Source organism: Lygodium microphyllum, chromosome 4 (assembly GCF_053477565.2).
Source record: "Lygodium microphyllum isolate KBCC chromosome 4, Lygodium_microphyllum_v1.1.10, whole genome shotgun sequence".
Classification (NCBI taxonomy): Eukaryota; Viridiplantae; Streptophyta; class Polypodiopsida; order Schizaeales; family Lygodiaceae; genus Lygodium; species Lygodium microphyllum.
Window position 1 is genome coordinate 135971755 of NC_141138.1, and position 72089 is coordinate 136043843.

The following is a 72089-nucleotide window of genomic DNA, read 5'->3' on the forward strand; positions in this document are numbered from 1 at the left end:
GATGCCTTCTATACCAATCTCCTTGCCTCACAAGTAGGCACGGTATCATTTGAAAAGAGCTAGTACCTAGGACCTTGGAGCAATAGGCCTAGCAAGAGACTCGTGCAACTAGTCCTCTCGGCCATGCTTTTGTGACTAGGACATTTAGGAATAGACAAAAGAGGAAGAAAGGGAAGAAACATAAAGACAACAAATTGACAAAGACAAGGATGAGAAGTCCAAAGGTTTACCAAAAATGCTCTTAATATGAGAAGATCATCATGGAGAGGAGAAAGGTCTTCCAAGTTTGACCATCTTCAACATGCCTACTATGGCTACCTTCATTTTGAAACCTTACAGCAAGAAAGCTAACATCATGTGGTGGAGGGTTTACCATGCCTTAGTATTCAAAATTTCTTGATGTGTCATACTTGTCTTTAGGGCAAGAAATGTCAAAAACCTTTTCCAAATAGGCTTTTTGCAAAGCCAACTATCCCTTTGGAGCTTCTGTACATGAATCTATGCATCCATGTGTGCACTCCTTCATTGAGCAAGATTGTTTATATGATGCTGATAGTGGATAATCTTTGAAGATATGATCGAACTTTTTCCCTTTCTTTCCAAGAAAAGAAATGTTCTATGGATAACACCTTAGAGAGATCCCCTTGAGGTCAAAAGTGAAGTACAAGGAATTCTATAGATTTGGGCTTACTTCCTAAAGCTCAAATCAAAGGCCTTGGACAAATTCTACGAATGTAACACATTGGTGGAGATCGATTCTGGGCACAAGGTTGAGATTGTTCATATTGATCTCGATGGCAAGTTTCACTCAACTTTTGACAAGTATTGCAAGAAGCATGGCATTGTGACAAAGTTCGGCAATCCTAGTTGACCACCTCAAAATGGTGTTTTGGAGTGGCAAAAGAAGACCGTGATGGAGATGGCCAAGTCCACGCTTGAGCACAAGGGCTTCATCATTCCCTTTGGATTGCTGCCATTGCCATTGCAATTCATATCCGCAAGGTCTCCCATGATATCCATTCCTAGTAAGACCTCGCATGAGGCCTATTTTTAGGCTTTGGCAAAAGCCTTACTTTGCTCATTTCAAAGTCTTCAGATGTGATGCCTATATTCATGTGCTGAAGACAAGAGAGGAAAGTTGAATGCCAACTCTAAGAGACACTTTCTTGATGACTACAGCCAACAAATCTGGGGCTATAAGCTCTTTGACCTCCACAGCATGAGAGGTGGTCATGAATCAAGATATTGTGCTTCATGAGGATTCTTCCCAATCCCTTCTTTGGATGTGGCATCTCCTTCTAGCTGTAATTGTATTAAAAAAGGAAAGAAAATATTTATAATTTTTATCCAACGGCTGGCTTTAAGGATAATCCACCTAGATCTAAGATCTGAAAAGAGAATACAGAGACCCCTCTGGTAACATATCAGGACAGGCTATAGAAACCATGGTGGCTGAGGAGTTTCATAATAGTCCCCAAGGGAAGGGGCATGGTTAGTAAATCCTATTGGTAAGTCCTCTTGGGAAAAAATATGCCAAGGCAAAGTACAAGACAAGCCCTATAAGAACTTTCCAAGATAGAACGAAAAGGGAAGTCTATTATAAGGCCTAAATGAATCATCAATCCAAATGTTTATAATATCAGACCATGTGTGACTTAATATGAAGTGCCAAGATCCCAAATCCCGAGAAAAGCATCTGTGCCTTTCTTCATAGTCTCTTAATCCGCCTTGTAGCCTCTCCCACCTCCCCCAGAGAGTGTTCAACACATCAGCGTATTTTTCGAAGCGCAGGGCATGGGTGTTGTTAGCAAACTTCACAATCCTACCATCCATTCCTTAGTGGGCGTGCACTTGCTCTAGTGCCAAATGAGGATGAGATCGTGATTAATGGCTACAAGTTTCCAAGTTTTGCAGTGTGGGATTGTGGGAGGCTAAATGGTAGTCTATCCTTTACAGGGTAGAAAGCATATTCCATGGATATGGAACTCAATCGTACGAAGGATTGCATATACCACAAAGGCCACTCATTGCCATGCAGCAGTCAACTGCCCAAATCTGACTGCTGATTGGACTATGAAGGACCACTCCTCTCCCATTCAACGTATTTAGCAGGCCTGGCAATCCCACCTTCTGAAGCATACACATGCATGACTGCAAGATATTTGTAGGATTGCAACCTTGGACCAGTTGAGGTTGAGTAGAGGCCTGTCCTGAACAACGTGATGGTATGCAACATGACATATGGACTGGAGTGCATCATGTATTCACGCTAAGCAGTTACCATGCAATATGAGAGGAGGATCATTTCCACCTTTAAATTCTCCTCTCCCTCAAGCTGTGTTACTGCTGGAAACTTGCAATCTCAGATTCTCACAATGCATGCACAAAGATGAGACAGAGCAAATGTGTTATCGCATATAATATGTTTTCCCTGAACTCTCTATGCAGGAATATTCTGCCAAAAAAGAAGGCCAATAGATGTCTCCTACTATTATTCTCTCAATATAAAAGTACCTTAGAAAATCATACTGGAAAACTGCATATTCTAGGACAAGAATTCCAACCACTTGGGTGCTGATTTGAATTTGATGTGATGAATCGTATACTTATAACAGATGAGTTAGTTTCGGTTATGAAAAGAGCACAATTCTCTCAGAATGCCAAGAGCGAGGTCCACTTGTATTTTATAACCAAGGCAATTACAATCCAAATAATGATGGTGTTTCACATGTCATAGCAATGTATTTGATGTGTGTAACACAGAAAGAGTTGCATAGAATTGGGCTCCCTCCCTAACAGAGAGATCCTTGTTTGGCCTGTTTATCCCTTCTAAAATACAACTTAGTAACATATAGAGCAAGGTGTTTACATCACCTATATCACTGGCTGGGAAAATGTTAGGAGACAAAACATTCCACATATGAAAAACCTGGATCCTGTGCACAAGCTAATGACATCAGGCACTCATAAGCTCTACCCACAATATGGCTTCCTCCAACAGCTTCCTCTATAGCAAAAGATACAAGCCATCACTAAAAGAACTAAGGTCTACCTGTTAATACATGAGCAAGACCCCCACAACTAGCACAAGAGGCCCTAACCTGGTCCATCAGCTGCTGTAGAGCTGTAACAGCCAACATCCGTGGCTCTTGCTGTTGTACTGAATTACCACCCCATATTGTCATAATATGTGATTGCTCAGTCTCCTGCAAAACCACATCTTGAATGATAGTTTAGAAAGCTATAAAGCCAAGAAGGATCCCAATGAAGCTTACCATTACAGTATTCCAAATACATATTGCAAACCTCTAGTGATTGCAAGCAAGATTGTAACTGATGTCGTAGATGAAAAAGGTCAGTTTCCCTTTCTCGACGTTCTACAGCATGTTGAGCCTGCAAAACAAACAACCACCCTTGAATAGAATTGGTGGAAGGAAGATCCAAAAACCTAGTATGCACCCCCATGCATTCTTCACACCAGAAGTACTTGGAAAAAGAGTTCTGGTACTCCTTATACCATAATATGTAGCAGCTGGGATGTCCATTGGCCATCAGCACTGGAAACTTCCACCACTTTTACTGCAGTTTCATGTACAGAGTCCAACCTTGTCAAAAATTGCTGCATCATTGTCATACTTGCAGTGACAAGGCTACTAGGTTCTGCTGAGCCTTGAAAAGAACCAGAAAGGTTCCTTTTCACTTGAACTTAGAGAAGTCAAAATTGAGAAAATCGTTAGCAGGACATGATGAAGGGGCCAGAAAACACAAAACAAAACAATTCCCTAGGAAGATAGTCATAGTAAAGAGAACATATTACCATTGTGTATTTTTGATCTCTCTTCTTCAAGGGCTTTCTGGAGCAGCAAATCCACACCACTACAACAAATTCCTCTTAGATGACACTTACAAAGAATTAGCATAATGCTTGTCATACTTATAATGGCAATGATGTAGAAATTATCCATACCCAATTATGTGGATTGAACTCTTTGGAGCTTTTGCTACATTGTCGTCAGGCTTTTCCATTGCATAGATAATTAAACTCACATGCTTAAGCCGTATGGTCACAAACGATGGTAGAGACTGACAATCACTGGATGGAACAAAACATCGACAGGTCAGCCCAATTATTGAAACATGCAGTCAAGCGTCTATTTGAAAAGATTCTTATGTGCGATCTATACAGATGCCAAATGCTGCAATCCTAGCAAGCTCTCACCAAATCCACCAGAATATCTTTTTTAATTTGACCAAACAGATTTAAGACTTGCCATTCGTTCTTCGTTCCAGGTTCTTCTAGCAGAGAACTTGCCTCTCTACAGCTTTTACAACCCTCTTCTTGCTTCCATACAGACACTGCTAAGACCTGATAAAAGAAGACAATGTTTGCAATGATTGGCCGATTCAACTTATGCTGCCAAGTTTGTAATATCTTGAGAAACAGCCACTTTACCTGCTTGAGATCTAGCATAAAGAAACCAGAACCATCAAAGGTCAACACAATGGAGCTGGCCAAAAAACAAACTACTTGAGATGCGAAACCATCAATTCTGGCACTGACTAATTGGTTGTATTAGATAAGAAAATATATCCTTTTGTAGTAACAAATGGCTTCTTCAAAAATGAGAAGATGTCTTGTACAACAGCAAAAACAAAGCAACCATATCACAGTGAACTAACCATTATCAAGTAGAATCAGAAAACCAAGCATGCAGTTCAAAGACAAATATCCATGTCAATCACAGAATATGCTGGTTTGTCACTCAGAATCCTTCATCAGGATGGAAGAAAAATGAGCACTATTCTAGGGAAGAGCTCTGATGTCTTGAGTGTAAGTATATGGCTGCCTCATGTGGATTTCATCTCTCAAGGGCTTGGCAATGCTTAGATGACCCTTTTCTACTGTCCACAAGGCTTGTGGTGTCAATTTCACATCCTCTCGTGCGCATGTCCCCAATATCACTGTTTGTGGAAGTGGGAGCAACAGCATTGACCTATTCTCAATGTCTAGAAATCAATCAGTTCCACAAATTCAAATCCAGACTGAATGCATCAGAATTTGAAGACCTCAGTTCACAAAGGATACCCTAGATGCCTAGTGGCAGTGTCACGGCACCCTCCACAGTGTGCTGCTGCCCCACCCTGAACAGAACACTGCCCTTGCCCTCTTCCCCTCAGGCTCACCACCCTCCTGCCTGGGCTCCTGCAACTGGACCCATCATCACCCCCTCCCCACAGGCTGTTCCTCATCGTCATCTCCTCACCATCACCTACCCATTTTGCCAGTCTGCCCCCCACCCCACAGGCTGCTCACTGCCACAGGCAGGCCGCCAGGTCTACCTGGTCACCTCTCCTCCATGAAGAGCTACAATGGAAATGTGGCGAGGAAGTGAAATTTTGATTGCTTTACTTAATATTTGGATTAATCTTTATTCAAATGTTTAAAGTACGTGTTGCATATGTGAAGTGCAACTGAGATTATTTCATATTTATGAGCCAAGGACCCAATGAAATCAATGGATGTCAAAGGCAAAAGTTGCCTTAAGTAATATTGCACACATACTAGGTAGTATCTAGTGCCAGAAATTGCCCTAAGACATTTTATTAGCCATAAGAGTTAGTTGGTGACACTAGGGTTTTGGCATGTAATGATGCTTCATGCCAATCGGGGGGCTAAAGAAGACTCAGGAACACTTGGGAGTCAGACTAACTTTTTGGGCACTATAATAATTATTAAATTAATTTTCAAAAATTTAAAGCTGAAATTTAATTTAATAATGTAGATAATGTTGAAAAATGGGATTAGAAGGCTGCCACTTGGCAAAACTTGCCCAATGCAAGTGGGAAAGACGTTTTTGAGGCTGAAGGAGAGAGAGAGAGAGACAGACACACACACACAGAGAGAGAGAGAGAGAGAGAGAGAGAGAGAGAGGGTCAATCCAGTCTTGTGCAATCTAAGAGAGAGAGAGAAGGCTGCCATAGCCGCTATAACAGTGGACAAGCCATTTCTAGCCAGCAAGAAACCCTCTTGGAACTACTGACATGCCCTAAAGAGACTACAAGTGTAGAAGAGAGCAGTTTGAGGACCGTTTCAGCCAAACAAACATCATATTCGGTGTGTTCCATCAATGGAGACAACGTTCATGACTGTCTAGACAAGGTAGCATTCCATTTTCCCTGATAGACGTCTGAATTTTCTTTCGAGTCAGCATTCTCTCTCATTCTCCAACCATTTCCCAACCTTGCTCTGAGGATCTCAGCATTTTAATCCCTAGAGACTGAGAAATTGTATTTTTCTCTGTTGTAATAGCAACCTCAAGATGTGTGCTAGGAGATTGAAGCCTCAAGACACATTTTCAGGGCTAAGAATTAATTCTCACCAAGATTCAAGTGAGAGACCAACCAACATTCAAATTTGGGGCAAATTTCAATTTTCATTTCCTGAGGAGTTGGTGAAAGCCAATTGCGTGAGCAAATCAAGGGGCAAATCAATTTGAAGACTTGCTAGTCATTATTGACAGGAAGGGGCTTTCGGATTGCAAAGGGGATTGAAGGAATCCCATTGTATTCAATTTCAATTGCAATTAAAGATTAAAAAATACCAAAAGGGATGCCGGTTTTGGAGCCAACAAGGTGTCCAATGTCCAAGATTGATTGACAAATGTTTGTGTTTCAACATTTCATTAATTATTGCTTGTTGTATTTAAGTTATGATCAGATTATTACTAGCCCTCCACGAAAGGAAGGCTAGTTTCAGGAAACCCCTCATCCAATGCCACAGCACTCCACAAGTGCCCCCTAGTCACACACCTCGTGTGTCACTCTCACGGAGGAGCAGCTCTTGTCCATTCATTCCATGGAAAGGAAACTAGAGAAGACCGCAATTTTCCATAAGGTCATCAAGCACTCTCCTTCCAAGGCACAACTCCACGATTGGCTTCTTTCAACCCTAGACATTGGTATCGTGCAAATTGCAAAGGCAATACTTATGTGTCAAGATATTTTTATGGTCCATCTCACTTCAGCAAAAGCAACCTTGGATCTTGTCAGTAGCTCCCCCATACCATCTATGAAAGGAGTCATTACATGGTCCCATGGTATAGCAACTTTACTATTGAGAGCTTCAAGCTCCACAATAAACTCCCTCGTTATCCGATCAACCTAGTTTTTCTCGAACTAGCAGTCCAATACCAACAATTGGTAGAGAATTCTAAGGGCCTCTTTGGCACGACCCTCCCCTCTACCTTCATTGATGCAATGACAGCGATAGGGGTTCCGAAAGCGGAGTGGCAATGAAAATACCCAAGTTTTTAGAGATCAAGGTTGGTGGCCACACCTTTAGACAGCAGATAAGTGACAAGGTAGCCCAATCGATGCTTGCAATGCCATGGCTTTGGGCACAAGGCACTACGCTGCAAAGTACACCCGCTTTGGTGCAAAGGCAACCCAGCAAGTAGTTGGGCAAGTGGACAATGAGGGTTTCACAAGAGTCCAACGAAGCCAAAGGCGGAGGCGACAGGATAACAACCCCAACCTCGCTAGCAAAGGGCTCGGGGGCCGTTAGACAAGCCCTTGCCAGAGACTCCTGTTGAGAAACCCTTCACCCGCAGTTTGCGTTTTTGCATTTCTACGTTTTGTATTTAGGGTTTGCAACCCCAAAAAGGGACTCCATCCTAGACTGACTATGCCTATTTATAGGCCACTTTCTCATTCATTCCTTACGGCTAATTCATTCAGTCCCCATCACCTCTTCTCTCCAGCCTCTCCACTACCCTCACACCCCTTTAGGAGGACATTGCGGTTCGTGGTTCATGGCTGTCTTCATCATCTTCCTTGTGCTACGGCACCCTTGTTCCCTTGTATCACATTCACTCCATGATTCAAGTCTTCATCGTTCCATTCATCAGAGTTTCTTCTCTCTTCCCTTCTGTTCTCCATGTTTAGCAATTCACTTCATGTTCCTCCCCACAAACCCTACTATCTCGCTGGTACGTCATCTTTTGACATGGTATCAGAGTTGGATCTGCTCAAACAGCAATAAAAATCCTCCACTCCAGTGAAGGCAAAGACCGGTGGCAGGTTTAGGCATCCACTTCTCTTCTTCTTCTACTGCATCAAAATCTCATTTTTATAGATTTCAGGTGTTTCAGCTTGCTGCCCACACCCCATTCACAGAGGACATCTCAGCCGAAGCTGTCCATAATCCATTGCTGTCTCCATCAGTTTTGGCGCCTGATTTCGAGCCTTCCACCCACAGTTTGCAGCTGTTTATAGCAGAGCAACTATTGCTGATCACTCTCCATTCAGAAAACAATCTCGTTTTTGCAGATTTCAAGTATTTCAGGTTGCTGCCCACACCCCAAACGCAGAGGACAGCGCGGTCCAAGCTGGCCATTGCTGTCTAGAACAGTCTCGCTCCTGTTTCCAGCCTATCACACACTGTTCAGAGCTGATTTCAGCATATTGACTGCTGCTGCTGGTTTTTTCCTACGTTTTAGTCTTTCTCTCACCTACTGTCTACGTTTTTAGTCTTTCTCTCTCCTACAGGCTGTCCTGCCTGCGTTTTTAGTCTTTCTCTCTCTTACAAGCTATGCTGCCTGCTTTTTTTAGTCTTTCTATCTCCTCACTTGCGTTTTTCTATTGGTTGCAATCTCTTACTGTTGGTCGCATCCTTCTCCCACTGGCAGCTCACTTCCAACCTTTCCACTGCCCTCCCACCCCCTTGAGGCGAACATTGCGGTTCGTGCTTCACATTGCCCTCACACCCCTTGAGGTGAACATTGTGGTTCATGATTCATGGTGGCTGACCTCTTCCTTCTTCAGCAAGGCATTTTAGTATCCATGGCTTCTTTACCAATAGATGACCAGACTACTGGGTGCTTCTACTATGGCATCACCGGACACACCACCAATGCTTGCCGACTTTGACCCTTGCTCCCCACCCACCGAAGTATATGCGTCTTCCACTAGGCACTCCTTGTGCCACCTCTCCTTTCTGGGCCACAGAGATTGTTCTGCATCGGCTATCAGAGTACTATGCTCAAGGCAATAAGACGCATCCAATGCACACTAAGTCGTTTCGAGCACATGGAGGATCGATTGATACTACAACCTCTTGGAGATCGTCACAATGCCAGCGACAGTGTTCTCCCACCTATTTTTAGGTACAGTGGCTTCCATGACCTACGGATCTGCAATTCGCTCCATCGAGAGACAGTGATTGTTTGATATTGTCTCCTCCTTAGTCTGCTCCTTCGAGAGATAGTGGCTACTCGACTTCTTCCTCTTTTTCAGCTACCCAGTCTGCTCCACTGAGAGACAACGACTATTGCCCATCTCTTGGTCATTCTAAGCCCCACCCTTCCCCACCCTTAACTACTCAGGTTCGAGAGGCTACCTCTGGAAGCTCTTCAGTATCCCAAATACCTTCTTCGGCACCACCGGCGGCACCTCCTTCGTCATCAAACATTTCAGAGTCCGTGATCCATGAGTTTTTGGATTCCCTATCTACTTCAGAGGGGGATTCAGAGGAGGATGTTATTTCTTTGCCCTCAGATGGGGCATCTACTTCTTCTTCGACTTCAGCGGGGGCCCCTCTGGTTCATGGCTGTCTTCATCATCTTCCTTGTGCTACGGCACCCTTTTTCCCTTGTATCACATTCAAAATCCTCTCTTTATGGATGCCAATGTCCTTGCCGATCGTGATGCCTTTCTTCCAAAGGCTTTGGCGGAAGAGCACCATGGTACCTTCCTCCAAGAGCTCATTAATTATAGCGATCAAAGGGGCACCGCTTTCGCATCTACCATTTGTTGGAAGCGGGAATCATTGGTGAAGCCCCTTTTTTGGTGGGAGTCATTTGGCTATCGATTGCCTCACCTCCAAAGATGGCCTTACGCATTCTTGCACAGGTTTAAAAATCTATTCACTTTTTTCATTTAATTCCAGTTAAGTACTTTAAACTTACTTTTTCTTCACATGGTTTAGAATTGTTCATCGGGTGCATGTGAGAGGAATTGATCCGCCTATTCCCTCATGCACACCCAAATTCGTAACAAGCTTAGCACATGACAATTGGAGTGACTAATTTATTGTCGCTCCAATTTATGTGTGCTACGCAATATGCATGAGATGTCTATAGCAAGACAGGTATCGTATATCTAATTTTTATACTTTTTAGTTCATAACTTTATTCATAGATTATGAAATATATTTAAAGAAGTTTCATTTGTTTAATCTAAGTTCTTCATTCTTTATATATATAGATAAATGTGGATTCACTCAAGCTCTCCGCTAGTACACTTAAAAGTGTGACTCGCAAGAGAGACTTGGAGAAGGAGCAAATCTTTAGGAAGCTTTACTTGGAGCTCGAGGAGATAGACCGGCAGATCTCTAACACTCGTGCACGGCATGCCCGTGTTGTTATTCGCCCTCGCGCCGGTAGCAATGGAACTTCCACATCGGCTGTCTGTGATGCTTATGGGACACTTAGATGCTACACGAGGCATAGAAGTGGCTCAAGAAGTACTCCTAGTTCGGCCCAGGAGGACATACCTATCACTGCCTCTCACCTAGAGCTTAGAGAGCCCGAGTATGATGACGAGGACAATGTCATTAGTGAGAATGATTTTGTTGAGGAGGGTGATGGCTTCTCAAGCGGTGATGAGGATGCTTCCACCTTCGATGCCGAGAGTGATATAAGTACCTAAAGTAATCATGTATCTTGATTCGGATTGAGCCATGGATAATGGCTTTTATCTCAATCCATTTTTGTACACTTTTTGTATGAGATTGCACATCTGGCTCATAATAAAGTTGTTGGTTTCATTATTCATGCTACATAGTACACTCTCGACTCTTGTTTCAACTCTCTTTTGCACTTTTGACTTGAATCTCTAAGTTTATGTTTTAACTTGTAAGTCCAAACATTAAGCATAGACTTAATATTATATGTATTTTTTCTTTCATCGAACGTAGGTCCAAGATTTATTAGTCCGATTAGTACCGTACTAGCATCGGACTGTACTAATCGGACGTCATCGAATGTGACAACCATAATCATGGTTCATGGATCATGATATAGCAAGTCACAAGTACCAAGTGGCGAGTACAAAATGTAATAGGTAGTAGATACAAAAGAAACTTAAGGCTAAGACTTAAAGTGAGCTATATATAATGGAAAGGTTTCATGAAGAGGCTTAGGAATTGTAAGAGGAGTAAGAATATAGAGATATAGATAAAGGCAAGGGGAGGGAAAGAAGAGGAGATAAAGAAAGAGGAAATAAAAATAGAGCTATAGGGGATGAGACACAAGTAGAGAAGGTTGTAAGAGAGAGGTAGAAGAAAAGAAGGTGGTAAGTGAGATATAGGCAAAGGTCAATGAGGAGAAAAAGGAAAAGGGTAGGGCAAAAAACAACTTTTCTTGGAGCACCAACTCAAAAAATAAAAATAAAAATTTAAAAAACCCACAAAAAGAAAAACGGACAAAAAATCGTATACGTCCAACCGGATTGGACGGATCGTACTATATAGATCCATCCGCGGACCGAATGCAGCCAGGTTTGCTTCAGCCCGGATCCAAAGCTTTAGCTCAAGGTTTCATGGCAACCATTGTTTCTTCCACTCCAGATATGCATCAAGACTTCCCTTCTCCCGGCTTGTTCTAGCTTACTTCCGACTTGTCAAGAAGCTTCCCAGGGCTAAGCTGAGTCTTATTGAGTAGTTATTAAGCTTAGGAGCAACTATTCTATCCATTTTGAGTGGATACAGAGCATTCTGTAGGAGTCATGGACAGCTATGGAAGCTTGATAGCCCTTTCATATTTTGACCATAACTTTTGCATACGGTAATGGATTTAGGCGATCTATAGCTAAAAACGAAGACATGATAAGATTTACAGATCTGAGCACTCATAGAGTCGATTCTATGCAGTTTTATGTTCTGTGTTTCACACAAAACTAAACACTTCTAGTTTGGACAACAAACAATAAATTCCATAATGCATGTTTTATGCTTTGGGAATGCTATTTTGGTGCGCAGATAGTATGGTTATGCTTTTGGGATGCTACTTGGATCATTTAGAGCTTGATTAGCTCAATTCTGCAGAGGGTTACTGCTATCATAACAGTCTAGACAGCAAGCATACAACAATGAGCTTCATGCTTTGAACGCCTATTGTGCCTACATGGTATTTCAAGTATCCTACATGTCTACAGTGATGCGTCTAGCATTGATGTATGAACCCGGATATGGTTATGGCATGCTTTGGCATTTGGATTTGAGCTATGTTTGATGTAGTTAGGCTTTGATCAGTTGCTTTGAGCTTTTATGCTTACCCACTTACAGATATTGAAGCTTCATTTGATACTTATGCTCCCGGATGTATTTGTGACGCGCTTGGGATTCCCAAATGCTTTGAAGTATGTGTCTTGAGCTTTGCTTACTCACTTTGCATTCAAATTCGCTTCCAATGGGAGACGCTTGTACTTACTTGGTAGAGCTTGGTTCTTTGAGACAGTGGGACTCTTGGTCCATGTATATACTCTCTTGTATACTATTAGATGCAACAACCTCCACTTGTGACCTAATTTGATTCCATATGCTTTGGACATCGGTACTTACCTCTCTCAATAGTTTGTCAGTGATGTATATGCTTATGGGATGTATGGCTTACTGACAATTTGAGTGAGTGATAGTCTTTGGAACCAGTGGTCTATACTTGGCCACTACTAGTTGCATTCTTTATATAATGGTTGCTACTTGGATATCCTTGGCAGTACGAGCTTGCTTTCTTGGCTATTTGCCCACAGTTGGATTGACATATACACCTATCTTTATTTCAGCATTGCTGTAATTACAATTTTCAGTATTGTCTTAGAGAGCAAACATTGTACTTTGGCAACTATTGCTTGTAGTTGGTGGACAGCTCTATACTTTGGTATTTACTATTTCCTCTTGTTTTGCCTTTGTTTTGGCTGAGTTTTGGGGGGCGATTTTCAATCATTTACAGCAGCCTATTCTCTTGGATTTTACATTGGTATATTGTCATTATGGCTGGTTCTTCGAATAATAGTCCTATTTTCAATATTGAAAAGCTTGATGGCACAAACTTCACCTATTGAAAGATGCAAATATGGTAGGTACTAGTTCAAAAGAAGCAAGTTAGGCCTTCGAAAACCAAGAGTGTAAAGCCCAAACGTATTGATTAGGATACTTGGGATGAGTTGAATGAGATATGTAAATTCACTTTTATATTGTTATTGTCTAAACAGGTTTATTTCAATGTTATGGCACCCCAAAATAATGCTTGGCAGTTATGGGAAAAGATATGCAATCTTTATGACAAGCAAAGTCCTACTTCACAAATGTATTAGTTGAAACAGCTCATGGACCTTCGCATGAAAAAAGGGACTAGCGTGTCTGTGCATTTAAATAAGTTTCACTCGATTTTCAACTAGTTAACTTTGCAAGGCATTGAGTTTAAGAATAATCTTTCTCCTTTGTTCTTGCCTGTGACACTTCCCGAGTCATGGGACACTTCCCGTACTCCCATGTGTGCTAATATACCTAAAGATGGTTTGAAACTCCAATATGTTGAGAGTGCCTTACTCACAAAGTAGATAAATAGAAAGAATGTGGATACAGCCCATACTTCTCATGCATTGACTGTTAGGGGCACGCATGATAGTAAGAGTGGTGATAACCATTGTAGTAAAGACTCACAGAGGCATCAATCTCGCAGTAAGTCCAATGGTCATAAGGCCTCTCTTACATGTCATTATTGTGGAAATTAGGGTCATACTAGGCCAGAGTGCCATAAGATGCGCGATGATAAGTGCAAAGAGAAAGGCAAGGGCAAAGTGTAGTATAAGTCTAATGATTGTAGCATTTTTTCTAATAAGTTCAGCATGACAATTGAGGAGATAAATGCCTTGGAGCCTAAGTCTAATTATGATTACATCCTAGTAGATTCTTCTCTTGATGCCAGTCAATTGATTGATGCCTCGTTCATTTTTTCTCAATGTTGGCTACTTGATTCAAGTACTTCTTTTTATGTTACCCTGCATAGGGATTGGTTTCATTCCTATCACATCATGACAAGTTTTGTGAGACTAGAAAATGACTTAGCATTGGATATTATTGGCATTGGTGATGTTAAACTATAGTTTGCTTCAAGCAACACTTTTGTTTTGCATTATATATGCCATGTTTCGGCTTTGACCAAAAGCTTACTCTTTGCTTGACAATTGGATGATGCAAGATATCATGTATCTTTTGGTGATTCCACATGGAAGATTACTAGTGGGACATACCACATGTATCTTTATGGCATCATTGCCTTGGACACATGTCCTTAAAAAGAATGAAAATACTTTCTCATTTGCAGTATCTTCTGCCCCTTGACTACAAATGTTTTGATTCATGTGATCATTGTCTTTATGGCAAGCAAACACACAGTTCTCATAAAAAGTCTAGCATTACGAGCATGGGTGAGCCTCTAGCTCTTGTTCATTCTAATGTATGTGGTCCCATATCTTGTCAGTCATTAGGTGATGCAAAGTACTTTGTAACTTTCATTGATGATTGTTCGTATAAGGTTTGGGGATATCCCATAAAGCAGAAATTGGATGTATTGGCTACCTTTCAGCATTGGTTTTCTCTTGTTGAGAACTAGTCTGGGTACAAGTTGAAATACCTGAGTCAAATGACAGGGGTGAATATGTCTATAAAGCATTTGAGCAATCTTGTCATAAGCGAAGTATTTGTTGGTTTGGAGATGGCAACTATCAGCTCAGCACACACTTTGTAGACAGTAGAGAGAGTGAGAGTGTGGTCACTGCTTGACACTTGATTAGTTCGAAAGTGTGTGACTCAAAGCCTTAAGGTGCGTTCACACATGAAAATATGTTTGGAAAAAACCTCTCTTACGAAGAGTAAAAAGTGCTCCAGGGTCCTACTGCAAATCACCGACACTCTTATGTGAGCGTAGGCATGAGTAAAACCCAATAAACCCCCCTGAAGTAAAAAGTGATCAGCATACAAGGATCATCCACCAAAGGAGATCAAATTTAAAGCATTGCAAAATGCTTCAAATTTGTCGCGATGAAGAGGTTTGGTGAAGATGTCTACCACATTGTTGTTGGTAGGACAGTAGACAAGGTCAACATCCCCTGCATGTAGTCTCTCTCTCACAAAGTAATAATGTATCTCAGTGTGTTTCGTACGTGAATGAAACACTAGGTTCCGTGCCATTGCAATGACAGTTTAACTATCAGTAAACAGAAGAGTTAGCTCCATGACAGATACATCAAGATCAGACAACAAACGTCTCAACCATACACATTCAACTATAGTAGTGAAAGCTGCCTTGTATTTAACTTCATAAGACAATGTGGCAGCAGTGGATTGTTTCTTGCTAAGCCAAGAAATACAAGAGGAGCCAAGAAAGAAACAATTTTCATTTGTAGAGTAACGAGAATCAAAATCTCCAGCCCAATTGGAATCGCTATAAGCATGTAATTGCAACCACCACCCCTTGGCATAAAGCAATCCAAGAGTCCTAGTGTCCTACAAGTAACGGAAAACACACTTCACAACTTGCCAATGTGACATGAGCGGATTGTGCATGTATCTGTCCAAGGTTGAAACTGCAAACTGAATATCTAGCCCTGCATTGCATAAATAAATGATACATCCAATTGCTGGAGCATATGTATGAATGTCAAACATATCATTGTCATCATGCAAAGACAGCTTAAGTCCACTCTCCATCAATGCACTTACTGGCTTGCAATCCTAGAAGCCAAATCTCTCAAGGAGTTTACCAATGTTTCTAGACTTTGTCAATCCAATGCCTCTAGTATCACAAATAAACCGAATGCCCAAATAGTAATGCAAAGGCCCCAAATCTAACGCTTCAAAAGTTTGCTGCAATTTTTTTCCCTTTTTTTTTTGCAAATAAAATGTGGGTAATTATATTACTCAAAGAAACTGATTACAACGGAGTGCTCATGCTCAACAGACTAGTTGGAGCTGATGTAGAAACACAAATACATCATGTATACAAGCCTCTCAAGGCAATTTGGGGGGATGGGAGCAAAAAGCCATGGAGGGAAGGTGTATCACCATCTAGGGCTGCCTGCCTGCATCACGAAAAACAGGTCTTGGCCGCCCAAGTATGCATAAAATGACCACAGAGCTCCTGAGGAGCCCTGGACTTGCCCTGCACCTGATCCCAATGGCCACAAAGGGAGTGGATGATGGAGGTCCAGAGCTCTGCTAGGGTTGCCTGTCCTGAAAGCCTCTCTGCCGAAAGTCTCCTGACACCACACCTTCCAGATATGCCATCCAATAAGACTCCTTATGATCTCCCATACCTCAGAGCGGTCTGTTGTGGACTCCAGTACCTGGCGGATAGGTAGAGCCTCCAAATCAACCACTGCGTACGACCCTGCCTCAATGATGAAAATCACGTCCTGCATCCCGACCTCATATAAAAGGTGACAGCCCTGGCTAATTGCTTGCCAGCAGAAAGCTCCCCATGAGATACATCCAAGGCTAGGTGCTGTACGACGAAGGATGCGGCATGCTCCTCTCCACACAAGCCACGCCTCCTCACATGACCAAAGGTAATGCTTTGGGATTTCCAGAGGCTGCTGTGTGCAACACTTACAACCTCCCTCCTGCATTTGGGCAAGCCAACTTCCCACCGCCAAGCCTCCATGTCCCACCAGCCATAAGAAATACAATACCCTCCTTGGCCTCCAACTATCCCATAGGCGGCGCCAAAAGGTCTGTCAGAACAGCTCCGTGATGTTGTGCTCCGCCCAGTGCCTGCTACGTGACGGCGCCCAATCCATATCCTCTACGTGTCTACCAATCCTGACAGTGTACTCCAAGAACCTCGGTGGCTTCATGGCGACTGCAGTGGTCGGCCATAGCCACTCTCCTAGATCCCACTCCAGCTCATCAAGTGGTCTACCCTCCCAAATCCAAAGGCGCCACTCCCTGAGCTCCTTCCAGAAAACATAGGGGTCCAATCGCCATGTCTTCCCTTGAAGGCCCACCACCCGAATCCTCCTCCACGAAAGGGCAACTATCCCCTCACCCTGCTGTCCTTTATCAAGAGCCAGACACCCCCCCTCCTGAACAGTGAAGAAAGTCCCTTACGGGGCGCCGCCCACTCTACCTACTACCTGTAGAGGGATGCCTGCTGGTGAAAAATTGGCGGCCCATATCTCCTCGGGCTCTCTCGGCACTCATATCAAGGGAGCAAGCCACTCCGGAGGTATTGCTGCATCTATCTCCCTTCGCCTTAACTCCACTCCTCTCTAGCAACCTGATACTCGCTGCAGCACCTCCTCGTCCGCCATCCTGTACACCTCTCACCATGTCCTGATGGTACGAGCCGCCGGCCTCTCCCAACCAGCCCATTGGATGTAGGGGCGCTTGCCAATCTGTACCCCTTCCCGATCTTTGACCTAGGGGTTCCAGATCACCGGATAACGGTCTATCTCCTCCTGGCAGCCTAGGGAGCTCTGGATTAGGGCCTTACGGACGCCTTGCTACACACGGAGTAAGCTGCGTAGAAGGGGGGGGGGCGATCTGGGCTAACGTGAAGATCCATCTCAAGGACGGCCTCCACTCACCACTAAGCCTCGGTCTACAATCCTGAAGACCCTCCTGCAATAGGACCTTCCAGGTCTGCCCTCCCGATGTAAGGCCGCGGACAACTAGCTTGCCCAAGAGGGCCATACTCTGAAACTTTGGGTCTATGATCTCAAGCCCTCCCTTTGACCGATGCCGTATGATGGTCGCCCACGCCACCTTGTCCCAAGAATCCCTGGAGCCGTCTGACCCAGACCAAAGGAAGTTCTGCACTAGGCGGCGAAGCTGCACTACACAGGATGAGGAGAAGCACCAACACGAGGCAATGTACCCAGCCGTCGCTAGGAGAACCTGGTTAACCACCAAGGCTAGGTCGGCTAGTGAGAGGCGAGCCGTGATCCAGTAGATCAGCTTCCTCCGAATAGAATCAAGGACTGGAAGAAATTGTTGAGCGGGAGTGATGTCGAGTCCCACGTGGAACCCTAGGTACTAGACGGTCTGCCCTCTGCTCACCCATCTAAATCCTAGGTGGACATCCCACTCCGTGCTAGAGTCCGGGTCTGTAAGAAAACCAACCGACTTTCGCCAGTTGATTTTCGCTCCAACTGCTGCGGAACAAAACACCTCAAGAGCCAGCCTCACTCTCTCCAACATCAACTCATCGTCCTCTATGTAGAGTGTTGTATATCTGCATACTCTAAGTCTAGCAACTCAGTCTCCTCTCTCACGGGAAGCCGGAGGCTGCGTAATCCACTCACACGAGACCTGAGAAAGTGAGACATCACCTCTACAAAGAGTAGGAACAGGTATAGGGCCAGGGGGCAGCCCTGCCGGACCGATCTCTCCAGCCGAAACTCCTCCCCTCGCCTACCATCTATGAGAACCCTACTAGTGGCTGATCTGTAAAGTGCAGCAACCCCGCGAATCCAAGCCTGGGGGAAACCCAACCTCACCATGGTTCCCTCTAGGAAATCCCAGTCCACCTTGTCATAAGCTTTCTTGAAATCCAAGAGTAGTATGGCCAGTCTCTACCCACTGTGCTGAGCCCACTCTGTCACCTCAAAGAAGGTGAATACATTGTCTAGGATACTCCTATCCTAGACAAAGCCTATCTGTGTGTCATGGATGATGTCTAGCAGCACGGGGCGTAGTCGCCTACCAATCATCTTTGCTAGTGCCTTATAGGCCACTGACAATAAAGTGATCGATCTCCACTGAGAAAGCTCCAATCGGTCTCCCCCTTTTGGGAGAAGACTGATAAGGCCTGCCGAAAGGCTCCCTAGCATCTCTCCTAAGGGGAAAATCTCTTGGAAGGCCATCAGAAGGGGGTCCTTCACCACTTTCCAGTAGGAAGTAAAGAAGACTTTAGAGAGGTCATCCTCTCCTAGGCATTTCTGCTTGTCCTGTGTATGGAAAGCCTCCTCTAGTTCCTTCTCTGTGAAGGGAGCTAGGAGGGAGCATCCCATCTCCTCTGTGACAAGGGACACGATGTGATCCCAGACATGCTACCTACATCGCTGTCCTCTAGTTGAGGCGTCTCCTGCTAGAAAAGGCGTCTGTAGTAATCAGTGGCGATCTCCATTACCTCGTCTGGGCTAGAACGAGTCCTCCCATACTAACCTCAAAGGCTGCGTATCTGCTCTCCTAAGGTGCGAGGTTGGTGCACCTAGGAAAACTCTCCTGCACAACATGTCCCCTTCCGCGACCAAAAAGCTGCTGAAGTGCGGAAAGAGAACTCGGAGTGCCTGTTCTCTAGGCCAGCAATGGCTGCTCGCGCTCGCACCTCCTGTGCATGGAGGGTGGGATCCCTTGGTGCCTCCTGTAGTAATCTCTGTGTGCCTGCAAGGTCCCGCCGGAGCACTCTCTCCTCCTCCTAGCTCTATTGCCTGGTTTATATGGCTGCCTCTTGGCAGATTCTACTCGACTCGACTAGGACCTCTGCAACCTTCTCTGCAATCCGGTCCCTTCTGCCCCACTCTCTAGTCCAAAGCTGCTCTGTCTGTCTCGTCACCTCCTCCCTCCTATAGATCGAGTCAAGGATCCTACAGGATCGAGTGTCTAGGGCAGATGCTGGGGGATCTAGTGTCAGGAGAACCAGGTAATGATCAAACAACGTGGTGCCCGCCAATTGCCCAATCTGGCCTCCATGTGAGCCTTCCCACTCTCCCACATAAAAGTTGTCCAACCGCTCCAACAGGGCTCCACCTAGCCGCCTATATCCCCAAGAGAAGTCCAACGACCTCTCTCTCCTATGGAAGGCAGGGTCTCTCCAGGCATCACATGCACCTACTGCCAATAGAAATACCTCCCATGCCTCCTGCTCCTCCCCGGTCATGTCCTGATAGTTTCTGCCTTTGCCCTGCTGGTCCTCCAAAGCCTACAAGTTGTTGAAGTCTCCTCCAACAATCCAAGAGTCCACCTTTGGGAGTCCATCCACGAACTCCACCCAGAACCTCCTGCATGCCCTAGCCTCCGTAGGGGCATAGACGTTGAGGACTCCAAGGCATGAGTCCCCAATATCCAATCTGATCCATAGAACCCTCCCTGCCACTATCGTCCCGTGGTCTCATAGGCAGGCGGTGAGACTCGGGACAATAGAGGTGTATACACCTCCACTCTTGTCGTGGGCACCTATGGCATGCTGCCAATAAGTGTGGGAGCTACCCGGGAGTACCTTCCCTACCCGCTAGGCCTGGGAGGGAGTGAGCTTATGCCCCTGTAGAAGTAAAATGTCGATCCATCCAACAAGGGCAGGTTGCAGCTCCTGCCGAACAATCAACTTCCTGGAACCACGTGCCCCACTGTAGTGGAGACTATTCACATTGCAGGATGCAAGGTGTAAGCTCATGGTAAAACCTGCGACTGACCGAATAGACATCTGTTCAATGTGGAGGCTGCTGATGAGGATGAGAAACTATGGGGCATGCAGGTACGCTTTGCCACAGGTCTGGACGGCGAACTCCAGTCCCCCATGGTGGCCCTTGGCCGGACCATAGGGGTGATAGATGCTCCAGGTGGTACAATCAATGCATCTATCAGCCATGTTAAGAGTCGTGACTCTGTATACTCGTAGAAACGGGCCACCTATGCCAGGGGCCACTCGATCACATACCTCGAAGCCCTCCACTGTGGAGGGGCTCGAAAGATAATGCTCAAGTGTGGGACCTCGGCACCAACCCACCAGTTAATGTCCATCATGCAGCCAGGCCACTGTTGTGCAATTAGTGCTAGTCCTTCTTCTTCCATCCACTCGGAGATATGGTGCGCCACCTGACTCTTCAACTCTATGTATGTCGTCATCCAATCCCCTAAGTGAGAGGATTGAAAGAAGAAAGAGTAGTTTGGTCCATCCGGCGGTGCTAGTAGACGAACCTTGCCCCTCCTTGACTTGCAAACCACGAAGATCCCCAACTCTAGAGGTAGTGGGAACTCTCTACGCTCCGCAACTCTCAGGTAGAACCACGGGCCACTGCGGAAAAACTCTTGTGGCAATAGCTGTGCCTGTCTTGGAAAGGTGTAACGAGCGGCAAAGACAGATGAGTTGGTGGTTGTGTGGGAGGGGGAAGACTGCTGGTGCGAGGAGGATGTAGGCGTGTGGGAGGGTGTGGAAGCTGTGGGATCTCAAGTGGGATAGTCTGTGGCACGAGTGGTGGCCGTGGGGAATTGCGGTCCTGCTGGGTGGGACAAGCAAGGGGGGGCTGCGGTATGCTCTGCCGAGGGGGCATCACTCGCCCTCCTGCACTCTGCTGTCGAGGCTGCGACTAAGGCGCTAGCTGCGGCCCCCCTGCCGTCTCCCTCTCTATCGTCTCTAGACCTGTGTAAAGCCATCGGCGTCCACCTGTGGACCCATCATCAGAGCCGCCTTGGCTCCGAAACGCGTACAATCTGCTGCCTGATGTCCAAGGTCATGGCAGCACAAGCACTGCCCTGCTTGCCCAGTAACAATGACCTGCTGCCTAAAGGAATGACCTCCAGCCTCAATCTCCAGGAACTTTGGTATGCTTTTTGTGTCTTTCACGGAAACAATATGTAAGGTCAAAGTTAAGTCAAGATGACTTTGATAAGGCCAAAAAAGAAAGGTTGTGTTTCAATTGTCTATCCCCTAACCATGCTGCTTGGAATTGCCCTCAAAGGAAAAAGGGGAAAGATAAAGGAAAGGATAAGGACAATGGCAAGGGAAAAGAAAAACAAACCCATGTAGTGCAGACCCTGGAATTAAAGGGGCATGAAAAGTATAAATCTTTAGAGGTCTTGCACAAGGATGTACAACACAGGTGTTGTATGTCAACTTCTATGTGGCAGCCTATCTTTGGGCCACATGATTTAGTTAGAGTGCATGATTGATAGCTAGAAAGGGGGTTAGAGTCATGATTGATGACTCTACTACCCACAATTTCATAAATTATGCACTTGTCCAAAAATTGAAACTTCCCCAACAAAAGAGTGGACATCAATATGTTATTCGTATGATACAAGGTCAGGATAATAAAATATGGGATACAATGGTATCCAATTTGGAAATTGAGATCCAAGGATATAAAGATAAACTTGATTTCCAAATTATGAATATGGAAAGAGCCAATATTGCTTTAGGGAGGGAGTGGCTATGGGCTTTGGAACCATCCTTAAAACGTAGTTATCATCATAATACACTGGAATTTAAAAGGGATGGTAAGACTTTTGTGATTCAAGGTGAACATGAAGTATTTGATAATCCTTTGTTGTGTTCCACTGAAGTTCAGAAGCTGATAAAGAAGGAAGCTTGTGAGGTATATATGTTATGGTCTCTTCCTGTACAAAACACTTTTACTTTCTGTAATATAAAGCAACAATTTTCTTATGTTTGTGAGTTGAATGTAAGTAATGAATTAAGTGGTTTGTTAGATGAATTTAAAGATGTGTTTCCTTCTAATTTACCAAGTGGCCTTCCACCAGATAGGGGTAATATAAATCACCCAATTGTCACAGATAGGGATACACACCCTATTTCTAAACCACCTTATAAGTTAAGTGAAACACAGCACCAAGAAGTTGAAAGACAAATTAAGGATTACCTTGATAAAGGGTTTATACAACCCAGTAATTAACCTTGGACTTCGCCAATTTTATTGGTAAAGAAAAAAGATGGTTCTATGCGACTTTGTGTTGACTATAGAGCACTTAATAAGATAACAATGAAGAATAAATTTCCTATGCCCAGAATGGAAGATCTTTTTGATCAATTACAATGGGCAAAATTCTTCACAAAAATAGACTTAAGATTAGGCTATCACCAAGTAAGAATTAAGGCACAGGATGTTCCTAAGACAGCATTTCGTACTAGATATGGGCATTATGATTTTTTGGTGATGTCTTTTGGCCTCACTAATGCACCAGCAACCTTTATGAAGCTGATGAATAGTGTGTTACGGCCCTATCTTGGACACTTTGTAGTAGTCTTCTTGGATGATATCTTGATCTTTAGTAAATCAAAAGAAAAACATTTGAAACACTTACGATTAGTATTCCAATTGTTAAGAACACGTTCCCTTTATGCGAAGAAAACTAAATGTGAATTTTTCGCGCAAGAGGTCAAATATTTGGGGCATATTATCTCGAAAGAGGGAATCAAGATGGATCCAAAAAAAGTAAGGGCAATTATTGAATGGCCATCTCCAAGGAACCTGGAAGAGCTGCAGATCTTCCTAGGATTATCTGGATTTTATCGTAGATTCATTCGAGATTATGCCAAAATAGTTGTTCCGATAATAAACCAACTTAAAGGGAAAGGGATAAGCTTTAATTGGGGAACAGACCAAAATTAAAGTTTTCAAAAACTTAAGGTAGCTATTGCTACAGCTCCAATACTATTAATTGTGGATCCCAATAAACCATTTGTGGTTGAAGCCGATGGTAGTCATAAGGCGATAGGCGCGGTCTTATTACAAGAAGGTCGACCAGTTGCTTTTGAAAGCAAGAAATTAGACTGTGCAAAATGGAATTATTCTATTTATGAGAGGAAGCTATATGCAATAGTACATGCAATGAAGAAATGGAGGCACTGTGTACAATGCAAAACTTTTGATCTTGTCAGATCATGAAAGCATTAAGTGGCTTAATGACCAACCGGATCTATAAGGGCGTAAAGCCAGATAGGCCGAACTCCTTCAAGAGTTCGACTATGAGATAAGGTATAGGAAAGGGAAGTATAATATAGTGGTTGATGCACTCAACAAAATGCCCATCATAAATGAATTGAGTTTTACTCAATTCACTTTCGATTTACTTGAATCCTTAAAAGTGAAATGCCAGGTTGATCCGGCATATTCCAACATATGGAAAGCAATAGAAAATGGGGATCCAAATGGAAGGGCCTCCACTGAGGAAGGAATATCTGAGGATGTTCAACAAGGAAATGGAGCATTAGGGGTTGCTCAAATGGGATTCAATTGGAAGAATTTTACCATTGATAATGGTTATTTACTCTACAAGGGTAGGGTATGTGTCCCGAAAGATGAAGAAATAAGGCGCCAGATACTCTTTGAGTGTCATGATACCCCTAGTGCAGGACATCCAGGAGTTAATATAGTCTTATTAAAAGGCAGTTCTATTGGCCTGGAATGAATAAGGACGTCCTTGACTATGTGGTCAAATGTAATAAATGCCAGGTTAATAAAGCTAAAAGATTGAAAATGTGAGGACTTCTCCACCCATTAGAGATTCCTTCGGGAAAATGGGAGTATCTCCATGGACTTTATTGTTGCGTTACCCAGAACACAGAGGGAGCACGACTCTGTGTGGGTGATTGTGGATAGGTTAACCAAAATGGCTAGGTTTATTCCAACTTCAACTGATGTTAAAACACCAGAATTGGCTAGATTGTTCGTAGAAAACATATACCGATTGTATGGCCTTCCGGCAAATATAGTTTCTGATCGAGATAGAAAATTTAACAGTCAATTTTGACGTGCTATATTTAGGAAGTTGGATACTAACTCAGCATGAGTACAACGGACCATCCGCAAACTGATGGGCAAACTGAAAGGGTTAACCAAATCGTTGAAGATATGCTCAGGGCATATGTAAGTAAAAGGCAAACTAATTGGAAAGAGTATCCACCGATAGCAGAGTTTGCTATAATAGTGCCAAGCACTCTTCCACTGGATATAGTCCATTTATGTTAATGCATGGGTTTCAGCCCAAAGCTCCTCATGCAGTAGGACTGCATAAGAAAAAGGTTCAGGCAGCCAAGGATTTTTTGGAGGATATGAATAGTATGTTAAAATTTGCTCAAGAAAATATTAAGAAAATCGAGCTAGAGCTTATGCAGATCCTCACCGAAGAGACATCTCCTTTGAAGAAGGAGAATTGGTCTATCTTAAGGTGCCTGAACAAACTAAAACCATGTAAACGGGACGATGTCCAAAGCTTTCACCCAAGTATTGTGGTCCTTTCACAATACTTAAAAAGGTGGGAGAACAAGCTTACAAGCTTCAACTACCTGCTGGTAGTAAAATACATCCATTTTTTCATGTAAGTAAGCTAAGGAAGAAGCTGGGTGATTTGGATAATCTAATCTTAAACGATAACATTGAGGAGTTATTAGATGACCAATCTAATCCACATGAACCAGAAAGAATATTAAATGTTCGTAACAAACGAACAAGGAATACTATTTATCAAGAATGTTTGGTCAACTGGAAAGATTGTTCAAAAGAAAGCTCAACATGGGAGCAAGTAAGTACCCTAAGGAAAAGGTTTCCCAATTTACAATTGGACCTTCCAAGTATCGTTTTCGAGGACGAAACCAATTCTTAAGGGGAAGGAAATGTTACGTCATACTGGCGCCAAATGTTACGTCATAAAGGTAATTTATGGGAGACAGGTGCGAGGGATGACCGTCCAAGGGCCTTGGGCACCCGAACGGGGTCAAGGGGAGCCTAGAGAGTACGAGAATCCAAGAATAGTAGGACTCACCTGAAGCAAACGGCTAGCAAATGAAACAGGGAGAGAGAAGCCAGCACTTATCTAGGCGAGGTTGGAAGGTGAAATGGAATCACTCGTGCCATTGATTCACAAACAGATTGTTCGTCATCAGGAGTTTGACTGCTACTCATCTATTCGTCAGACTGGTCAACTACGTCATACATGCCCACGCCTAGTCAGCCCATCCCTACCTATGGATCCACCTTGCACACTACTCGCATGCCTGGTGGGCACTCTGGGGCCCATTCCCAAGTATACTCCACTCCCCCATCCTACCGCCACTACACTTTTTCACACTATCTATCTCCGAGTACTACCACTCCTGTTGCAACGGCCAAGAATGCCTTCACGGATAAGACACGTTTTAATGGGTCAAATTTCACTACTTGGTCGAATTTCATGCAACAAGTGCTTGAGTCTCAGGGTCTTTGGGATCTCATCATTGGTCTAGAGCCTATGCCAGACCCTCGACCAGCTCACCCTCACTACATCCATCAATGGAGAGTCCGCAATGCTACAACCAATGTTGAGCTGATGCAGGGATTGCTTCCTGAGTTTCACTCTCAGTTGCAGCACTTCCTGCTCGCATCAGAGCATTGGAGTCACCTTCTCGACCGCTATGCGGCTCATGATCGTACTCGGCACATCAATCTCGACTTTGAGCTTCAAGAGTTCTCTCTTAAGGAAGGGGATGATCTGAAAGTCAAGTTGGTTGACTATAGGCGGTTACTTGCCGAGTTCGCCACTACTGGCTCTCCAAAGTCAGATGACGATCAAGTTACATTCTTCTTGAATAAGTTGCCTACAAAATACTTCAATTTCATTCAACACACCATCTCCCAACCTCGATTGCAAACCTTCTACAAGTTTGAGTGCCAGTTCTTGCGTTACGAAAGGCTGCATGATCGAGTCCATAAGAAATCCTCATCACAGCCTTATTCAGAGTAGAGGGGGTTGATTGCCTCTTCTTTGGGAGGGAAAACCACCAATGGCAAGAACTCCCTAGATGCGAAGGCAAGCCAATCAAAGGGTGACTCCTCTTCCTCAGATGGAACCAAAGAATCAAGATCTATCTGGCAGCAACTCCCTAAGAAAAACCGGTTTTGCACACACTGCCAAAGAGCAGGCCATATGGACGAGGAGTCTCGCTCCAAGGCCCAAGGTCTTCCACCTAAAAAGCCTCAGTAGACCACTACGACTTCACAGTCCAATGGAGCTACGCCTTCCGCTACTGCCCCATCTGCTCCTCCAGCCCCCACAACGACTGCTGGACATGTGACACACGAACAGCCTCAGCGGCCATCCCTCTCTACTCCTGAAGGATCGGCTGATTGGTCTGCAAGTACCGATCCCGTTGCACTTCATGCATCTATCTCCCCTTCCTCCCTACCTCGTCAGGCGTTCCCTTGGCAGAGCCCTGCTATTGGACGTACGCGATGATGGCCACCTTCTTAGACTAGCATGTCTCTAGGTCCTTTCGGATACCGTAGGTCAGTCTAGCATTCATTTTTCGCACTCTTAGAGTCGGGCCCATAGGATTTTTGTCTCTACATTTTAAGTCTTCCGCTGCATTTACTCACACACACATACACATTTGCATCTTTGCACTTGTTTTTTCAGTTAGCTTTTCAATTTTGTTTTGTTTTGTTTTTGGAGCATCTCACTACTAACCTCTGTGATTGCAGACTTTGAACTCCTTTGCAGGTTTTGTTCTCAATGTAGGGCTAACATGGAGGTTTGCCCAGTCCTACCTAGACTGGAGACTTGGAATGTGCGCCGTTCGTTCATGGTTTTATCATCCTTGGAGTTTTGCTCTTCTACCAGCATGGAGGCTTCCCCTCCCAAGGCGGATCGTGCAACATCTCTCTTGATGCTATCATGGCGGTGACTTCTACCTAGCTCTTCCAGCTAGGATGCTTCCTCCTCCTCTTCATTCCTTATGGTTCTCGACATCACACAAAGACCAACATCAGGCTCCTCTTCCTTCTTTGGCATCTACATCCAGGTTGAGAGGGGGTTCCTATCCTTCTTGGTATTCTACAGGCTTCAGCACTTTGTCTTCCACATCGGCTTCTCCCCCCTATTGTACCTTACAGTTTGCATTGTATGATTTCATCATCTTTGTACTCGGACACTTGGGCAAGTTAACAATTTTTCCATGAGGAACACTGTCCAAGTGGCACTTGCTGCATGAGCATTCTTCAGCATGTAGCATACTTTGCATCTCATTGTGTCGAGCACCACTTGAGCAGATCCTAAGTTGTTTTCACCGGTGGTTCTTGTTACCACACCACCATCCTTCTTCATCACATGGATACCTCATCACCTATTTTTCCTTGTCCTCGACACCTTGAGTGGATGGGTTAGCTTGTACTGTTTTGTGATGTATTGGGTCTACCCTCCCTACTCCCGTCTTCTCGGTCACTATTACTCAATCGATCGCATCCCATAAAATTTACCACACTTTTTTTTTTTAACAAACAAAAACAAAAACAAAAGTTCCGTGTAGTTCCATCCGCCTTTGTAGGGCTTGGTAGGCCACTGGGCAGCCGACGTACACCCTTTGTCCGATGCCCTGTCCTCTCTGGGGTGACTACTTGGATTCCCTTGGTACGATAACCATCACCTCTGTAGTCTTGGTAGGCCACTGTGCAGCCGACGTGCACCCTTTGTCCGATGCCTTAGCTGCTTTGGGATGGGACGCCTTGGGGTATATAAACATCACCATAGCTGGCTTAACCTTTCGGCTAAGTTTTGGGCTTGAGAGGGGGTGTTGAGCTAAAATATGCATTACTTGCTGATTAGCCTCTTAAACAGCCCCAAAACACACTAAAAATGCTCTTTTAGAGTAAAACCCTAAAACAAGAGCGGTTCGAGAGAGTTCAGTGGAAACCCTAAAACGGGGAGCGATTCAAGAGAGTTTAGTGGAAACCCTAATTTTTGGGACGCCCTTCCACATCTATAAATAGGCAGGCTGCCCCCATTCAACAATCGTCCTTGTTTTGCAGGTTACACCAGCCCACACACCCTCTGCTACTGTTGGCGCCTAGTTTCCAGCCTGCAGCCCGCTTCCATCCGCTGTCCAGCCATCATCGACTGCAGCCACATCATCTTCAGCCTGTCCATTGCTGTAGGCGACAACTCTCAGCTGCTGGCAACTACTCCAAACTGTCCCAGACTGCTGTTCAGCCTTCTATCCATCATCTCCAGGGTCAGCCAGCCTACGTTTTCAGCATTGTAGGCCCTGACACTCTCAGACACTGTTTCAGTCTGCTGTTTACAGCAGACTGTGCACAATTTTCAGCCCCCGATCAGTGGTACACTGCTGCATTTACCAGTTTCCAGCCTCCAAGCTGCTGCATTTTGGTGACTAGCCTGCTGCCATTCACTATTCAACACTCCTACACTCCGATTGGTGGTCACAGACTTGGGATCCGTCTTCAGTATACGTCACACTCCGATATTGCTTTGCCCTTGAGCACACTGTACACTCTTACATTCATTCACAGCATTCATTCACTTCAAAGTTGTGTTCTCTCTCTCTTCTTTTGTTTGTGTTTGAGTTTTGAGTTTTGCGTTTAGGGTTTGAGTTTTGCCCTCTGTGTCTGTGTCTGTCTTTGTGTTTTGTCATGGTTGTACACTCTGTGTGTCCTCACTGCAAAACCTAGCAGTCTTCTTAACAAAATGACCAACAAGGAATCCCCCCTCTTCACATACATAAAGAGTAGACTTTGATGGGCTGTTAATGAACCCTTGGCCAAGTAAGAAGGCATCAATTTTGGCATACTAAGCTCGTGGAGCTTGCTTCAATCCATACAGAGCCTTTTTCAGCTTGTATACCAAGTGTTCGGATCCTTCAACTGAAAACTCATAGACTGTTGAACATACACTTCTTCCTAAAGTTTCCCATGTAAAAATACAGTTTCAATGTCAAGTTGGTGCATAATCCAACCATAATGGGTTGTCCTCTAAAGGCATGACATTTTTTAGTGTCTTGGTAGGGCACCTCTTCAAAATGTGACAAGCACACATAATTGCTTCCATCCAAAAACCATGTGGCAGATTTCTAGCTTTCAACATACATCTGGCCATCTCCATGAGTGATCGATTCTTCCTTTCTGCAACCCCATTCTGCTATGGAGTATATGCAATAGTATACTGATGTGCAATGTCCTTTTGCTTCAAAAAATTATTTAGCAATAAAGACATGTATCCCCTCTCTCAGTATGAACGGAGAGTCCAAATCTGACAACCAAATTGATTTTCCAAAAGTGCAATAAAAGCCAAGAATACATCATACACTTTTGACTTTTTCACCAATGAACAAACCCAACAAAAACAAGAAAAGTCATCAATGAAGGTGACAAAATAACAACGTCCACCCAATGGCTTTGTCTGCATGGGTCCATATATATTTGAATGCACAATCTACAACCTAGTTGTAGCTTTAAAAGCAACATCACGAGAAAAAGAAAATTGGTGCATTTTCCTCAAAATACATCTCACACAAATGTGCTTAGGAGGTCTCTACAAGAGAGGTAAGCCTTTCCAATAACTAAGTACACTACATAACCATCAAACTGCCATAGTTCACATGTCCCATGCAAGCATACCATAACTTTGCCTGTGACATAGCAAGAGTAATAGTAGATGCTAAGTAAACTGACTGATCAATCAAATGAGCATCTAACTCATAAAGTCCATGACATAATGTGGTAGTGAGTACCAAAGTCAAGAATTCCTTATCCCTGACCATGCATTTATTATCATCAAATGTGACTTGCATTTCATACTTTGCTAAAGAAGAAATGAACAACAAATTCTTCTTTATCCTTGGCACATATAAAGCATCTTGCAAACAGAGAGTCGAGCCATCAATGGCTTTCAAGAGAATCTCTCCAATACCTCTAACAAGATAAGATGCACTGTTGACACATGGCACTGATTTGCCAACAAGAGTCGCAACAACAAAGGTAAACAACGGAATGTAATGTGCTCGGAAGCACTACTGTCAAGGAACCAAGTGCTAGCATCCTCTGTAGAGTTGAATGCTCTATCTACCCAAGAAAAATCATAACTGTAAGTGTAAAAATAGTAGTCATGGTCAACAACAAAAAACACGGACTCTATAGCAATAGCAGCAGAAGGTGCATCTAAAACATACATCCCAAACTCCTTTTTCTCCTTGGCAATGTGTTTCTTGCATTCTAGATGTAATGACTTGGTTTTTTTACAATAATGGCACTTGTCCTTCTTGGCTTGCGTACCCCCCTACTTGTTATTCTATGAAGTTCCTGAACTTCCAAAACTCTGTAGGGCATTCCTAGACTAATTGCCCTTGCCCTTCTGTCTTGCCATAAAAGCTTGTTCAAAAGCTACAACATCCACCCTACTATTCTTCCTTGTTTGCTCTTATTCCAACAATAAACTAACCAACTGAAGAAAGATAAGTGATTGCATAGAAATTCGCATTGTAAGATTCAATACCATGTGAAAGGCCAATGTAATATTTCCACGCAATAAAAGTTAATTGGTTAGTTCGAAAGTTAATTAGTCAATTAATAAGTTAGTAAGATTACTAACTAAAGACTAACTAAGGTAAAAACTAAATAACATTAATAGCTAATAATTTTTTATTCAATTAAAAATATATTTTAAAAAATCGAAAGTCGTACATCCGACACTTTTCTCGGATTGATAAGGACCGTAGCCACCCTTCACGAAAAGTACAATGTGAATGGGACTTATGAGTCATATTAATCACTAGTATTAATGTGTATAGTTTGGATGGTCCGAAAATATTAGATTTTTTTGCCAAAAAAACTATTATATTTTAAATATTATCCTAAAAAGATAGAATTGAAAGTCATTTAAAAGAAAAGGCAAGTGATGTTTTAGTTAGTTTTGGAGATTTTATAAAAAGAAAAATAAAGAAAAGTAACTGGCGAAATTGCGCGCGTCGCGATGACAGTCTACAGACAATAGACAGCACTTCAAACAAGGAGAGGAAAAAGGAGTGATCCGAAAGCTTTCCAACCAAGCGATTAAGGGTTTTACCCCCCCTTTTGGAGCCAATGCAACCATCAAATTTATGATCTGAGCATCAGATCACTGAGTCTTCTAAGAGCCCCTCCACTATTGTTCTCAATCTTATCCCCTCTTCTCTAATTCATTATAAATATGAGGCATGGGGAGGCACAAAAGAGCATAAGGAGACCCCGAAAGGCTACAAGAGAGAGGGAGAGAGAGAGGATACCCCTCCAAGAGATTGCGAGAGCTTGAGAGAGAGAGAGAGAGAGAGAGAGAGAAAGAGAGAGCGAAGAGTTACCCCGAGAGCCTGCACAATTTCCCTCTATCTTGATCCTCGATTTAACCATATTCTCTTACGCTCTCCCATCTCAAATCTATTCCACCTTCTTAATCTCTTGAGTCTACTTGCGGACGATGGCCTTCAAGCAAAGAATGTCGCATGCAGATGGCAATCCTACAACTAGCAACAAAGCTTCGAGCGAAGGCATCACTGTTAATCCAATTGCGGTACCGGTCATAGGTAATGTATTTTCAAATTGATACATGCTTGTTTTAATGCTCCCAAGAGATACATTAGGCTCCATATCTAGTGATGTTAAAATAGATCATTGAAAATGATAAATCTCATCTCAAATATTTAAAGATGAAGTTTGTAAAGTGCTTGTATCAAAGGGAGTTAAATTACACCTAGTTGCTATGTGATGAATCCATGCATAGCATAAGCAACATATGGGACACTAAAATATTAAGCATCGATGAGCCTTTTATTAATCTTTACCGAGGATAATATTGTTTAAGGTTCGCAAATGCATATAGACGGTACATACATGGGAGAGATTATGTGAACTTTACATCGATGACATGCGACTCCTTGCCTTATGAGAAAGGAAGATAAAGCCAAGATAAAATGTTACATAGTAGAAAAATGCTAAAAGATAATTGTCACTTAGAGAAGAGGCATAAATGCTCTTGCTAGATTGATTAATTTACATTGGAATGATAGGACTTACGTCATGTATAGTATTGGAACCTTTAGTATATGCCTTTGTCAGAAGTGGAGCAGCGGTGGAAGCATAAACATGTGCTGAAATAAACTGCTGAAACACAACACAAAAAGAGAAAAGAAAAGAACACGATATAGATGAGAACTCAGATGTATGCACGGGAAATGGAATCCATATATCTGAACACGAGACAGTCGCATACAACAGTGAGTCACTGGCTGCGTGGGCACTGGCACTAGCTCCTCTCTCCACAGAGTCTGCAGATGGTGAAATGAAGTGACTGACTGAGGAGGAGCCACTGAGTATAAATAGGCTGAAAAAGTGGGGAGCAATAATGCTGGTCGGACAGCATTTAATGCTGGCCGACTAGTGCATAAAATGCCCCAATGGCATAAAATGCCACACCAAAAAAATACCTAAAATACCTAATAAAAATGCCCAGCTCAGATCAAGCTCAGACTCACACATGAGCTGACAAATACTCTGCTAACACCCTCTCTCAGATCATGAGTGATCTGATACAATACAATAGTACAATGAAAAGGGATCAGAAACTATACAACATAGAACCACCAAGTAGAACCATGGATACCCAAGCAGTGGGTGATCAAGCCACCACCAAGGTGCCTCGGAGAGAACCTGATGTCGATGTCGATCGTACCAAACACTTGAAAATAGAGAAGATCATAGCATATCTCTGTATCCATCACTAATGTCTCGCAGTAGCATACAAGACCATCCTGTCAAAAATGCCTCTGAACATAGGTGACCATGGATTCCCTGCCTTTGGCCAGACCACCAAAGTGTCCCCTCATGTGAGCTCCAGACGAAAGCCTCCCGCTCTCTGTCAGATAACCAGCTCAGCATGAACCTGGATGTCAATCCCAACTCCAGGATTTGATTCCGCCAGAGGAAAGTCGATGCGTCAGGGACGTCCCTCTCTGGAACCTGTGCACCTGTATAAAAGTATAGATGAGGCGCAGCTGCCCCATCTAAATACCCGCTCACACTCCCTCTCTGGCACAAGAGAGTCGTGAGGGATGACCTCATCACCACCACCAGAAAGCAGCCGAGGAAGGGGCCACCAAGCCCTTCCCGCGATCCGAAGAAGAGGATCCCTTCCGCGCCTTGGACTTCACCTTGGTCGGAGGATCGGAGTCGGAGTCTGATGAAGGAGAGGACTCATCGGTAGAGTCAGCATCCCGCTTCGTCTTCTGCTCCTTCTTCCTGGAAGCCGCTAACTTCTTGCAGTCCTTCCGCAAATGTCCCTTCTTGCCACAGTGGTAACACTGGGCCTTCGACTTCTTCTTCCCGTCACCCCTCTCTGAAGCTACATAAGCCTCACCTCCATAATGTGCCGGAAGCCGCCCCTGTAATCTCAAGGATGCATCATGGTTGTCCTCATCAAAGTCTTCAGGAAGAGGAAGAGGACGGAGAGGTTGAGCAAGAGCTCCACAGACGATGTACCATAGCCGCTTCTGCACAAACCAAGCTTTCATGACAGCACGCCATGTGAGATAATCAGGTCCATGTAACTTATCATCAGTGGAAGTGCACGGAGGAGCCATATGGAGAGGATAAGAGGAGAAGTAGAGAAGAGATGGAATTTAGAGAGGAAACACAGCCAAAACACAAGCACAGATTGCAGAAAATGAGAGTTCACATGCAATATAACCCAAAATCTGATCAATAGAAGACAAAATCTGCTGCAAAAAGTTAAAAAATCAGTCAAAAACTGCCAAAAACAGCAAAAACGGCCTGAAGTAACAGTCACCCAGCCACGAGAGATGCTGAATCAGCAAAACGCAGGCTGTAAACTGGAAAAAAACAGGTAGAAAACTGTCGCCAGCAGTTGCAAATGAAAAACGCAGGCAGCAGAGGGTGCGTAGGCAGCAGAGGGTGCGGAGGCAGCAGGCGATGGCAAAACTGCAAAAAACGCAGGCTGAAAACAGCCCCAAAACAGGTCGCCTGGCTGCGACAGCAGTCGTCTGATCAGCAAGGGTACAAAACAGTCCTGAAATCAGCAAGAAAACACAGCAGAAACACAAATCCTGAAAACTGATACCATGTCAGAAGTGGAGCAGCGGTGGAAGCATAAACATGTGCTGAAATAAACTGCTGAAACACAACACAAAAAGAGAAAAGAAAAGAACACGATATAGATGAGAACTCAGATGTATGCACGGGAAATGGAATCGATGTATCTGAACACGAGACAGTCGCATACAACAGTGAGTCACTGGCTGCGTGGGCACTGGCACTGGCTCCTCTCTCCACAGAGTCTGCAGATGGTGAAATGAAGTGACTGACTGAGGAGGAGCCACTGAGTATAAATAGGCTGAAAAAGTGGGGAGCAATAATGCTGGTCGGACAGCATTTAATGCTGGCCGACTGGTGCATAAAATGCCCCAATGGCATAAAATGCCACACCAGAAAAATACCTAAAATACCTAATAAAAATGCCCAGCTCAGATCAAGCTCAGACTCACACATGAGCTGACAAATACTCTGCTAACAGCCTTAGGCTAAAGGAGGTAATATTAAGTAAATTCTCCTCTTTGGCCCCAAGGGAGAGAGAGAATATGCGATGGAATTATTATCGCGTCTATTATTGTATTGTTTGGGAAAAATACAATTAGTTTTATTGGTTGATTGAACAACGCCCTAAATGTTTTTCTTTCAATCAAGGGATTGTTGCATTGTGATTTGGATAAATATTCCAAGGCTTATGTTAATGGAAAATGCATGGCAAGGGTCTGTAATAACAAGTTGCCATGAAAATAAAGGAATGTTTTCCTAGAATATGATATTAGGGCTGATTGCTTTGATTGTGCTTGAATTTTAATTTGATTAATTAAGGAATGATATTTTACACGCGTGAATCATCTCCAAGATCGCACCACGGATTATCCCGAGAGGGCACTGCTCGATTCACAGGCCAATGGTCAAGTGGTGAAAAGGGCAACCACGGAAATGGCATCTCACTCCTAGACCGCTTGTGGGTCAAGTGGAGCTCTGGACACACCTTGCCTGTCCAAAATGGAGTTGGAGATCCCCGTGAGCCCAACATCTGGGACGTTGAAAGATCCTGTTCTAAATAAAGGATGGAAATTTCGGTGCCATGTGATTTGGACCGGATACTTCTGTTGGACAGAAGGGATACATAATTCTCCTGTATAGGCAGGAGACAAAGATTAATTTAAAGATAAGTTAAGGAACTTGTTTGATAAAAGGACTACTTGTTTTGTTTTGTGTATGTGTTGTAAATTACGTGAACGAACTCTGTGCCCTAAAAGGCTGAATTAATGAAGCTGATTTTAAATATCGCACATAAATGTGGTAGGACCTAATTAGAAAACTAAAGCTATCAAGGGAAGCGGGTGGACGGAATCTCCCAACGGGTCCTACGGCTGGGTGGTCCCAGAGAACTGGGAGACTTCTCACAAGGACTTATCGTCGGATGACTTTAGGTATTGTTAAGTTAGAACACGATTCATGCCGTTTTAGGGGACCGGAATGGGACTATGCCTTACGGGCAGAGAAGTTGAGCGGTGCCTCCCTCTCATTTCCCATTCTCTTTGAACCAAGTGCGGTATGGATCTGCTTCGGATTGAGTATCTCTCCGTAAAGTAGGATGTTCAAAACCCGACGCTAGAATGCTGTTAGGAGACCTTGACCCTAGAAACCCAGATTTCAGGTCAATCCCAGTGGGTTGGCCATGAACATTCCGTTGCAAGGCGGACTTGGAAAACCCTAGGCGACAAACCCCGAAACATTCCATAGGAGTGCCAGGAGGCAACACCTAGAATCGTTTCTCGATGAACCGCTAAAACGCGCTTGGACAGTCGATAGACAGACACGTTACAGCCAAATAAGGTAGCAGAGAATTCAAAGTAATAGAGATCATCTGAGCATCAATACTTATTTACATTCATCAACTGCTCGCGCAAGTCCTGAATTTTATTAAGATGATCCTGCATAGCATCACCTCCTTCCATCTTCACATTTTCAAGCTCTTTCTTTAAGAAAGAAATGTAGGTATCACTTTTTCCAACAAACATATACTCAAGTGTAAGCCATGCTACTCATGAAATAGCAACAAACTGGATATGCACGATTATAGACCACTGAACTACCAATGCAATAAGTGACAATGCTTGGGCATCCCTAGTGTCCCAAGTTTGACCACTACTGTCTCAATGTGCTGAAATTTTTCAGATTTCAGCAAGCAATATGCTGTCCAATGCAAAAACAATGCTCAGCAGCACTAAAAACACAAAAGCCCCAAAATTTGACTATCCGATGTGCAAGATTTCAATTAATTTCAGACTGAAAATTTCAATGCATATGCCAATGTCTACCAAACATACAAAAGCCACAAATTTTCTGACCCAAATTCCAATAAATTTCTGCACTTTGTGCACGAAAGCACCTGCTATAATAGAAATGGTCCTTTTTCTGTAAAACCCTTGCTTTGGCTTTGATATGTTGAATAAAATAATAAGATATACCTATGGCAGCTGAGGACGAGTCGAATGAATACTGATGTGGCTGTCGGAGCTATCAAAAGACTGATGGAGCTGCCCACAGGTTGAAAGTAGCCGGTGCAAGCAGGCGGACAAGCTACAAGTGCTGGCAGCAAAACTGGTGGGCTGGCAACAGGATAGGGTGGTGGCAGTGACTGCTGGGGCAGCCGGCGCTTCTCAACAGACTAGCGGCACAGCCTGATATGCTGCAGGGCAGGCAGCGGCCTGAACAGGCTGGCGCTGCAGGGCGGCCGCTCATTGGGCGGCGCTCCAACTGCTGGCTAGGCACCACTAACTGATGAGAGACTGGAGCAGGTGGACTGGTTGTGGCTGTTGTAGCTAGTGGACAGGGCATACCAAGTGGCTGCCAAAGTAACCTGCTCTGATACCACTTGTTGGTTTAGAGATGGCAGCTATCAAATTAGCATAGTGTGTAGACAATAGAGAGAGTGAGAGTGTGGCCACTGCTCAACACTTGATTAGTTCGAAAGTGTGTAACTCAAAGTACAAAGTACAACCCTTAGACTTTAGGTTTGTGTAAGTGCCTTAAGGTGCATTCACACACGAAAGTGTGTAATGTGTGATAAGTGACTAAACTGTATAACATAAATACACAAATAAAGAATAATGTGACTAGCAAGACACTAGGGCCTCTTACACCCCACCCCAAAATGGTGTTGCAAAGCGCATGAATAGGATGATTCAAGAGAGAGACACCATTTTCGAGATGAGGCAGTTACTACTACCGTACACTTGATAAATAAATCCCCATGCATTGCTATTGGTTGTCAAGTTGCAAAGGAGGTATGGCCTGGCAAACCTCCATCATATGCTCATTTGCATGTCTTTGGATATGAGGCCTCTTGCCATGTTCCCAAGGACAAATACAATAAGTTTGATCCTAAATTAGTGAAATGCATCTTTCTTGGTTATGAGGATGCAAATAAGATGGGCTATCGTCAATGGAATCCGCAAGCTAGAAAGATCATCCCTAGCCATGATATTGTTTTCCATAAGGAGAAGATGCATAAGCAGCTTGAGCATACAGTTGATGTACGCAGAGTGATATTTTCAGAAGGAGTCTCTTATTACCATATAGCCACCTAGATAACTTGCAACTGATGTTCCAGTGGCCCATGATCATGATGTTGGGCAAGATGTGCATGTCCCACAGTTTGTTTTGCAACGATCTACTAGAGATAGACGCCAGCCTGATTGGTTTACACCCTCCATGGACAATATTATGGTGGCAAATGTTGGTGAGTCTCTTACCTATAATAAGGTCATGCACAGAGGTAATAGTCACTCTTGGAAGAGGGCCATGCAGTCAGTATAACTCATTGCAAAAAAATTATATGTGGGATTTAGTTCCCTTTCCTAGTGAAAAGCGTACTGTCATACAAGTGAGTATACAAGTTGAAGAGTATCCCTAGACACCCCAAGCCAACATATAAGGCCAGATTGGTTGCAAAGGGTTTTAAGCACGAGCATGGTATTGACTTTGATGAGGTCTTCTCTCCTGTGGTCAAAATGACTACCCTACGCTTAGTACTAGCTTTGGTAATGCAATTTGATCTGGACTTTTATCAAATGGATGCAAAAACGGCTTTCTTACATAGAAAACTTCATGATGAGATTTATATGCACAGCAACCTAAGGGCTTTGAGGAAAAAGGCACCGAACACCTAGTGTGCAAATTGAGAAAGAGCCTTTATGCCCTTAAGTAGGCACCTAGGAAATGATAAAGTTTGAGTCTTTTATGCTACACCTAACTGGCAACATTGGAATGCCGTGAAAGGTATCATGAAGTACCTCAAAGGCACTGTAAATATAAGCATTTGCTATGGTTGTCAAGATACTACAACCATGGTTACGCTAACTCCGACTATGCAGGACATGCACATAGTAGAAATCCCATCTTTGGATATGTCTTCACTTTTACTGGAGATATTGTTTCTTGAATGTCTAAGGTGCAGAAATGCATGACCTTACTACTACTAAGGCAAAGTACGTTGCAACCACTGAGACTTGCAAGGAGACCCTATGGTTAGGTCGTTTGGTGACAAACCTTGGTATTACTACCACTCCTACACTATATTCAGATTCTATAAGTGTTATTACTTCCATACGAAGACAAAGCATATTAAGATGTGCTATCACTTCATCAAGGAGGTGGTAGAGGATAAGTCTATTGAGCTTATCAAGATCTCGACTGATAAGAGAATCCTACAGATCTGCTCACCAAAAGTCTCTCAACCAAACATTTTGTCTTTCTTAAGAAGATAATGAGTATAGGATGAGATAACGTCTATTTCTCATCCTATTGTATTGTATGTACATTTGTACTTTGTCATTTTTTCTTGTCCTCTCCTCAGTAGAGGCAAGTTCGCCTTTAAGTGGGAGGTTGTTGGGGGTAAAGGCACCTATGCCTACGCCGCTTTGTATTTACTTCACACAACATGACCGCACACCTATACACTGCAAGTGGCGGGTGCCCATCACTGTCACTTTATTCTTTATTCTTTCAATGACTATTGAATAAGGAAAGGCCAGTCACACATGGTGACCGTTGAAGTTCCCACATATGGTGTCTCTCTCTTGCTCTCTTGCTCCATCTGCCATCGCTCTTGCTTTCACTTCTGTACTTCCACTCGGGCTCTACCTTTCATGGAGGCAACGAAAACTCAAAATCTACTTCAAACGGTTGAAAATGAGGACTTTTCTCCTTCACAAACAGCAAAAACCTGCAGAAAACAGCAACTTCACTCCTTTTTTGTGCTTTACGCACTCGCCTCAACCTCCAAACGCTGAAAATGCAAACTTTTGTTGCAGTAAAATCTCATGTTTATGTCTGCCCATGATGAATCAGCCCTACTCTGATAACATGTCAAAATGCAATGAATGCAAAAGCATATGGACAAGACTAAAAGATAATGCACACGAGAGAAGAGGGATAGAGAAAAGAGACAATTAAATGTAGAAACTGCAGTAAATGAATGCTGAAATGAAGAAGCCAGATGTACAAATAGGCTATCAAAGTATAGTTGAAAATAGGCTACTAAAATGACTAGGTCAACTGCACATTAAAAATGCAGAAAATATGCGATCTGCCCCAAATATGCCACGTGGGACTGCCACCTGCCCACTACATGTCTGACGTGCCCAGAATAAGGTGCCTACTCTTGGTGACTACTGAAAATGCCCAAACTAACAGGAAATGCTTAAATATGCCCAAGAGAACTAACTATATAACTATAGCCTGACAATGCCAATCCAAGGGATGAATAAATCTCTAACAATCACAACATCCAACACATTCCAATTGTCATCATTCTATCTCACCATCCTTGGACCTCAGTCATCTTTTGCCATCAATCCGGGACCTTCGTTGATGCATTTCCGCAGTATGCAGGGGCTGATTGCATGCAGCCTTGTATAAATGCTTTCTGATCACCATTGCTTCTGTTCATTTGTGTTTCATCTCTGTTCTTTCTCCTCTCTCCATCTTCTTTCATTGTATACTCACATGGCATCATCACCAAACTAAGAGACAAAAAACCCATCTACTGCAATGTTTCCAACCTGATTTCCTATCTATGAGTCCCCCTACAGCCAGGCAACCTATCTCTGACCCCTCTTCTACTGTCATCATCCCTCAATTTTTGTTGGTGTCGTCAAAGCACAGGTATTCTCCACTCACAGCATGTCATCTCTGCAATAGCAGGCAGTACTCTCCAAAAGATAGTGATCAGCAGCCTCTATCCTGGAAAATGCAGCCATGCAACCCCTTTCCAGCTGTTGCTGAGCCCTAAAGGCATGTCATTTTTCTACAGCCACCATAATTGGCCTAAAAACACAGCACCTAGAGCAAACATCTGGTCATTTTCAACTTTTAATAGGTTGGTTTTTCCTTCCCAAAGCCGTAGTCAAAACATAGCAAGGAGTACAGAGCCATCCCCCCAAGAGGCAGTCCCCATCAAAATGCAGCATATTCTCTTGCTTTTTTGCATGTTATTTTAAGGATACACATGGCATAGCAATATGATTGGCAAGACTAGATGGAGAGGATCTCCCAAAGAAGCCGTGAGGAACACAGAAGTGATGACCGAGACTGTGAAGAATAATGTTTCAACCACCATGACCATGAGGATCATCCCAATGACCGCTGAGATTGGGAGGATTGACATGAAGACCATGATCGTGTAGATCATGAGGATCAATGCCAAGACACTAGAAATTGTGATGCGGATCAAGATGCCGGCCATGAATGGTCACTCTCCCATCCACCATTCCTTCATACTCCCATCTTTCTTCATCATCCACATCTTCCATCCCACGAATGGCCATCATGGCAATGCTGGTTTAGGTTTCCAATCTTCCCCAACTCTCAAAGAAAGACAAGCTTGACAACTCAAATTGGGCCCTAGAGTCATGCAAGATTGGGTGTATCTTAGACTCTTTCAAATCTCTAGTACTTCCTCACCCTCCCTACTCCCAATCCCTTAGTGGATTGGGTGTGCAAGATTGGATGTATCTTAGACTCTTTCAAATCTCTAGTACTTCATCACCCTCCCTACTCCCAATCCCTTAGTGGATCTAAAGATTGAATCTACACCAAATTCAGTAACCTTACGGGACCGGCTCAATTCTAAAGCCCGATTATGTTCCTCTTCATGAGCTTCCATGGCTCTATTCTCATCCATCTCCAACACATAATCACCTCAGAAGACTAAACCCAATTGTGTTCTCTTTACCAAGTCAATTCCTTCGCCCATAGGATAACCCAGATTCCTTGACCATGAAGGATCACATCAACAAGATAGAGGAGATTCAAAATGGACTTGCATTCCTATGCAAACATGTTGCCTCAAAAGACCTTGTCATATCTCCTATTGTCTTCTAACAAAGAGGACAAGTGCAAAGGGTTCCCCAAGAATCCATACTATGGGGAGACCTCACATGATCACATACCAAGAAAAAATGATAGAACAAGCATCTTCACCTTCATCTTGGTGGAAAGGTGGAGTGAAGAACCCTTGTTCTAAATCTATATCTACTTCCACCATTTTATATGAGTCAATTTTCTATTGCCATCATTGTGTATGAGTCATTTTCCTTCACATCCATCAAGTGGAGACTCTCCTTTGACCATCTTGTCTTCAAAGAGGCCCTAGCTCATGGATAGGGATACTACAATGTCACATGACTCCTAGGTTTGATTTGCTCCAAGATCTCCATTTCCAAGAGGGTACAATCATCATAGGTAACGTATCATCTATACCTATTAGTGGTGGTCGGAACAATGACGCTTTCACTTGACCATCCAACATCTTCGAATTTCATAGCAACAAGTCCTTCATGTTCCAAATTTGGGCCTCCATCTCCTCTTGGTCTATGGCCTCACTAGTCTTGAGACATGAGTTATCTTTATAAAGTAGGCCATCTTTGTTGAGAATGCTACTCAAGAGTTGTACGAGTTGTCTTTAGGCCATCTTCCTTGAGGGTGCTACTTAGGAGTCGTTCTTTGAATATGTCTTCAAGAGATTTTGAAATTCATGAAACCTTAAAGATGTGCATCCTTGAGTGCCACTCTATTGGCCCCTTGTTGTTCACTCCTTTGTGAATCCTTTATTTATAACTAGGTCAAAACTTGATAAAAATATCAAAATGCCGCAAATCTTTTCATTTGAGTGCCCTAAAATGTATGTAGTTCGGCCTATGCAAGTCACTTGGGAAAAAAATGATATAATGGGGGACTTTTAAATCACTCTCTATTGGCCTCTTTACCCATCATTTGAAACACGAAGAACTGCCATGCTCACGAGCCTTACAAACAAATCTCTTAGAAAAGGACATGTACCTGCCGCTATTGTGCTCAATTGCCGCGTAATCAATAATGCCGAGATTAAGAACCTGTTCAGTTATGACGCTTAATTGATCAGTAGATGCTGCCATAGCTAAAAACGAGAAGCAAGAGAAGGGAATCGCTGACCAACTGAGCAGGATCCAGCAACGATAGAGACTGGCGAGAGAAAAAGAGGTGTGCCGCATTTTCTGAAAGTGGACTGATGTCTTCTTCCTCTTCTTCTTCTTCATCTTCGTCTTGGGGCGAGCTATGTTCTCCATCAGCAGCAGCAGGCGGTGGATTGCGGGCGATGGTGCAGAAAGAAGCCAATCCATGGAAAACCCAATTCACGTTGAGGCAGTCTTTGTGATTCCCTTGCTCGCAGGAGCCGCAGCGATGAAGTGGCGGTGATTCTTGTTGAGGCTGGCTTGTGCTGCAGCAGCCTTCCCAGGGAAGAAGCCATGGTTGGCACCTAAGCCATTCAAACCGGTCCATGCATGGGAGGGAGGTGGGTATACGAACTTTTACGGAGAGTGAGCGAGAGTCATTTGAAGAGTATCTAAGTAAGACATCATGTCATGATAAGTGAACACAGCGCACACCAAAAACACAAATCACAAATTACAATATAACTAAGTCATCTTTTTCTTATATATTTTGTGGCCCCTCCTGGGCTGCTCTAAGACTTTCTTGATTATGATTAGGTATAGTATTTTGGGGTATAAGTGAGCAGCAACTCGTGTTGGGGGTTTCAATTGGGGATTGTGCGGATTTTTTGAGGAGCGTGAAACAATACTAACAACATCTAGGAGAAGCCCATATACCTAACAATGGAAAGAGAATCTCAATATTCTTGTGCTTCCAAAGCATTGTAAGGAGGTTTTTCTTGGCATCCTTCATGTGTATGCTCAATTATTGGTGGGAATGGGGTATTTTGTTATTACACAGGTACAAGGAGACAAGTCATAGCCCATGTGAGAGGAGGTAGGGTAGGAAGAGTAATTATCCTAGTAGTGATACATGCTATCGTTTCATCTTTTGGGACTCTATGGTTGGCCATAAGGCTGAAAATAGGCAGTACTATGAGACCTATAAAAGGCCATAATAGGCATTGCTATCGCTGAAGAGAATATGAGTTTGAAAGAGACAATAGAGAAGATAGAGTAAGAAAAGACATTGTTTATAGAGGAGGAGATAGAGCTAAAGATAAGGATTGCAAAAGGGAAATATAAATTAACAAAAGGCATTCATTTTGTGGCTAGATTCTTAGAGAGAGTAGGTGTTGTCTTCAAAGGGTTCAAAGGGGTTGTTTACACAATAAGAAGGAAAAAGATGTTAAAGTGATGAAGGGAAGAGAAGGCATTATCATACTCATTGCTTGAGTATATGATGAGGTCACTCAATATCAATCACATGAAGCTTGTACAAGGGAAGAAGCAAGGTTTACGAGGTTGGTATTCAAGAGTACTTTGGTTCAAGAGTCAAAGACACTTCTTGCCAGCAGAGGAGGAAAGGTTTATGTTTTGTAAACGCATTGAAACTATGGGAGTCGAGTTATTGAAACTCCATTGTGGCCGCTTCCCCCATAAGTATAGGATTAACATCAATAGATAGTATTATTAATACAAATGATTAATTGTAATATTAAAAGTTATATAATTAATAAATGGATATTAACATGAGTAATATATTCATTGTATAACTTAGTATTGCTATATCAATGTTAATATACTGTGATATACTTTGCTCATCTATACTATATTTTTATTTTAGTTTAGGTAGCCACCACTAAAGCACCAAAATCACCTCGAAACTAGCCAAAAGATTCCAAACCTATTTCAAATTTTCTCTCCTTCAACATCTTAAAAGCTTTGTCAAGTGATCATTCTTTTTATTTCTATCTCCCATAGCAACCCAAACAATGCTCTCTCTCTCTCTCTCTCTCTCTCTCTCTCTCTCTTTGTGTGTGTGTGTGTGTGTGTGTGTGGCCAACGGATAGCATAGAGGTCACATAAACTAGAAAAGAGGGTAAGCAACAAGCATTATGGAGCCAAAGAGAGAGAAAGTGGAGCCAATATGTGGTAGATAGATCAGACAATGGGTGCATATAGGCTAGATAGTAGCATTGATGGTGATAGTGGTGTCACAGCACATAGGGTTGAAGGCCACCACAGGGGTTTGGCAAGAAAATTGGACAAGATAGATACAGATGTGTCTTCAAGAGATAAGTAGATTACAGTGAATGTTTAAAGGTTCAAGAGGTACTTCATGATCAATCACAGGGGTTTGAGAGAGAAGAATGTATGGGGGTTCAAGAGCTTAGACTCCGGACATGGTAGAGATAAGAGAAGGGTTGAAGGTTTCAAGCCAAGTTCTTGAAGATGTTGATAGAGCTTATCTCATAAGTTCTAACTCAAATCAAGCTTATATTTCTTGACTGTAAGAGCAATCACAAATTATAAAATCAAGTACAATATGCTGTCATGTATCATAAACTACTTTGCATTCCATCATTCATACATGATGCCATAGCGTGAATCAACTTTGTATAATTACATTCAATGTAGACTGTTTGGGACAAAAGCTTATGAGTCAATTACAAGGCTTGTAGGGCAAAGAGACTTGCTTCAAGAGAGCTTCAAATTGAGTTCTTGATAAGGATAAGTTACCACAACCAAGAAATAAGAGAAAAAGCTCTCTTAATTCAACTCAAAGCATCTATGAATTATCTACAAATATTGTCCTGCCATAGGGACGCATAATACTTGCATATTTTGACAAGAGGTCTTCTATAGAGTAAGAAATTAATTAAAAGAACACTGTTGTAGCTAATTCTCTAAATATGACTAAAGATATGAGCCCCAAATTAGCCCAAATATATTTTGAAATTCATCTTTGATGATAGCATAAACTTTCCTTAACACGATGTCAGAGCATTTGGTGTCGAAAGTCCACCACGGGGGTAAGAGACAGCAGAGTGAAGGGAGATTTAAGGAGAGGAGTAGACGAAAGAGAAGGGGTTCAAAGAAATAGGAGACGTAGAAGAATACTCACAAAAAGAAATAGAAAATGTAGAAGAATACTAACAAAGATTAAGCCTGTCAATTTATTCCTACATTATGAGAAGATAGCACTCTAATAAACAAAAACATGTATAAAATAATACCTTCCTCTATGCTGCTCAGATCGCCAATTTAATGTCTCCATTGGCTCCGAAAGGGGGGTAAAATATCAGCACACCTGGCCAAAATTCTACTAGGTCACTCCCTCTTCATCTCCCACTTTTCAAAGTGCTATTCACTGCCTCAAAACAGTAATTGTGCATCACGTGATTTCGATAATCTTTCTTTTTACATAAAATCCTCTCAAATTGGCTAAAAGCTACATGATTTCTTTTACATGTCATCCTAATCTAGAAGTTGTTTTTACAAGAGATATTTTTTTACACGGTATGCGCATAGCGTCATGATATCCACCCCCTCCTAACTTGCACATCCTCTGGCATGTGCCAAAGTCTTATGGATTTGCAATGTCAGAAGAAGTATCTTTTGTCATGTTAATGTCTTCATCTTCTGCCTCTTCTTCTTTTTCTATGTCTTCATGCTCTTGAATTATATCCAAGTCTTCTAACTCATATGTTGAACTTTCTCTTCGTTTGAAGAGCTTGATTCTTTTTCCAGCTATGGGTATCTTTATGCTAGTCCCATCCAATTCAGCCAATGAATATGTGGCATTGCCATGAATGACCTTTACCACATACAGGCCAAACCAATACTTTACCATCTTCCTAGAAGCACTGTATTGATTGTCTAGGCTGCTGTCATAGACAAGCACCCAATCATTTTCTTGAATTGCTCTTGATTGAAGTCAATGTCTCTTATCAAATCTTCTTTTTTTCTTTAGTCTTGCTGTCTTTAGCTTCTTAATAGTTGCTTGAACGTCTTCAAGCCTTCTTTCTAGCTGCCATATGTGCAAAGCCAACAACTCTTCTCTACTGATGCCTTCCTCCCAAGGTAGAAGACTCCATGTGAGAATAAATTCTTCAATTGGCATAATTGGTTGTTGTCCATGCATAAGTTCAGCTGGCATATAGCCAGTCATCATTGTAGTATGAGTAGTCCAATCATCCCACAATGCAAAAGGTAGCATTTTAGGTCATTCTTATTCCTCTACAAGACTTTGCTAGAGCTTTGAGAATAGGTTGGTGCCCTCTCTCACTTTTCCCATTGCCTTCAGGATTGTAGGCTGATATTAAAGCCAACTTAATACACAATTGAGCAAAGAAGTTGCATGCCTCATCAGCATCCAACTTTCCTTTATCTGTAGTTACTTTATCCACACAACCATATTTACAAAACACTTCTTCAAGCAAGAAACGACAAACATCTTGAGCGGTCTTGGTTGTTAAGGCTTTGCCTTCAACTTGATTGGTTAGATCCTCTCTTGCAAGCACTAAATATCGCATATTCCATATTCTTGTAGGCATAGTTATAAGATCAATAACCCATCTATAATGTATAGACAAAGGATAGGTTGGTTGTAACCCATCTCAATGCTTGATCATAGAATACATCTGACACACATAACATGTTTCAACAAAATGCTCTATATCTCAATACATGTTTTGCCACCAGTATTTTTCTTTGACTTTAATAAAGGTTCGCCATATACCTCTATGGCCAGCCCACAAGCTTTCATGGAATTCATTCATTACCTATAGTTGTAACATTTTATTACCTAAAACTCGGATATGCGCTCATTTCTTCTTCTTTGCGTGCTTCCATAGATGCCCATTTTTAAGAAATAAGCCATAAGCTTTCCTCTTAATATGCTTGAACTCTTCATCAGTCCAAGTCTCTCTCTTCTTCATTGTGCTCAAATATTGATAGATCTTCAGCCAATCTTCTTCAAGGAAATGAACTAGAACTTGAGCAATGCAATGAGCATGCTGGCTTCTAGTTGACCACCCTTCTTCCATAGATAAATCTTTGATGTTTGTTGCCAAATGTTGATTTATAGCAGTACCTTTTCATGTTCTTACTGTACTTAATGCTATACCATTAAAAATAACAGCTTCACCTGCAAGATTCGGCTTTGGGTTTGTATATGCAGCAACTGAAAATGTACTTTCAGCAACCATGAAATAGAATTCAGCAAGTATAGATTTTTCAACTTCATCTTCTTCCATCAGCTCTTCTTCATTGTCATATCTTGCATGTGATAGCATGTCAGCAACTGGATTTGCCTTTCATGCAATATGCTTTAATTCGGGGTTGAGAGATTTAATATATGCAATCCATCTTAGCATAGCAATGTTGGGTGTAGAGCAGTTGGCAATCATGCCCAAGAGTGAAAGACAATCAATTTCTACTACTATGGAAGCACCTATAAAGTATTCACGATCACACTTTAATACTGTTACAACTCCCCACAATTTCCTTTTTACTTGTGCATACCTTCTTTGATGTTCATTGAGAACCTTTGCTCCAAAACGAATTGCATGCATGTAACCTTCAAGGTCTTCTTGGCCAACATCCCATCCTATCCCAATGGAACTTGTATCCACAATAAGGATGATGGGTTGACCATTTGAATAATTAGCCCTTTTGAGAGTGGGGGCTGAAATTAACAACATCTTTAGTTTGTGTACAATGAGAGTATGCTCTTTCCCCTAAGAGAATCTTTGGCATTTTCTTAATAATTGATAGAGATTTTTGGCTACATGAGCAAAATGTGGTATCCATACGAGATAGAATACACATACGCCAAGAAATCTTCTCACCTCTAAAATATTTGTGCATTTTTCTTACATTCTGCTGATGGCATCTATCTTCATCGATGAAGGTTTACGTCCATAGGGGCCACACAGATGTCCGACCACTAGGACTTCTTCTACTCCAAAAATCAACTTAGCTTCAGAAAGGGTAAGATGTACCTCTTCTAGCCTTGTCAGAATCCTGTCACAATCATGAATATGGTTAACTACAAATGTCCTGCAGCCATCTTCATCAAGCTTCTCATTCTTTTCATTGACTTCATATCCCTTGATAGGTACATCATCAAGAAATGGAAGAGTAAGTTGTGGAATAAAGTCCCTTAAGACTTTGTACATGGCTTTCATCATATGAGCTACAAATTTTGTTGCACCTTGTGGTAGAGTGCACATGCGGACCAATCCAACAGGTATCTTCATTGTGGTAATGTCTTGGCTTTCTAATGAAAGCTGAAATTGGTCATATCCTGAATATAGGTCACCCATACAAAAAATTGTTCTACCTGCAAAAGCTTCAACAAACTCATCAATAATTGGACTCAAACCAACATTTTGGATTGTAACACAATTAATAGGCTGTAGATCTTAAATGAATCGTAAGGATCCATTTTTCTTGGGCACGGTAAACCATCGATTTGAGTAAGGTGTTGAAGAAGATTATAAAATCTTCATTCTGATCTTTTCATTTAGAAGTTCTAATAATTTGGGCAAATGCGCCCTTGGAATGGGAATGGACTTGAGGTTCCAAGGCACATGTGGGATCGTAAAAATGACCATAGGAGCCACAATATTTGGATCCACACAGCATATTTCACTTAGCTAAAATGCAAAAGCTTTTCCATGTTTCATTAGCAATCAACATATCATCTAGATAGAGTACCAAAATGATAAGGCTACCATCATGGGCCTTCTTTGTGTATAAACACAGATTTATATCATCACAGGTATATCCCTCTGAATGCATAAAAGCATCAAGCTTGTGGTACCATTCCCTAGGTGCTTACTTAAGGCCATAATGGCTCTTTCTCAACTTGTATACAAGGTGTTCCTTGCATTTGTCCTCAAAGCCCTTAGGCTAATTCATATAAATCTCCTCATGCAAGTCCCCATGTAAGAAAGTTGTTTTAACATCCATTACAAACTTAGGATCTTGCACTTGTTCTTGGGAACATGGCAGAAAGGCTCACAACTAAAGACATGCAAATGAGCATAGGATGGAGGTTTTCCAAACCATACCTCCTTTGCAACCTGATAATCAAGAGCAGTGCATGAGGATTGATTAATCAAAGGTATGACAATTGTAACTTCCTCAATCCAAAAGTAATGTGGTAAGCCTATCTTTGGATAAGCATACTATAGACTTGCTCCTGAATCATCCTATTTATGTGCTCTACCCATACCATTATGGGGTCGAGTGTGTGGGATGGTCAACTAATGCTGAATACCCCTCTGATCACAAAACTGCTCAAAGGCTTTAGAGACATACTCATCCCCATTGTCAAATTGCAAGCATTTCAGCCTATACCTAGACTGGTTCTCAACCAAAGTAAGCCAATGTTGAAATGTAGCCAATACTTTTGATTTTTGCTTTATGGGGTATGCCTAGATCTTATGTGTGTAGTAATCAATGAAAGTAATAAAATACTTTGTGCCACCTAATGACTTGCAAGGCATAGGTCCATAAACATAAGAATGAACAAGAGCAAGAGGCTCACCCATGCGCATAATGCAAGACTTCTTGTACAAATTACGAGTCTTCTTACCATAAAGAAAATGATCACAAGAATCAAAACACTTATAGTCAAGGGGCAGAAGACAGTGCAAACGAATAAGCATTTTCATTCACTTTAATTATATGTACCTAAGGCGTCAAAGCCATAATGGTACATGTGGTACTGTAGCCACCACTGCCAAAACAGGGTTGATAAATCTAGATACAAGTAAGAGATAAATCATGCCAGACTTGGCATCTTGTGCAATGACAAGATTCCCACGGGTGTAACTTGCATCATCCAACTATCCATCTGAAAGTAGGCTTTTAGTCAAAGCTGAAACATGCATACATAATGCAAAGTAAATATACTGCCTAAAGGAAACTACAGCTGGATATCTCCAAAACCAACAATATCCAATGCTAGGCTATTATCCTACCAATATGATAGAATCTCTCATGATGTAATAGAAGTGGAAACATTCTTGATGAGGAGTGATATGAAATGAGGCCCCTGAGTCAAGCAACCAACATTGAGAGTAGATAGACGAGGCATTAATCAATTGCGAAACATCAATAGAAGAAGCTGCAAGTATGTAGTCATCATCAAAATTAGTCTACACGACATTAATCTATTTAATCTTGACATTGGACTTCTTGGGGACAATGTTGCGATCATCTTGCTTTTCATGCAGTTTATCCTTTCCCTTTTCCTTACATTGTCATCACACATTTTATGGCACTATGGTTGAATATGACATTGCTTTCCACAATAGTGACAAGTTAATGTAAACTTACGACCACATGCCTTATTACAAGACTGTCCATGTGACTGAGAACGAGACTTTTGAGAGTCTCTTCATGGTGGTCATTACCACTCCTACCATTATTACCTCTAATTGTCAAAGCATGAGAGGTGTGGGAAACATCAACATTCTTTCTATTAACCTCTTCATTCAAGAGAGCACCCTCTGCATCTTGCAATTTCAACCCATCAATATAGGCATATTTGCACACATAGCAATATAGAATGTGTCCCATAACTCATGCAATCTAACCAAGAGAAAGAAGGGAGGAATATTATTCTTGAATTCAATCCCCCGCGAAGACAAATGGCTAAAAATAGAATGAAACTCATTTAAGTGAACGGACATAGAAGTCCCCTCCTTCATATGAAGGTCCATGAGTTTCTTCAGCTAATACATCTAAGAGGTATGGCTCTGCTTGTCACGGACATTGTGAATCTTATCCCATAAGTCCCATGTGGACTACCTGTTAGAGACAACATTATAGACAACTTGCTTAAAGAGTGACAAATGATTGTGGATTTACATAACTCATCTAGTTTAGCTCAATCCTTTGCATCAATGTGTTTGGGATTGACACCCTCATATTTCAATGGCTTAATTTGTAATTTCTACACTAAAACCTATATATATATATATATATATATATATATATATATATATATATATATATATATATATATATATATATATATATATATATATATAACTACATAAATTTACTACCCATATTTTGAACAACTTTAATTTTATGAGAATTGTTTGCATTCATACAATGAATTATCTAAAGCATTATATGCATTCATAACCCTTACTCATAAAAATTACTATATGCAATTAACCACATATTTAGGATTTTGGAAACATTCATAGAGTTTGGGAATTCCTAATGTGCAATCCCCCTAAGTCCCACTCTCAAATATGGGATGAAGATTAGCCACTTGGTCAAATTTTTACTCATTTGAAAGTGAAACTTGGGAGATTCCCAAATTCTCTAATATGGTATTAATTAGAACTTATAGGATATTAAGGTTGTGTTACTTGCCACACTTTTGTGAATCTTCTTATGTTTCACATGTTCTAGGGAAGCATGTTGCCATGGTGTGATGAACTAAGTTGGTGTAGTTGATGGCTATCATGTCTGCTAAGGTATAATGTTGGGAATTGAGGTGTGCATGGCTCTCCTCTTAAGCTCTCCTTTCTACTTGCAAGAGAGGAAAATCAAGGGCTAAGAAGTGCATTTGCCACCAAGAATGTCTCAATGGTTCACATTTGCATAGAGTAAGCATGGAGGAGGGCAGAGAAAGCAAGAGGTAAGGGATATGGTTCATGCCAGAGTAAAGACGAGAACAAATGCATATTGGCACTTCCCCTTGATGTTACTTCACATGTAAGGCTAATAATGATAGTCGAGACAAAAAGTGCGCATATATTTCATCAAAGCATTACCTATAGCTTAGCTCTTCATTATGAACCCTTTATGGTAAGCATTACTTGGCCATGGCATGGATCACCTACATTGCATCAATACAAATACAAGATTCTATAATACCGAAACTATGGGGCTATTATATGGTGGCCCTAAAAATATGGGGTATGTGTGGGATGTCGTATTGGATTAATGAAAAGACTAGTGTAAAAAAATGTTCCATACGAAAGAAAGTTCTTAATATGATAATTTTATTAAAAACATATACAGTGCATTCAAATGATACGCAGCACAATCAAAAGCTTGGCTTATCCCATTTGGCAAAAGATCATGAGATTTGAGCTAAATTAATAAGTTTAATTATTAATGAAAATAATTCTAACAAATATAATTTTCTTTTAACTAATTAATAAATATACAATGTTAAAATTTTAATATCTCAATTAATATTTAACTATTGTAAATAATAATTAAAAATTAAAAAAAGTAGAAAGTTAAAAATTTTACCTTCAAATAAGTCTTAAGTAATAAAAATATAAAGATTTAATCTATTCTATAAAATTTTAATTTAAAATCATATTGATTTTAAGATTAATTATGTCTGTTTTAAATAATTATTAACGATTCTTTCATTCAAAAGATTCTTTGATATGAGAGATTGGTGATTAAGGTATTATATGGATTACACAACAGGGTATTGAACATCTAAAACATATTTTTACATAGCACAGTTGTATAAATGCATCATAATGGATCACCTTTTATGGCTTCAACAACTAATTGAAGTTAGGGTGAAGAAGAAAAAATGACTAAGGTAATGTCCTCATCTACTAGTCCCATCTTTTCACCACCTCCTCCCCTTCCCCTTGTGCAATTTGGAGAAAAGCATTGATGTTGTTGCATACAGCATAATGCCATGTCTCACACATATCATTTCACATAATTATATGCCATCATTGACCCATAATATATTATATAGTATATATAACTATATAGAGTATATAATGAGTATTATAATATAATTATAATGCATCAATTATTAATAGATATGTAGAATATATAACATATATTTTTGTATAACCATAATTATATATTTTATAGTCGATATATCATGCTATATATATAAATATGTATTATATATTATACTTACAATACATTAATAACCATCTATACTATATGGTATACTATATGATATCTAATATATAATAAGTAAATATTAATTGTATCACACACAATCACCTCCACACATTAACAAACATTAGCATAAAATGAGTTTTGTATGTAACATGTTAAACAAAAGGGTAAGATAGAGAAAAGTATTGAGGGGGTCAAATTGATTAGAATGTCAAAAGAAATTGGCTTGGTGAGCTAAACTAAGTATTTTGAAACATTCAACACAAGTTGATCACACTTATTTGTAAAGAGAACTACATGTAATTATGATTTTATTAGTACATCAAATAAAGACAAAAAATATGTCATACTTTCCTTCAAATTAAACTCGACAAGATTTTCGTGGTATAGAAATACCTAATAGGATAGGCCTAGAGCAAATTAACCAAGCCATAGGAGGGTACTAGTAATAAGTAGATCAAGTCATATGAGGATATGGAAATACCTAAGGGGATAGGACTAGGACATATAAAATGCAATGATGATATTCAATTATTCTCACGGGAGAAATATATGTCAACAAACATATTGCAATCAAATGTAGACAATTACATATCCAAGGGTTGATGGTTGATGGCTAAATATGAGAGAGAGAGAGAGAGAGAGAGAGAGAGAGAGAGAGAGAGAGAGAGAGAGAGAGAGAGAGAGAGAGAGAGAGAGAGAGAGAGAGAGAGAGAGAGAGAGAGAGAGAGGGGGGGGGGAGGGAGGGAGGGAGGGAGGGAGGAGGAGGAGGAGGAGGAGCAGCAGCAGGAGGAGCAGTAGTAGTAGTAGTTTTCTTGTTTGTTGTTGTTGTAGTAGTACTTTCCTTCAAACTAAACTTAACAAGACCTTCATGGTATAGAGATACCTAATAGGATGGGCCTAGAACAAATTAACTAGGCCATAGGAGCGTACCATTAAGTAGATCAAGCTATAAGAGTATATGGAAATACCTAAGGGGATAGGACTAGAACATATAAAATGCAATGATGATATTCAATTATTCTCATGTGAGAAATATCTACCAACAAACATATCGTAATCAAATATAGACAATTACATATTGCAATCAAATGTAGACAATTACATATCCAAGGTTTGATGGTTGATGGCTAAATATGAGAGAGAGAGAGAGAGAGAGAGAGAGAGAGAGAGAGAGAGAGAGAGAGAGAGAGAGAGAGAGAGAGAGAGAGAGAGAGAGAGAGAGAGAGAGAGAGCAGTAGTAGCAGCAGTAGTAGTAGTTTTCTTGTTTGTTGTTGTTGTAGTAGTACTTTCCTTCAAACTAAACTTAACAAGACCTTCATGGTATAGAGATACCTAATAGGATGGGCCTAGAACAAATTAACTAGGCCATAGGAGGGTACCATTAAGTAGATCAAGCTATAAGAGGATATGGAAATACCTAAGGGGATAGGACTAGAACATATAAAATGCAATGATGATATTCAATTATTCTCAAGTGAGAAATATCTGCCAATAAACATATCGTAATCAAATATAAACAATTACATATGTATGGTTTTATTTTCAATGGTTAATGGCTAAATATGAGAGAGAGAGAGAGAGAGGGAGAGAGAGAGAGAGAGAAGAAGAAGAAGAAGAAGAAACACTAGCACCAGCAGGAGTAGTTTTTTTTGTTCTCAATACAATTTATGGGTTGTTCAACATATGTAAATCCATAAGTTTAGTACAGTAAAAGTGGTCATTTTAAGGCCTTATAGCATGTAAAGAAAGGGCATTTCTTAATATCCTTTGAACGTACATTATATAGACAATTTCTTATAGGTACCCCCAGGGATTCACACTAGTTTCCCCAAATGAAATCTCAACACATGCTCTCTATAATGATTGAGATTTCCAAGATCTTGGAATTGACTATTATAATTTTCATTAGTTTCTAAGATCAATGATGCCAAGAGGCATATTCCACGGTGGATTCTGTGAGGTTTTGCGGTGGATTCTGTAAAATTTTATTTATTGCCATACACAAGGTGGATTCCTTGCGAAAAGTCGATGGGGACGCCTGCCCTTTTCGGACATCGTGTTAATTTAATGTGCAAGTGGGTGATTCCATAGCGGGTAATTTCGCAAAATACATATTTAAATTAATAGATGTTTATGAGTTTAGAGTGCGCACTCGTAATAAATTAAGGTTAGGATTGAGTTCTAACCAATTTATTTATTTTGTAGGTGAAGACTGCTAGGTATTCACTTTTGTCGGTTTAATTTTATTATTTTCTAACAATTGTGAATGCTTCAGTTGATGTGTAGAGCAGGCAGCGGTGGCATTGGGAAGCACTGGGCGATAGCGTGTATTCACGTTATTTAGAAGAAATTATCATTTTGATGGGCGCGCATCTTAGGGTGGCGCCAATATTTATTTTGATGCACTTATTTATTGAGGCACTTGATATTTATTTATTATTTTGTATGCGCATGGGCGCACGATTTAACTATTTGTTATTGGACATTGTATTTGGGCACTGCCCAACTCTTTGGGCTCCCAATAGCTTTAATTCTTTAGTGGGACAAAAGCAAACACAAAAGCTAAAGCGTGCTAATTGTAAATTGGGCTATTTTTTGAGCTTGGAGATGAATAATATATCAAATACATGCTTTGTGGAGTACACACACAAGGCATGGGGGGAGATTGTATCCAATTGGTCTTTTGCTTCATGTCGTGCAAGTCTTCTCTCTTGTTTTTTGTACAAAAGTAGAGTTTCTTTGTTCTTGGGGACCTTCCGGCGCTCACTACGTGCGCATACAACATCCGATTTGAGCACCAATCAAGATCAAACATTGCAAGCTCAATATGTGTGGATACCATGCATCCCATGATAGGCTCAATGGGAATAGAAATCACCATTAAATGTGTTTGTGATATAGTTTAGGTTTGATCCTGGCGACTTTGGTCTCCCACTCATATATTAGTGAGTGCCATATCCCCATATATTCCATTTTTGTGCATTCAACATTGTGTTAGTCTAAGTTTCCAAAGCTTTTAAAGCTCTGATTATGTTTCTTATATCAACTACCCATGAACCCTTTTGCCACATGAAATGTGCCTCTTCATATGGGGAGAGCACTGGCATGAAAAATATATGCCTAGTCTATTTTATATAGTAATTAAAGCTTTTTCTTGGGAATTAGAAACCAATGAGAAGGCCTCAAACCTATGTGGTAGAAGGAAGAGAGATTTGGTATGGGAAAAAAAAACAAGTGTGGCTTGAAAGGTGAGTGAAGGAGTTATTTATTAAGTTCAATGATGTGTGTGTGTGTGTGTGTGTGTGTGTGTGTGTGTGTGTGTGTGTGTGTGTGTGTGTGTGTGTGTGTGTGCACGCGCGTATGCATATTTTTTGAGGGCATCTTTGCTAACAAAAAGTGTAATCACAAATGTAATTTAAAAATCACAAATAAATAAAAAAATAAAAAGGTTTTATTCTCTCTCTCTCTGTGCATACACATGCAAGTAGTTCATAATAATTTTATATATTATTTAAAGCTTCAAGTTGAGAATCCCAAACCATTAAGAAGGTCCTATATATTATTTAAAGATGTTGAGATAGCAAGCTCAACACATGCTGACATTGATGATGGACCACCTGGCTAGATGGGTCTGCATGTCTATACTTAGCATGTTGGTGGTCATTATGATACTCACTTGGCCATTGACTTATCACTTATTATATTTAGTTTGCTACATCTACCTACAACTAGAAAAGATATAGCATCAGTCGATTAATGTAGTCTATTATGCATTGTTTGACTTAGTAGGCCACTTTCCTTTATGTTGTATCTTATCTATACTTTGTGTACATTGTATAGTGTGTGGAAGAAGAGGAAGAAATCAACAAGAAAACATTTTGGCCTCCATCTCTCTTCTTGTGTTCTTGAGTGAGCTTCCTCTTGTGTATACAATGTGTGTTTGGCGCAGCAGCTCAAGCAAGTCCCCCCACCACGTGATTCTTGACAAAAGCTTCAAGTTGAGAATCCCAAACCATTGAGAAGATTGACATATATTATGTATCCCAAGCCTATGTGGTAGAAGGAAGAGAGGTTTGGTATGAAAGAAAAAGATTTGTATTGAAAGGTGAGTGAAGGGGCTATTTATTAAGTTCCATGAGGACTATATCTCTCTCTTAAGCACACATTTTTATTTTTATTAATGAAAGTGTTAATATATATTAAAGGGTAATATAAAAAAATCATAATAGAGAGGCTTGGACCATTCCATAAACTTCCAAAAAGTTCACAAAAAGGTGGGACATAAGGTAGTCCCAACTATCCTAAAGATTAGCTTCATACATGGGTTTATCTCCAACTAGCTAAATTAGATCCATCAAAAAGCTTGGGCTTAGCAGATTCAATTTAGAAGTGGAATGAGGGTGGGAGAGTCCAAGATTTGAACTAGGGTGCATGAATCTATGGTTTGACCTAGGTTAGGGAGATCTTGGATTTGCATGTGGGTGGGGGACTCCTATGCAGGAGAACAAATCTCATTCCACTTTTCTTCAAATCTTTCCGTGAATTATTTCTTGACTAGTTGGATCTAAGGATTGGATTCCTCTTCTAGATTATATTCCATATCAGCCTCTACTACAAGTGCTCTTCTTGGCTCCACAAATTCTTGAAAGAATTGGAGGCTTCTCCTTCTTCTTGGGCCACAATGGTCTAGGTTGTGCTTTTATGCTGGTTGGTTGGGTGAGGTTTGGGTGCCTACTTATTCGCAAGAGCCATCACATTAATCATTATTGCAATCATGTTGTTGATTTCATCTAGCTGTTGTTGCAGCATCTGCTCTTTCCCTTTTCTTGGAAAGTTGCTCATTGGACTTCAAAATGGCTACTCTAGCCTCTTTGGTGAGATACTTAGCCTTCCATGCCGCATGAAACACAAAGTTCTTTTACTTTTAGGAATAGATCAACATTCTTATTATTAAACACCATCTCATTACAAATAATCCAAATAGTCTAGAGGTAATTGCCCCTTCGGCATGCCCAAAGGGAATCATCGAGGCCATTTGACTCTCCTAAGGTAAGCTCCTTCTAAGGCAACAAGTATGGGTGATCGAGTAAAATTCTCATGTGTAACCATTGGAGATAAATTTAATTACAATAGTACTTTAATAACAGATGGGGGATAGTTTCCTTTTGTCTATTACATTGCTACAAAACCATATATATATTCTAATCCTCTTGATGCTAGGAGGCATATTTCACGGTGGATTCCGTGAGGTTTTACGGTGGATTTCGTAAACTTTGTTGACCGGGGCTCATACACAAAGTGGATTCTTTGTGCGAGAAGTTGATGGGGACGCCTATCCTTTTCGGGCGTTTCATTAATTTAGTGTGTACATGGGTGATTCCATAGTGGGTGATTCCGCAAAATACATATTAAATTAATAAATGTTTATGAGTTTAGAGTGCGCACTCGTAATAAATTAAGATTAGGATTGATTTCTAACCAGTTGATTTATTAATGTAGCTGAAGACTGCTAGGTATTTACTTTTGTCGGTTTAATTGTATTATTTTACTAACGATTGTGAATGCTTCAGTTGATGTGTAGAGATAGCAGCACTGGCGGAGGAAAGCATTGGAGGATAGCGTGTATTCGAGTTATCACTTATATTTTGATGGGCGCATACCTTAGGTATGGCGCTTATATTTTGTCGCACCTATTTATTGAGGCGTTGGATATTTATTTATTATTTTGTATGCACATGGGCGCAGGATTATGATATTTGTATTTGGACATTGTATTGGGTACGTCTGACTCTTTGGGCGCCCGCCCATTAGCTTTATTTCTATTTTGTGCTAAAGCAAACTCAAAAGCCAAAAGCGTGCTATTTTGTAATTTGGGCTATTATTTGAGCTTGAAGATGATTAATACATAAAATACATGCTTTATGGAGCGCTCACAAAAGGCATGGGGGGAGATTGCACCCAATTGGTTTCTTGTTCATGTCGTGCATGCTTTTTACCTTGAATTTTGTGCAAAAAGTAGAGTTCTTTTGTTCTTGGGGACCTTCCGGCATTCACTACGCGAGCATATAGCATCCGATTTGTGCACCACCTCTCCACTTTCTTATGTGCCCATATAGCTCTATGAAGTATTGGTCATAGTAATCCCAAAACCTTGGGTAGGATTATTTTGAACCACACTTATTGGAATCTACACTCCATTGTTTGGAATTTGATTAATCCTCTGTCCCTTATTGAGGCTGCAAATGTAACAATTCGGAACGGATAAAACCCTTTTAATAAAATAAAAGCAATTTTTTTAAATCCCCTCCTTCTCCCCCAGTCGACGTCATGCTGGAGGGGAAGGAGGGAAGCCACGAAATGCAGCACGCTGGCGCCCATGTAGGTGCTGGGGCCATGCGTGCTGCCGTGTAAGAGAGGGAGGATTCCCCCTCCCCTCCTATTTAAACCAGGCTGTGAAGGGATGAAAGGGGGGAGGAGGGACACAAGACGAAGGAGTGCTGCCGCCACATTGAGGAGTCGACGTGAGAGAGAGAGAGAGGGCTTGAGTGAATTGCCGCTGCGCCTCTCCACGGACGAGCTGCTGAACCTCGTTGCCGCCTGAATTCGCCGTCGGGCCCTGACATCCCAATCCGCACTTTCCCCCCAACTGTGGAACCGCCACCTTCATTTTCGCCGTCGACAAACGGCTCTCACACCCCCCCCCCCCCCCCCCCCCCCCCCAACGTAATCTTCTGGAAGTTCAGAAGCTTCCAAGGGGGGGGGGGGGGCCTCCTTAATCCCCCTTCCTGTGCCTCATCAAAACCCCTCCCCTCGGGTTTAAAATCCTCTTAAGCCCCCTTTCTTTTGGGCTTATCACCCCCACGTGTTTAAAATCCTCACACGCCCCTTAGGCCCTTTCCCATGAATGTTGGAAAACCACCCTCCCCCCCGGTTTTATAAATTTTCTTAAGCCCTTTCCCTTGGACTTTGGGATTACTCTCAATTTTCCCTCGTGGTTAAATCCCTTAGCCCATTCCTTGCCTATGCAAAATACCCTTGGGGCTTTTGTTCTTTTTCCCCACTCGTAAAAGAGAAGAAGAGTGTTGAAGGTTTTTTTAACACCTCCCTTTTCAACTTAAAAAGCCTAGTTGTAATTAATACTTGTAATTTTTATTTGATATTGTTGTAATTCAATCATGCAAGATTAATTGTTAGAAATAGGATATATATTTTTATCCTAGTTGTTCACAACGAAGGAACTTAGTCATTAATACTTTTAATGAAACATGCAAAATAAAGAAAGCATAAATGCATGTCTAGCAAATAGCTTTATGCACTGAAATGAATTATAAGCTAGATTATTACCCATTAAAATAGTATACTTCGGTTAAGCCTAGAAGTATAAATTGTATCTCGCACTATTAACCCATATCCTCTTCGCAATGAATCATCATGGAAAGTGCAAAGCATGAGATGATTCTTACGATGCATAAACTCTATGAAATTATCGTTGTCAACTACATAAATTAGCAAGAAAAAGGTTGCTTCTTTAGCATGAATTTTTTTCGCAAAGTAAAGGGAAGATTAGTTGAAATTAACCTAACCTATGCCTGACCTCAAATCGATAAGTTAGGGTTGAAAAATCAATTTACGCATAGACAACGAATCATGTGGAAGTAATCTCGAAATTATCTTCTAGAGTTAACCAAATTGGCATAAACGTAAAACACCTAAGCCGCGGAGTACTCATTTGGAATAAGTTAAATTCCAAGAAACGCCTATACCTTAAACACTTGCCCAGATTCACTAAATGTAGGGACAGTGAAATGTAATCGTAAAGTGAGCTAGGGTTTGTCCCTAAGAATCTTACAAGATGAAACTTGGAAACCCTAGGTCTAACAACGCCAGCCTAGTAACCTGAAATAGATTGTTTCGTGACTCCATTGTCTCATAGTTCGAAGCGACACTTGCGCAATAAGTGCAGAGTCATATGATCTTGTGATTGGATCACAAGGGAATGGCCAAGTTCTCGCAATGAAGTTGGCATGTCCTTACGCAAGTTATCTTGCAAGAGGATGAATAATCATCCTAATTTAGTGGCCTTTCTTGAGTAAAGAAGATTGATCGAAAACTAAAGACCAACCGATAAATTGAAATAACCAATGAACTTAAGGTTTGACCAAGTCGGGTTAATAGGGTACGCCCTAACCTAGGATATAGGGGATCTTGCCAAGATGCAAGTCATCCCGGATCGAGTGATGGATGCATTCGAAAGAAAGGATTCATTCCTTAGCAGTTTGCCAACAAAAATGATCAATGGAAATGTTTGTGCTTGCTACAGATTCTAGAGCGTTGTTTGGCTTTATTTGATCAATGAATTAAAAGATAAATGGATATCTATACTTCAGGTTGAAGGCCTGAAGGGAGAGGCAGCTTTAATTACCCTCGACTGCTTGCCTGACCCTAACCAAGGGGGTTGTTAACCGCGTCGGGCAAGTGGACCGAACCCTCCATGAGAGGTCTCTCTGTTGAGCGCTACTTGGAGCAGGAGGATGCTTGGGTGCCGGGGGGGCTCTGGCCGTCGTAAATCCCTCGCCTTCCGGGTCCTGCACAAGAGGCTAACGTGACTCGGGATTGGATCTTGAGGCCCTCATACTAGTCTATGGGCGGAAACTTGGATTAGTGATCCTTGTGGATTGTTGGATAGCCTTCGGGTAGATTGTGGATAAGCCTACGGGCTGGATTCTTTGTATTTCAAAGATAAATATGATAACCTGTTAATAATAAACTTTTTTGATATTGTATTTCTATGTCAAGTGATAAGATTACATGAAGGAACTAGTGCCTAACGAGTTAATTAAAGAAGCTGGTTGTTACATATCCAACTAATGTGTTAGGTAATTAAATAACTAAAACAACCCGAGGAAAGTGCGGAGGATGGGCCATAGGTCCGTCCTACGAATGGGTGGTTCCGGTTGGCCGAGAACTTTTCTCAAATCATGTTGGATAGCAGGAAAATCCTCAAAGAATACGAATAACAAGAGCGTTGACCTAGAGTTATGATTAAACCCGATTTACGCTGTTTTAGGGAAATGGAATGGGACTATGCCTTATGGTAGAGAGGTTGAGCTTTATATCCCTCTCGTTTTCCGTTCTCCTTGAACCAAGTACAACATGAATCCGCTTCGGACCTGGCATTTTTGTGTAAAGTAGTTCACTTGGGTCGACGCTAGTTGCTGTTAGGAAATGACTAATCAGGAAAACCCTAATTCAGGTCGATCCTAGGTGGGAACGGCCGGAATACTTCAACTACGTGGCAAACGCGGAAAGCCCTAGATCGCAAACCATGTAACATTCCATGGGAGTGCTGGGCGGAGCTTTCTAGACAACCTTTCCGATGGACTGCCAAGACGTGTTCTGAAAATACAAGCGGACATGTTACAGCAGATGAGGACCGAGTTGTCTCTAGGTAGATTGGGGAGGGGTATGAGGGGAGCTCTATTTCCCCATCCAAAGTATAAGCACCCAATCTATAGATCACAATGAATAAATTTGGGGTTAGATCCAATCCACACATGTTTTATATCTTGGATAAACAATAGATCTTAATTTGAAGTTGATTTCTAGCACTTTGTCATCTATCCAACATTTACCCGCTTTGTCCCAAGTATCTTTCCATGTTGTGATTCCTTTGATATTCAATTTGGTAGCCATAGGATATTTCTATTTCTCAATTGGTAGGTGGGAGTTGCTTAACCAAATAGAGTCAAATCTAGACCATTGTGGGGCCTTATTAGGGTGCTTTAGTTCCAAAAGAGAAGTCAATCAAATCAAACTTGTTGCTAGAAGTAGCTCTAGTTGCCAAGAGGCCTTATCACATGTCCATTCTAGAGGCCATTAAGTTAAAAGAGTAATGTAATCAACTATTGGATCGATGATATATCTAGCTAAGTAATTTACCATGGGGAGCCTGATTTTGTTTTAAATGAAGAAAGATGGGACCCTTTGTCTTTGCATTGATAATTGTGGGGTCAAATAAGTCATAATAAAGAATAAGTATCCAACTCCCAAGTTTGATGAGCTTTTGGATAAGCTTCAAGGGGTGATTATCTTTTCAAAGATTGTCTAAGGTCAAGGTACCATCAAATCACGATCCAAGAGGAAGACATCACAATGGTTTCCTTTAATACAAGGTATGGTTATTATGACTTTCTTGTGATGTCTTTTGGGCTAACTAATACTCATGGAACCTTCAAGAGATTGATGAAATTTTTCACATTGATGATGCACTTAAAATATAGATTAAGGATCTTAGATTCATAGTGAATAACAAATCATGGTGGAACTAGCCAAGGTCAAATATATGCAAGAATGGCCACCTCCAATGATGGTCAAAGTAGTGTATTTTTTTTTTTGATTGATCAGCTAGTGCCACATCTTTATTAAAGATTATGCCTTAATTGCACACCTCTCACCAACCTATTCAAGAAGTAAACTTACATATTTTGGACTTCAATTGATTAGTCTAGCTTTGGAAAGCTTATACAAATTCTAGTAATAGCCTGTATCTTAAGGCTTCTTGACTTAAACCATGAATTTGAAGTTGTGATAGTACAAGCTCTCATGCAATGGGTTGTGTCCTTATGCATGAGGACATCTAGTGGCCTACTTTGTAATAAAGTTAAAGTCCTATGAATGAAATTATGCTATTCATTATTAACAATTGCTAGCTATGGTTCATGCTCCCAAACTTTGGAGGCATTAGTTACCAATCACAAAATTTTAAAATCGATATTCACTGAACTTGATCTAAATATGAGGCACCAAAGATGGATTGAAGTCCTATATGAATATGACTTCAATATCAAATATATGCTAGGCAAGGGGAATGTGGTAATAGATGCGATAAGTTGCAAAGCTTTTCTTATCACCTTGACCTTGGAAGAATCTTCAAGGAAGGAAGAATTATTTTCTATAGTGTCAATGCTTAGCAACCCTTTCATTCACCTAGAAAAGAAAGAAGTGAAGAAGGTTCCAAGATATTAGGAAGTAAGGCAAGAAGCCCCAAGTCTCAACATAAATATCAAGATTTCTTTGTTGAAGAAGGACTTGTGTATTTTAAGAGGAGACTATGTATTCTAATGAGTTAAGTGCCCAGAAGAAGATTCATTGGGAGTTTCACGATTCTCCATTTTTAGGACATATGAGCTATGCTAAGACACAACTCCATCAAAAGGGGAGATGCTAATAAGTTATGTGCTCAAATATGTCACATAGTATCTTAGCTATCAAACAAGTCAAATTAGAGCATGCCAAGATGCTAAGAAAATTGCAATTGCTTAATAATGAAATGGAAATTTAATAGTATGGATTTGTAGTAGGATTTTCAATCCAAGGAGGATATAATTCTATAGTGGTGGTTTGGACATGCTAATTAAGATAGTAAATCTCCTATAAAGCTTCTAACATTGTAAAACTATTTGTCAAGGAGATTTTCAAGCTCCATGGCTTACCCATAAGGGTTATCAATGATCGAGATTCTTGATTTAATTCTCAGTTTTGGAAGAGCTTGTTTGAGGCCGTTGGAACACAATTCTACTTTAGTACAGCTTACCATCAGCAAACAGATGGTTAGATGAAATAGCTAACAAGGTGATAAAAGACATATTACAAACCTATTCTAGTAGAAGAACAAAGAAGGGGATCCTATATCTACCCTTAGTTGAGTTGACATTACAATCTTTATACCATTAGTTGAGTTTTCCTACAATGCCTCATACAATCAAAGTATCAAGATGACTCCATTCCAAGCTTTGTATGGGCAAGACTATCTATATAACTTCTGGAATCCAACCCTAAAGGTGGAAGCATCCAGAAAGATGTTAGAAGAGATGGATGATTGGGTCAAGGCTATAAGGTAGGACATTCAAGTTGCTAAGGACTACGAGAAAGCATATGCTAATTTTGGGAGACAATATCAAATCTTCAAGGGTGTTCAACCTAAGAAGAGTTCCCTATCCTTGTGCGAATTCCAATAGCTATGGCCAAGACATTATGGACCTTACAAAGTCATCAAGTATATTGGGACAAATGTATACAAGTTGCAACTTCTCAAGCACTTAAAAGTTCATAATATCTTCCGTCTTAGCTTGCTGAAAGCTTATGTATCCAATCTTGATTGATGATCAACAAGTTGTAATGCTAAGCTAAGGAGTCCTTGAGATCTAACCCAAAAAAGTACCTGATCATGGAACGACTATCTCAAAGAGGATGCCAATGGGATTGATGAGGAAACTTTATGTAAAAAATACTTGAAATTTTTCTAGAGATGAAGGAGGAGAGGATATAATGCCCCAAGCTAAATAACATATAATAGACCTTAATGTCTAACCAAAACAAGCCTTGATGTATAATATCCAAATGTGATTTGATCATGATTCTTGCAAAATATATATAAGTGCATGTGTAAACATGAGAATGGCATTTGATAAATATAAATGGTAAAATAACTAAGGTCTAAAAGCTTAGAAGTGTAGAAGTTTGAAAATGTTTTAATCAATCAATTCTCTCCTCATCGGCCCCACACACACACACACACACACACACACACACACACACACACACACACACACACACACACACACACACACACACACACACACACACACACACACACACACACACACACACACACACACACACACACACACACACACACACACACACACACACACACACACACACACACACACACACACACACACACACACACACACACACACACACACACACACACACACACACACACACACACACACACACACACACACACACACACACACACACACACACACAAGAAGAAGAAGAAGAAGAAGAAGAAGAAGAAGAAGAAGAAGAAGAAGAAGAAGAAGAAGAAGAAGAAAGATAGAGAGGTAAAGGTGGAGGGAGGAGAGAAGGTGATTTGAGAGAAAGGAATTACCAAATCTAAGCTCTATATCAACCTCTCTATCGAATCTATCCACTTTTCCCACTTTTCTCATGGATCTTCTCTTTTCTCCCCTTATCTATTAACTCCTCACCATGCCATTGGATTGGACCCATTATTCACTCTCATACTGATTTCCCTTTAGCAACTTTACTTATTCCTAATTGAAACTTGTCAATCGCCCATTTCTCTTTGTCTTAACACTCATCTCGGTCTATTCTCCATCCTTTCTCTTGTTACTAGTAAATTGAGTAGAACTTCTATCTTAGGTTACTTAGAATTAGGTTATACTTATTGTCAAATTCTCCAAAAACTCTAACTATCTACATTATCATGCATTGAAATCTCTTCCAAGGATCTACCTTGCATAATATGAAGTATCATATCAGTCCATAACCATTGCAAAAAACACTTCCATATCCAAGCCAAATGTTCCTTTTATCTTTAGCCAAAGGCCTATCTCAAGGTCATGATGAAGGTTAAGGCTAAGGAGTGTTACAAGAAGCGGGAAAGAAACTTAAGAATGGACACAAAGGATCGTGATGGCATCCAAAATGATTAATGCTAGAGCTTATTGCTACTCTACATCAAAACAACTAATTCCAATTATTAACATAGGGGAGACTAATCCTCCTTAATAATTAACCAATTAACTTTCATCTCACTTGTGTTTCTAGTGATTAAGATTAGTAGATCTATAACTGTGTAAGACTAAGTTGCTCAAGTCATGGAACCTTACCAAGAACTCCATAGAAATCTTACCCAATAATTAAACAACCTCATAGGCTAGGCTTTAAGGATATTGGAGTTATCTTCACTTCAAAGGCATTAACCCTTAAACATACCAAGGGTATCTTCCAAAGCATTCGTGCCATACTTTATAGCCTTGAGGAGGCATTTCTTATTTCCCTAAGGAAGGCATCATGACTTGCACTAATAAATACCTTTATAGGCCTTATGGTCATTTATAAACATAGCTTATAGGTTACTTAGGGTCCCTCTAGATGTGTAAATCCCATATTTGATAGAAGTGTTAGTTGTTGAGATGGGCCTAATACTTTATATGTTGTCTTACGACCTAGGATTGGTGGTGATTCAATGAGTGTAGTTGATGAATAGAGGTTCAAACTCCTCTTTATCTCTCTTCACATTCTCTCTTTCTCTCTCATGTCTCTCTCTCTCATTCTCACCTTCTCTCACTTATTTCTTATTCTCCCTCTTTCACATCCATCTTTCTCTCTCTTTGCCCTCACATGCATGTTCTCTATCTCTCTCACATTCTCTCACCTTCACCTTCTTTTCTTGTCTCTTTCTTTGTATCTCTCTCCTCATAGTCGCCTCTCTAACTCTTAGTCACACATCTCTCTCTCTCTCTCTCTCTCTCTCTCTCTCTCTCTCTCTCTCTCTCTCTCTCTCTCTCTCTCTCTCTCTCTCTCTCTCTCTCTCTCTCTCTCTCTCTCCACATGGTCTTAACTCACTAGGATCTCGACCCTAGGGATCTAGGAACTAATAGTCTCTATCAACAATCTAGCACCCAAGGCTAAGGGGGGACTATCGCCACAATTGGTTCAATGAGATTGAGAGACCGAGGGGAGTCATGCTTCACCCCTCTTCCCATAAGGCATAATCTCAACTTTAGTCTCCTAAAATGATGCTAGTTGAGTTTGATGAAACACCCTAGTTAGTCACTCGACCTTATTCCTATTTCCTTATTTAGGAAAGCACTAGACTAATCGAGTTCACCCATCCATCAAACAGTGCCATCTCGTGACGATCATCTAATCACTTTCCATGCACATATTTGATATGCTTACTTATCTAACTAAGATTCTATCACACTATGAACATAAATTCCTTCATTATCTTGTCACACTGGTTTCATTGGGCACCTCTAGGTCACATAAACAAAATAATAAAAACAATATGAAACAAGAAGTAACTAGTCTCGAGTCCAAGTTTAAAGGGATCCTTCAACCCATCTTGGAATATATTCCTCTTAATATCTCATTGTTAGATATTGTGACCCTAAACCAAGTCAATCTCACCTTATGACCCCTCTCTTCTAATCGGAGCCTTTCTAGTGCTCATCGCCATGTACCATACCCACTGAGGATTTCTTCTCTATTAGGGTAGTTGCAACTCTATCACTGACTTCACTTTGCTTGTAGACTTCCTTCTAGATTTAGTAATCTTTCTTTATGAGGGCATTGAGGCTTTAGCATCCAACCATTGCTAGAGGTAGCCTAGTAGATGGTTTCATTAACCATAACCATTGATTTCCTACATAGTACCCTTGAGCATGCAAGGCGGTTTAGGGACCCATCTTTGCTTTGCGCTAACTCTTTGTTAAAGCTTGCAATTGTGAACTCTAGTTTATCCTTCCTTTTGGGGAAGCTTTTTGTAATTTCGTCATGATATGCCTAGAGTTGTTGTTGCAATCACAATTATGTTTTTTCTCTTATCTATGGTCAAAGGAGTAGTAGTAAGTAGTCTTCACTTCACTTTTTGTGTTTTGATCAATTCCTTAAGGACTTCTAGTCTTCTCTTGCTAGGCTTTGGATTTGTCTCTTAAGGGGTGGTAAAGGGCAAGGGCGATTTCTTGAGCTAAAATACATGATTATCTTGATGCTTGGAAGTGCCAAGTATATTCATTGTGCCATGTAATTGACATTGCATCTACTCACATATTGGAAAGATAATCCAAACAAGACTTATTTCCTTATATTCTTGCGATTGGGAAGCCCATAAAATGCAATCATTAGGATTTTAGTCTCAACAACTACCACAAGAATTCTAGACTTACCTAGAAAGGAACATAGGGAACCTCCATAAGGACAAATTAAACAATGTTTGTGGGTGCAAGCTTTGGCTATTGGATCTCGATCCAAACATTATGGATTGGCACATTAAAGTCTTCACCTTCATTGAGAGCATTGATCATGTTCTACTTAACCCTAAGATATGTCAATAGTATAAGCTCCTTGTCTTTGAGGTTGACATTGGAGGAATCCTTTTTTTCACGTTAGTATTGCATCCTATTGCTCTTGTTAGACCCCTATTGGTCTCTCTACCACCCATTTCCATAAGTGAAGGAGTAGGTCCAAGAGGTTCTACCAACAAGACTTTAGTCTAGCCTCTTAATATTTTCTTCAAGGGTTCTCTAGATAGGGTAAATTCTATTATTTTACTTATGAAATTCCTATTTTGTTAGAGTAGGCTCGTTAACAAATTGACTCAATTATTCTTGTAGTAATATGGATCAAGGGTGTTCCATAAAACTAGCTCTTTTCATACTGAAGCTCTTGCGCTTATGTCTATTCTTGTCCCGATGCACTTGAATTTGCCCTCGAGCTCCTTTTAGTTCTAGAGCTCTGTCATTGACTCAAGAGTGGCGAGGTCAAATCAGTAACATGGCTTGAACATTACATAGGTTTGGAAGAGGGTGACTTGATTGGGTTGGGTGAAGGATGTCTTGGATCCTTTGGGAGTGGTGGCACAACTTTAGTTAAGTGAAGGAACTTTGACTCTTCGAGCTCCCCTTCACTCTCAAGTCACTTGGTCCTTCTCAACTCAAGTATTCTTTTGAGCTTGAGCCCAATTTCACACCTTGGCCCAATATTGCACTCAATTCTTGATCTTGAGTCACTCTTTGCACTTGTTCCTACCTTCAAGTGTTCTTTTGTACTCAAGTTTCTATACTCAACTTGGCTCGACCCGCGAATAGATGGCATTAGTGGTATATTAATTAGGCCATAGTTCCTCTATTAGAAGGGATGACTAGATGATGTGACAAAATTTCTTGATAGATTGGTTATTTTTGTGTTTTCATACTCTTGTAAGTTTCTCATTTAAAACAGGTACATCATTCTTTTATTAGCCTCCCTTCTCTCTTGGCTCCACAAATTCCTTTCTCTTTCTTTCTTGAATTTACTCCTATCCACACCAAAGGGTTCTTAATACATTTTTAAAGGTAGAGTCCTTGAATGATGGGGTTACCTCTATCCTTCTAATATGATTGGAGTAACTATGCTCAAGTCCTAACACTCGTCCAACCCACTGGGTGGGTGATTACTAAAAGAGTGATTTGAGTCTATTCTCATTGCCCAAGCCAGACTATTTTCTTCTCAAATGCACTCAACAATAGCCAAACTAAAGATCAATCATGAAACAGATAAAATTTGCTACAGCAATCATCATTAAGCCCCTTCTTGATCTCTACTACAACAATTTGATGAGTCAAAAATCTTTTGGATTTTTAAGAATTTTATCTATACTATAAAACTTTTGCTAATCTACCCTATTTGAAATAGTAAATCATTTTCCATTCATTTTCTCACAAGTCCAATATCCTCCTCTATCCTATCCTAACTACATAGGCTTTAGGTAAGGCTTATGCAAGATTGGGAGATTAGATCCTCACCTCTCAATCCTAATGCCAACACGTAGGCCTCCTATCAAATCCTCACCTCTCAATCCCAATGCCAACACATAGGCGTCCTATCATGCTACTTGGTGAGAATGGAAGTCACTGCTCTCATAATCATAATTCTTCCAATTGGTGGATAAAGGCACATGTACAAAACAATTTCAAGGAGGTGATGATTACAATGATGATCCAGATTTCACGCCTGATTTAATGAAGAGAATCTCAATTTTCAGCTATTTGAATAATCAAATCAAGTTCCAAGTACATTCTATTAACATTTCTTACTTGATATGAATTGCATGATTTATGATCATAAAGTGATTGACTTGGATGATGAAAGTAGTACTCATGATTTTGTTTTAGAAAATATTATAAAGAAACAAAACCTAGGAAGAATAATGTCAAATTGCATTTCTAGGAACTATATAATGGAGATAAAAAAGTGAAAGGTCTAGAAATTCGTATGGGGTCCTATGTCAAAAAGTAAAACTTCCTTGTTGCACACTTGTAGTCTAGCAACTTTGTTTTAGGTATGCCATGGCATCACCAGTTCAACTCAGATAGATTATAACACACATACCATGCAAATTAAGCATAATTATCAAACTATCATTTTGCATGGCGCTAAGGAAAAAGAACTTTATTCTTTGCTTAATCATACTCAAGCGAAACATGTAATAAGAAACAGATCTAAAACTTCTTTGATTTGAATTAATGGGATTCAAGTTAAGAAATTCCACAACACACTTGCTCAAAAATAATTCCTTAGAGGATTTTCTTATTGCTTTGTCAATGACCTACCACCTAATTTGCCATTGTCTTGCCCTAAGGATCACAAGATAAACTTAATTCTAGGACTTTGACTAGC

The 72089-nt window shown here is 41.1% G+C and overlaps 1 protein-coding gene across 2 annotated transcripts; it reads right to left on the minus strand.

Moving 5' to 3' along the window:
- Positions 1-2647: 2647 nt before the first annotated feature.
- Positions 2648-43564, minus strand: LOC148037663 (uncharacterized). 2 transcript variants are annotated; one of them, XM_087676611.1, is made up of 10 exons: positions 43123-43564; positions 42991-43043; positions 4454-4508; positions 4272-4366; positions 3968-4093; positions 3818-3876; positions 3518-3579; positions 3307-3393; positions 3102-3206; positions 2648-3007 (listed from the first exon to the last, which is right to left on the minus strand). In XM_087676611.1, exons 1-10 carry the CDS (start codon positions 43468-43470, stop codon positions 2957-2959), a joined length of 1041 nt encoding a protein of 346 aa, XP_087532737.1. In that variant the 5' UTR covers positions 43471-43564; the 3' UTR covers positions 2648-2956. The 2 variants fall into 2 exon arrangements, with proteins under 2 accessions (XP_087532737.1, XP_087532736.1); XM_087676610.1 differs by having other exon boundaries at positions 3518-3705; positions 43123-43563.
- Between the last annotated feature and the right edge of the window lie 28525 nt (positions 43565-72089).

What these genes read in the sequence shown, in the direction of transcription:
- LOC148037663 (XM_087676610.1), bottom strand. Translation starts at nt 43,470, where the DNA reads ATGGACCGGTTTGAATGGCTTAGGTGCCAACCATGGCTTCTTCCCTGG. An exon ending in ATTGAGCACAATAGCGGCAG is followed by an intron (nt 4,509 to 42,990) that starts GTACATGTCCTT and finishes TTTTTTGGCCAG; the next exon opens with CTCCATTGTGTTGACCTTTG. An exon ending in AGTTCAATCCACATAATTGG is followed by an intron (nt 3,877 to 3,967) that starts GTATGGATAATT and finishes AATTTGTTGTAG; the next exon opens with TGGTGTGGATTTGCTGCTCC.